Source organism: Hemicordylus capensis, chromosome 2, assembly GCF_027244095.1.
Source record: "Hemicordylus capensis ecotype Gifberg chromosome 2, rHemCap1.1.pri, whole genome shotgun sequence".
NCBI lineage: Eukaryota > Metazoa > Chordata > Lepidosauria > Squamata > Cordylidae > Hemicordylus > Hemicordylus capensis.
In genome coordinates this window covers 348,993,265-349,065,353 of record NC_069658.1, presented here as the reverse complement: position 1 = coordinate 349,065,353, position 72,089 = coordinate 348,993,265, and the positions used below count along the sequence as shown (strand labels likewise).

Sequence of the window (72,089 nt, the reverse complement as noted above, 5' to 3'; positions counted from 1 at the left end):
CCTGGCAACCCTAGCAGAGGAGGTGGACTTGCTCTCTATCCAAAGAAGGATGAGTGAACTGGAAGAAGGCCTTTGTAAACATATATATTCTGACCCACGGTCAGCCGTGAATAAAAAAGTACTCCTAAACCAGGCTGCCTACTCAAGCCCTACACAAAATTCAGCATTCAACTGACAGTACAAGGTGAGTATATGAAGTGGTCTATTGCTGAGTCAGACCACTGGTGCATCTGGCCCAGTCACACAGTGACCATTACAACTGCTTTTGAAGATCTTACGCAGAGGTCTTTTCCAGCCTGCTGCCCAGGATCCATCAGCTTGAGATGCCAAGGACTAAATTTGGGACAAGAGCATGTGGATTAACCACTGAGCTAAGTGAGAATGCAATATAAGCACTACTTCTTGTGTACTGCTTTGTAGTGCAGAGTAGGAACATAGGAAGCTGCCTCCCACCGAGTCAGACCATTGGTCCATCTAGCTCAGTATTGTCTATCTAGACCCAGAAGCCTTGGAGTGGCTTCTCCAAGGTTGCAGGCAAGAGTCTCTCTCAGTCCTATCAGGAGTTGCCAGGGAGGGAACTTGGAACCTTCTGCATACAAGCATGCAGACGCTCTTCCCAGAGCGGCCCCATCACCTGAGGGGAACATCTTATGGGGCTTACACATCTCCCATTCAAATGCAAACCTGCGTGGACCCTACTTAGCTTAGCAATTCATGCTTGCTACCACAAGACCAGCTCTCATGCCAGTAAAATGCAGTAGGGAAGATAAAACCAGTCAGATCATTCTAGATCAAAAGTGGCAACATATATGGCCACTAGAGCTGAAAGCAAATTAGTTTTGTTTCTAGCCGATTTAGGTGATACAGAAATCATAACCTGCAAGGAGTCAGGGCCAGTGCCAGGCTTCAGGAGGCCCTTGGCAAATTGTCCACCATGACCCCCTCCTATTCAGGGGCTACGGCCCAACTCCTCTTCAGAGTTGCTCTGCAAGCACTACACAAAGGCTTTGGGCACAGAAGTGACCTCAGGGATCAGTAGTGGGTCCCCATGTATGCCAATCATAATTCTATGAGGCTGGCTATGTATTCTAATTTCTTAGAAAGGATTGTATTCTAACAAATTCTTATTACCCTTCTCCTTGTAAGCTAGGTTTTCCATCTCTTCTTTCTAATGCAGTTGCAAAGTGGTGCATTTTTCAACTTAAGGGGGGGGGAAATGCAGTGAAATAGAGGTGGCAGAAGAGAATGTTGTCAGTAATGTTACCATAACCCTAAGGAATAATCATTACATAACATAAATAAACTGATGCAGAGAGGAATCCCACATTTATTCCAGGGATTAAAAGTGAGCTCCCGATTGCCAGAATTTAGTGGGGCAAATAGAGGCTGTTGTTTAGCCCTCGGTTTCTTTTTAGCAAACATCTTTTCTGGGTAGTGCTAAGTGTTCAGATATAGCACACTTAGTGCCTAGTAACCTAACAAAGCAGTGATTGGTGGCTGCACAGAAAGATTTCTTTTCCATGTAGATTTCTAACCGTGAAAAGACACAAAGTTCAACTGCTTTGGAATCCTTAATTAAATGAAACAAAGAAGGGCAATTAGAGCTGTGTTTTCTTTCTACCATCCAACAAGCTTTCCGCAAGCCTTGAGAAACATTTTTCATTCCATGGTTTACAAGCAGGCTAAATCATAATAACAATTTTCAATTATTACTGATTAATTTTAGACAGACTCCAGAAGTTTTTCCCAAGGCACTTGCTCCTATTCTCCTTTTTATTATGGAATAATTGAGGAGGGATCCATAAGGTTCCCAACATTTGCCTTCTGAAGGACTGGTATTCAATCACAGAGCTGAATTACTTCAGTATGAAGTACCACATGGTTACAAGAATAAATAATTAATCGAGCACCTAAAAGCATTAGGCAGTATAGAAAAATTAAAATGAAAGGATCTTCCTATTTGTATATTATTTGAATACAAGTAATATAATCTGCGTAACATTTGCTTGAATATGGCAGACATTAGGTCACTGATTCTGCACTGTACCCAGCCTAAGTCACAACTAAGCACCATTGAAATCAGTTAGACAGTCATAATTCATTTTAGACCCATTAATTTCATGATGACTTGTTCTGGATTCTGTCCTCTTCAAAGCTGTGGGTGACTGGGAATTTTGCTGAACTCTTAAAACCGTGTGAGGGGCTTAAAGGTTTTGTTTTTGATAATTCAAGAATAAATACAGACCACCAATGTGAAGCTGATGACCAGCTGAGCTGTATGTCTGCTCAGTCTGCTGTCTAGGTGTCTTCTCAAGGCCCCTGCTTCTTAACTGTAAATGTATCTCCTGGTTAGGCTTCCCACACACAGAGCCGTATCTTCTTTCCCCATGGGTCACCCAGCCTGCACTCCCTAGCCAGGCCACCAACTTCATCTCTTTGCTAAAGTATTTATTCTTTAAAGTACATATTCTTTGTAGGCTGGCGCAGTGATGCATGCATGGTCTCCCACTTGCTCTTTGTTCTCTATGACTACAAACATTTATATACTGCTTTTCAACAGAAGGTTTCTCAGTGGTTTTTCAAAGAAAAATAAATAATGATGTGCTCTCCAGTCCCCAAAGGTCTCACAGTCTAAAAAGGAATACAAAGTAACACCAGCATCATCAGCCATTGAAGGGATGTTGTGCTGGGGTTGGATAGGGCCAGTTGCTCTCCCCATGATAGATTCACTACTTTAAAAGGTGCCTTTTTACTCAGTTAGCAGGGGTAGCTGGTGAGTAAACTTAATTAGGTAACTGCTAACTTCTCACTGCCACTAGGGATGTGCACGGAACCACGGAGGCATGGTCCGGCACTGGGGAGAGTGTCGCTTTAAGGGCGGGGGGGTAGTACTTACCCCTCCCGCCGCTCTTCCCCCTCTGGCGGTCGACTTTAAGGTAGCGTTTTGGGGGTGGCAGGGTTACAGATGTATGCGGCGCGCATGCGCCAGCGGCAGCAATGAGCACACGCGCCGCGACGGCTGCATGCGTGGCGCCAGCTTCTACTTGCTCTGGAGCTTTGCAGCCAATGATGGGGGCAGGGACGGCAGGGAGGAACCCTGCCGCCCCAAAAACATCACCTTAAAGTCGAGCGCCGGAGTGGGAAGAGCGGCGGGAGGGGTAAGTACTACCCCCCCACCCTTAAAGCGACACTCCCCCCCCACTGGACTGCTGGACCGGACGAATTCTGGACCGGTCTGGAGGCCTTTTGCATGCCGCTGGACCGGTCCGGGCACACCACTAATTGCCACCACCACCACATGAAGGAAGCAAGCTGCATCTGCCAGGCCCAGCAGCTATCTGTGCTCCTGTATCATGTGGCTCTGCAAATTGCCACCGAAGCAGAAACTCCTTTCTGGCTTCCCTGTTGGATGGATGATCAGTAGGATGCTGGCAGGGGAAGGAAACAAAGGAAGGTAAGCTAAGGAAAGTATTCTAAGCAAACAAAACATTCCAGCTGCTCCCCAGAACTTGGGACACCACAACAAATGCAAAAAAAAGTTGTTTGGTCCCCAAAATAGTCTCTCACCTCCTAATGCAAAAAAAGAAAAGAAAAAAGCCATTCAGTCCCCAAAATAGTCGCATGTCCTCTATAAAGGTCCCTAGGTGGCAATCCTATCCTTGGTTCTTTGCTTCCTCAGGTGTCTTCTTCTCAACTGCTACCTGTTCTCTTTGCCTTCCTCAAGCCACCTTGCTTCTCTGCTCTAACACCACGGCCCAGCTTACAAACAGAATAAAAATGAAGGCTGTGCAATTAATCCTGTCTGGGAGTCAGATCCCCCCTAACTCACACATGTGGATCTTGGCCATAGTTATTCAGTTGTGAGAAAGACACTCAGCACAAGCTCCTAGGCATCAACTACTTTTGTATATTTTCACTCATTTAGAACATTGAAAGTGGGTTCTGGCACTGATTAAGCACTGCCTCAGATTAAGCATGGCCAAGAAATCCACAGTCCACTTTCTTTAGGTGGGTCCTATGCATTATTGTCAATGTATGAATGTCCATATCATATGGTGATGTCCCATTTTAGTTTCAAGATGTGGGAGTGACAGTAGTGTCAGTTTAATCCACGGAGTGTTTAATTCACATGTATAATTCAGCCTATACCTGTGATGTAAATATCCTTATATTACCAGTGGGGCACAGGAACCATCCAAGGAGGACCAGCTTTACCACCATTTTTTTGACCAGTTATCAGAACATTAGTTCATGTTCCAAGTCCAATTGGTACAGTTCTTTTTCTCATTAGATATATCAAACATGGCTTCCTCCCTAAGAAAGACACCTGTCTTTCTCTGTGTGAACTCCCTAGAGTTTACATTTAGCTATCAGACATTATAGCCAAGCAACACAGACCTATTTAGGGACTTGGAAAAGCTACTACATAGTTAGCAGAGAAACGAATTGAGAAAAGATGCCTATTTTTCAGAAGCACCATGCAGATGCTCAAAAATACCACTAGATGTCCGTCTAGCTTTTAACCTTGTCATGGAATTTTAGGAACAGAATAAACTTGAAGAGAATTTGTTCTGACAAGGCAATATCCATCTGCTCTTATACCCCATGTTGACCCCGAGCTAAGCCCACATATTTGTCTGGATGGTGTGGAGTGCTTTCCCTCACTTTGAACATCGAGGTAACTCAGTCTGGTGTTCAGAGTGATTTTTTGCTATAATTTCTCTCCTCCTCCATTTCTTTGTTGTCAGATGCAAATTATGTCTACACAGAAAATACTTTCTGTGCACACCTGATATGGTGGGGCGGTGTGGGGCAGTGTTCCCTTTCTTCTCTGGGGAGACAAGGGGGGAAATTTCCTTTTCTGTTATCAATGAAATTCAAACTAAAGTAACTGAATGTCAGACTGTTATCCTGATGATTAGGATGTTTTTCCTCTCTTGAAAGTCTAGGGATTCTGGATCTAAAAATATTTGGCAAGTCTACATCTGCCTGGAAGGCTCCACATTTACTCTGCCAAAAAGCAGCTTACTAAAGTGCACAGCCATTATTAAGGAAATAGGTGGTGCACACAGGGAAACCTTTAATGGCACAAATGCAGACATTATTTTAATCATGTCTAAGTACCAAATTAGGGCTTATTTTACACAAGCAATTATCCTCAATTCAATTATTTGGTTTGCAAATTTAATGTAGTCAATCAAAGACAGAAACAAAGAGGAAGAGAATATTTGATTGATTAGAGGCTCATGACACCTCTCTTTCATGTAGTGTATATAGAAGCAAATTGTGTTGGTTCAATGCACACAGGCTCATATATATATGAGGGATGGAAGGGAAGAAGTTCCAGAAGGGGCAAGCTCTGTCTCACAAAGTAAATTCTCCCAAAGAGAAACATCTCTGTATTCCATAGTAATACTCAAATCCCTTTTTGAGTATTTTAATATTTTTATATTAAAGTATTTTGAGTATTTTAATATAGTAATACTCAAATCCTTTTTTGAGTATTTTATTTTATTTTATTTTATTTTATTTTATTTATTTATTTATCATATTTGTATACCACCCAAAATGCAAGTATCTGGGCAGTTTACATGATACAAAAGTAACATGGTATTCTTATATTTTAATGCCACTGTGGTTATGAAGAAGTGAGTTTTGAGTATAGAAATTTGATAAATACTGATTACAGTCTTCTAGTGTCTTGTGTCATTTTATATTCTCTGCATATCTTCATTGTTCTATTTCTGCCATACACAGCAATAACATTATTCCAATGAGATTTAAATATTTATATTTATATTCATATATAGAGAGATGTATATAATTTTTAGCATTAATTAACATTCACATTTAATATTTGACTTGTTTGGAGGATTTATTTGTTTCCTTCCAAAATGGAAGGAAAACAACAGTGAGGAGACTTTTTGATCTGCCTTATAGAAGTACATCTTGAGGAGGTGGAAAGATTTGCTTTTACAGCTAAATGAGAGAAGTACAAGGAGAAACATTGCAAAGTATGGGTGGTACAGAATCCAACGGAAAGCATTCTGGCATGCAAGGACAAGGCATTGGAGTGGAATCAGAAATATTACTAGGTTAATGAAATAGCTATTATGTATAGAGAGGCAAGTGGAGACTGCTTTTCCGTGCTCTTGCTGCTGGCTGTTTGTTAGCCCCGCCTCTGCTCCAGGACTGGAATGTCAGTAACTAAAGCCTCATTCAAAAGCTGGCCTGGATCAAGGAATGGAAAAAAACACTACTGGCAGTAGTGGTAGAAAGCATCATCTGTTGGAAAAGGGAGAGGAGACTGGAGCTTAAAGGCATATTAAAAGAGTGGGGGAAATTGACCTGCACACTGAGTCATACTTGAGAGTCCTGTTCCAGACATTCAGAAGAATATGTGGGGTGGATGAGAGTGTACTGGTTAGTCATGCCCCTGGTGCCAATATGCTCCTTGTTCATGACCCCCAATTCTCCTCATTAGTCTGCAAGCACTGAAAAAGGGATGAGTGAGGTCACAGTGTATCAGCACCAAGATGCATGGCTAGCTGGTGCACCCATCCTTTCAATATTTTCCCCCTTTATACATTCATTTGAATATCTGAAGAGGATTAATATTCAGTCTCATTACTTTGGAAAGTTGCTAACGGCAGCCAGCCTGAACCCCCTCCCTCTCCTTCTCTCCCCCCACCCTGCTCACACACACCCCAAGGTCATTTTCACAACCAGCCCTACTCTGGTAGGGCAGCACTAATGCATGTAGGGCTGGTTGTGAGGACCGCTGGGATAAGGGCCGATCCCAGCACTCTACTGGGAAGCCCAGGTTTTGTATCCAGACTAAAAGTGAGATGGAAGGATGTGTGTGCACCCTCTTACCTCACTTTCTGGTCATGTGAAAGCTCAGGCTGCTGGCAGGTGCAATGTGGGAGCCCAGAGGATGCAGTCAGGTTTCTTGTGTCCTGCTTGCCACTCCAGGGCATTTTCCTGATGACATGCTGCCACATGTCCCCTTAGTGCCCTTCCCTATTGCCAGTGTTTTGACATCAGGCTCGCTGCTCTGTCAGCAGGGCCCTGTCCATATTTCTAATGCCTTGTTTCGAATTTTAATGATGAGTTATTCTATCTATCTATCTATCTATCTATCTATCTATCTATCTATCTATCTATCTATCTAATTTGCACACCACCCCAAACTTTAGTCTCTGGGTGGTTAACAATAATGTAAACCAAGTTAAAAACATACACAAAACTTAAAACGATTTCGACCATTTAAAAGTCAAAAATAGATGAAAACCTAAAAATTTAAAAAGCTGAAAAGGCTTTGGTGAAGAGGTGGGTTTTCAAATGCTTTTTTTTTTTTTTTAAAGGATTTGACTCTGAGCATGGGAATGTGACCAGTATGATTTGGTCTTCCTGGAAATTGTTCACAGCCAGCTTTTAGTTCGCATCTCCTCTGAAATGGAGGTTGTATGTTCACATATCAGCTACATTTACCCCAAAGTCCCTGTGAGCTATCAAGGAGCACTTTACACACAATTCGGGTTTCTTAGTTAGAGTGTAGCCTGATTTATATCCGGGGTTAAAAAAAAAATACTTTTTATATCCGGGGTAAAAACCCCAACTTTTTGTGTGTTTGGGGGTGCAAATTTGAACTCGCAGTAAAGCCTCTCAGTCAACCTGTGGGGAAGCCTGCTGTCTGGGAAAGCTCCTGGTATCCCAGAGCAAAGATCACAAGAGACTAAGAATGACTATACCAGCATGATGGCAGCCTAAGGAAACAGCTAGCTGAAAAACAAAGATTAAGAGCCACCCTTGCCTTAAGGATATTGGCACTAAATCAGCACCCCTGCTTAAGGGAGTAGCCAGCTCTGGCAACCACTTGCAGCTTGCATCAGTGCAAGTGGCTGATGTTTCGTTGGGAGCCATCAAGGTCAGCGAGCCTCCCTATTTTCACAGAATTCAAAAACATAACCCTGGGTCTCTCCAACAGTCAGCCAGTGCAAGAGCTGCCTGCAAGAGAAGTGCAAGAGCTGCCTGTCTACTGTCTGCTTGGCTACTTCAATAGGAGCAAGAAGCATCACCAGCCTTAATTTAATCAAGCCTTTGTTTTCAGCCATTGAGGGCCATTTCCAGAATGGGCACAGCCTAACCTTGCCCTTATATGGAATGTCCATAGAAAAATATGCTTCTTTTGCTCTCAGTAAATGGTGTGTGAATGGTGTGTGTGTGTCCGCCTGACATATGCCATTATCACCACCATCTCTTCCCCCTCTGCTCTATGCTAGACTTTTCTCAAGCTTGCATTTGTTGGAATTCAGTACTCTGCTTAAGGACCAGCAGTTTATAATTTGGGGCATCTGTCTGAGAGGTTGCCAACTACCTCTTTTGATAGTGTGCTTCTGTGCTAAATAAACTACTTTTGTTTTCAAAGAAAGCTGGTCCCTTACGTACCTGAGCTTTGACGTACCTTTATCCATGAACAACATTTGAACCACCTTGCATAACATTGTTGTTAAAGGCACATTTGCACCCAGTTTGAACTAATCCCCCCACAGATTCCATAGCATAGTTACAGGGTGTGATATCAACCAGGCACCTTATCAAATGGGATAATAAAACCTGCTCCTAGGGAGATGAGGTGAAAGAAGAAAATCTTGAACTGAAGCTGTAGTAGAGGAGACAGCTCATGAAATCTCAATCTGGGATCTTCACAAGAGATGAGACTTCTCCCTCCACTTCTCTCCTTTTTGCCTCAAGCACATCTGTGTTTCTTTCTTTTCTCAGCCAAAATGTACTTACAATTACATATATTGTGCTGGTTTTGATTATATGTCTGAGATGGCCCAGCTCCCCATTGATTAGAGACCAGAGATGGGCAGTATCTAAAATACAGGTATTTAAAATAAACTAGCTAACCGGGCCCAGGGCATCTGCACATCTAGTTCTCGCCCCTCCTCTCCCCCTTTATTCTTGGCCCTCCCACATCCCTCTTGTCTCTCCCCACTTCTCAGCCCTCCCTCCCTCATTCTTGGCCCTCCCCCCTCCTCTCCCCTTTCCTCAGCTCTTCCCCCATTCTCAGCCCATTTTGCCTACCATTTCCCTGCTTCCCTCTGCTTCCTCCCTGCCTCCCCCTGCTTCCTCCCCACATCCCCCACCACTTCCCTGCCTCCCCCCACCTCTCCCCCACACTGCTGCTTTCCTGCCTCCCCAACCTCTCTCCCCAGAGAGAGAGAGGAAAGGGGGAAACAGATTAATTGGGACAATTGTTCTCCTCCCCATATGATTGGACCATACGATTGTTTCACCATAAATATCACTTGCACTTATTTGACTATGTCACAGCTATATGATTGCAGTTTTTGTCATGACTAACTTTAAATTATTTCAGTGGGTCTACTTGAAGCAGGATTTACATTGGATATATCCTGTTGTCTTTTGATATCCATTGACATATGTTGTCTATATTAAACATAGCAAACATAGCAAAAAGAAACAGGGTATTATGTTATTTTGTTATTATTGATCTGATTGCATGTTTAAAAAGCTGGAAATGCTCCAGGTTCTGCAGTACAAATCCAAGCATATTAGTATGTTGGATGGGTATCCCTTTGTCCGATGGCTATTTTTAAAAGATGCAGTACAAGTCTAACATCAAGTGGTCCCATAGAACAGTTATTTTCCTTTACTGGGATGATTCACAGCCCAGAAGGCACAACTTGAGTGATTAATCTTTGAAAAACTTGTATTGCTTAAAAGAAATGGAAACAAGTTTGGCTAAGTAACTGACTTCTCAAAATTGTTTCCTCATTTCAGGCATTGTATTTTAAGATGTATTTTAAAATACTATTTCATATTTTGTATCTTTATTGGTTGTTTACTGAGTATTTTGTATCTAAAATACTTTTTAGAAGTATTTTGCCCATCTGTGTAAGAAACATTCATGAGCATGCCCCACTACTCTTTCCTGTCTCCTAATCACATGGGGTGGGGGAAGAACCAAGAAGTAACTAAGAGACAAGAGAGAATGTGATTAAGAGAAGGAGAAAAGCACATGCGAGTGGGGAGTAGGGAAGACTGTTCACACTTAATCGTGTGGTGGGCAAGGTTGGCTCAGATCTCATTTTATGTTTTAAAAGTATTGTTTAAAAGTTTTAAAAACATCTTTAAAATTCTTTCATAAATGTCAGTACCATTACAATTCATTATTTGGATATTTCATGTGGCAAGAGTGGTGTGTGAGTGAAAGAAAGTCACTTACAACATCCCTGCAGTGTAGTTCATGGCACATTGAACTACAGTACTGCAGATTGCCAGGGACTCCAAACTACTGAAATGGAAAAAAATAATAAAATAAAATAAAATAATAAAAATTTACTGTGCTCTAAAGGTTTGTTTATTTATTACTTCTTTTCTGAAAACCTAAACTTCATTTCAAAATCCCTCTTCTTGACTCAGCTGTTTGGCTTTGTGGAAAATACTAGAATGGGATCTACTTGGCTTGAAGACCAATCTGTAAGAAAATGAAGCTTAATGGAATTAAACTAAGTGACATTATTATTATTTAGTTATTTGTCCAAAATCTGGTTAGATGATTACCCAAAGAGTGGGTGATAAAAAGATTGTGGTTACAGGAAAATGATGTTTGGGAATGGATCATTGATGAGCTTCATAACTCTACTCAGCTACTGTATAATGTTATTTAACAGCATTTGACCATTGAAAATACTTAAAGGAAGAAGAAAGTACTGGGAGGAGGCCCACAAAATATTAATAAAAAATAAAAGCAGCTGAGACTAATTAGGCAGCCAGGAGAAGAGAGGTGCAATTTATAATTAAGCCAGATGTTCAGCAAGAGAAAATTGCCAGAGAACATGTGTGAGCCAGAAGGGCTGAAAGCCTTGAGCTGGGGCCAGGAATAGAGACTCTGTTGTGAATTTGGGTGGATTTACATTGGATAACAGATTGTATATGGAGAAGAAAAGTCTGCTTCACTTGAGTAGTACATAGAGGATGAACGTTCAGTCTTAAACACACACACACACACTAAAACCAACAAAATGGTGTGGGGAATGCAACTCATATTGCTTATTTTTTTTCAAGTACTGTCCTATAGGTGCCAATAAGAGATATGCAACCACATTCCACTTTTGGAGAACTAGGATGGTGGAATCATATTTTCTCAGTTACATAGGATTGAAGGTGGCTTCTGGGGGCGGGGGAATAAGGCATTCCCCTCAACAGATGTGCTACCTTCAGAAAAGATATCTGAATTCCCACAAAATTTAGTAAGAACTATGCTTTGCGGATATAAACAGATCTCATTCAATGGCCCTTGAAAAGGTCAGATATACAGATTGCTCCTTGTAGATTATACTGCACGAAGGAAAATTCATTGCACAATTTGCTCAGATAGCAAACATCTATGTATTGATGCCAAGACACACACCGTAGTAAACCATTTCCCAAATTCTGACTTGTTTCTTATATTGGCAGAAAGTTCAGGGCTCTAGATTTACCAAACATACAGAGGGGACAAAACTGGCACCCACAATTAATAAAAAGCTCCCTGTCCCCAAATCATTACCTAATCAACATTTCCTAATAACCCAGTTATTGAAGTTAATGGAATCTATTGATGTAAACACAAGAGGGAATGTAGGAAGAACATGTCCCATGTTGTGGTGTGGGTTAATTTGGACAGCTGCTAAAAAAAAAAAAAAAAGAAGGAATGGAAAATAGCACCAAAAATTGTTAAAAATAGAGGTGAACTTCAAGCACATGCCAAAGGATAATTGATTAATTCTGCTGAAATGTCCAAAAAGTTTCAACAAGTGTCTTTATCAGCATCAGCAATTGCAAATTCTTCTATATCTTTAACTAAATGTTGCTTCAAAATAATGTTGGTTTACATACTATGTGTCTCCATAGGACACCTTCAGCTGCTACTTCTCTGTTTCTAGGCTACATGGATTAATTGCTTCTCAGGATAAAAATGGTGTGTCAGAAAAGCAATATATGAAATTAATCCATATTATTAATTATTATTCATTTATCAAACATCTCATGGTGTGAAAGAGAACCGTTGACTAATGGATTTTCATTTTGTTTGTACATAAGCCATGACCGCTGCACTACTCAGAAAGAAGAGGAAGGAGAATTGTCAAGGATGGACAGCCTATCTCCCATGAACTACCAATGAAGCTATCCATTAGATGACCTCCAAATTTTAACAATATTTCCAAGATAGCCACATTTATATGTATACACTTCAACGTAATGGTGAAAAGTCATGATCTAGTAGTAATATCCTTATTAATACCAACCAAAAAGATCCAAAATCTTTAACAGGTTTTTTTAAGCTCTCCAGAACTTTGCTTAACATCCAGAGTGGATGTTAAGCAAAGCACAAAAACAGAGAAAGAGATGGTGGTGGTGGCTGCACATGGGATAAAACCTCCAAATGTCACAAACAAGGAAATGGCAGCCAATCAGAGAGAAAAAAACAAAAAGGGACTGATGCTTTCCTAAGAGTGTCACTATGTTTTTGTTGTTATGCCAAACATATTTCAGATGACTCATTCATCTGGGGCTCTCTAGGTGGCTCAGAAACCATTGGGGTATTATAGCTGGATTCTAAAAGACAAAACCTTGAGCTGGTCTCACACTGGGCATAAAAACATAGTAGCACTTTGAAAAAACATTGTCTCCTTTTTGTTTTTCTTCAATAGTCCTAAACGTCTGCAGTTTACAACCATGTTAGAATGGTAGCTCAAGGCTTTCCCCCCTTCACAATACTGCTAAAAGATCCCAGCAGAGGTTTTGAACCATCTAGACAGCCCCTGGTGAAGAGTAGTCCTCTGAAATGCATTGGGCATAGCAATAAAAATATAGTAGCTGACATCCAGACTAGCACTGTGCTAGTGTACAGTGCTGAGTTCCAGACGAAGGCTGTTCTGTCATAAGAACGGGGGAAAGGACAATCTTTGATAAGCTCCCCTTTCCTCTGAAGCCCAATGTGCATCATGAAAAAAATGCCACTGAGGGCTGCACAACCCTCGGGGATATATTTTCACACCATTACCTCCTTCATCCCACTTAATTTTGATTTGCTTAGCAAAATACAACCAGCCAGATGTTCTTGATGTTTCAAATTCTGGAGGGCTGAAAGCTTTCTTAAGATTCTGAGTATGTTGGTTACATGACTTTTGGATCTGCCTTAACAGACCACTTCTAAGTAACAAGTGACTAAAATGACTGTGGTTTGTGGCTATAGTTTATTCTTTCCTCAGGTAATTATAATTACAGTTGCTATTCTAGGCTTTGTTATGTCTGGCTTTGGTTATGTAAAGAGATTTAGATCTGAATTTTATTTATGGCATTTTGAGAGCAGCGGAGGGGGGAGAGTAAGAGAGAAAGGTTTGGCTTGAAAATTAAAACACCTCTATATAACATCAATTCATTTGACCATAAATAACTCAATAATATCTTTGCACACACACAAATGTCCAAGATTATGAATTGGATTCACTAGCTATAGAGGTATAATGGACTTTGTTCCTTATTCATATTGATGCTTTACTTTTTTGAAATTGCCAGGAAATTGTCCAGTCAAGGCCAATTTTGTGAAATGGACTTGCTTTTTTTGTTGTCTTGTTTTTTGAAACAAAAATTTCCCTTCATTGAGATTTCCTTCATTTCTTTTGTAGTTTCCTGCCGGGTATTTTGGTATGGTCCATTGGTTTAACACCAGTGGACCATGGAAAGTTTTAATAAACAAAATGAAGATTGTTCGTACAGTGTTGCTTAATGAATTCCTTGTGCTTTGTACACCTCACCACTGGGTCCCCGTGGCTTCCCAGTAAGCTGAGGCATGGTGGACATCTGGATAGTAAGAGTCAAACTTGGAGCACTAATGTAGATCACTAGGCAGTTGTTAATAAAATTTTGGCCACTCCTGCCGTAGAACATATAAGAACAAGTGATATGTAAGTGGTGACAGGTTCTGTATCCCGTTACTAATTCCATGTAGTACTTAAACTAGACAAAAGGCAAGGAAATTGGGTTCCCCCCCACACTCTGTATTGTAGTGTGCTTTTAGCACAGCTGCATGAATTTCTCTGCAACACTTATTAAAACAGAACTTGATATAGCATAATTATAAAATTAATACAGCTTAGGTGATATGTAATGCTAACACTGAAGGAAGAAAGAGAGGGAGAGGGGTGGATGATGAATATTAAGAGAATTAATGAAGTGGGTGGAACACAGGCAGCAGGACTGACTGTGTTCAATCAGAGGCTTGCTTCCAGGTTCTGTGTCTTTGTGCCCTTTTTTTTGCAAGGGTGAGTTTGGATTGATGAATGTATTACACGGAGATGAAACCTGAAGAATTTGTACACCAGCCTTTCAGCATTCCTGGTTAATTAAAAAAAAAGTGTGGGTGTGTGGGGGGTCAGAATTGGCTATATGTTTTGTCCATGATACTCACAACTGTGGGAATGTGTTTGGGAATGTGATCACAAAAATGGACTTTAGCTGAGTGCGCTAGTGCCAGCCCTCAAGTTTCCCTTTTCATCTGGCTTTGTTGCACATTTCTTTTCCTTGGCCCCTGCTTCCTCCATCCTTTGGGATCCCTCCCCAAACCCCCCCCAAACCCCCCACTTTGTGCCTGCTTCCACAGGTCCTGAACTACCACATACTGTAGCTATATTTTCAGAAGGAAGCCATGCTAGGTGTTGCTGACACCGGTAGGTCTATATTACTTCTTGACCTTTTGTTTCCAGGCCTGTAATGCATGATAGCCTTTGCTCTTTTCTTTAGCGTGAAATGAGTCAATTGCTAGATATATAAACAGGTCTAGATTAAGGCAAGGAAGGATGTAATGTCTGCTGATTTTATGATGATACTGATGCCTTTCTAAGTGTAGAATCCAGAGGAGAGAGTTGTGGCACGCAAGGACAAAACAGTGGAGTTGAATCCGGAATATCAAGTGGTTAGTGAAATAGGTATTATTTACAGAGAGGCAAATGCAGTCTGCTTCTGTGCTCTTGCTGCTGGCTATTTGTTAGCTCTGCCTCTACACCAGGTCTGTAAAAAAAGGAACTAAAGCAGCATTCAAAAACTGACCTTGATCAATGAATGGATTAACCAAAAACACTAAGCAGGGAAAAGCAGTGATATTTTTCCATGCGGATCCTTGAGGTAGGAGCATAATGAGGCTCTCTCTTGGAATTAGGTTCCCCAGGTGCAGTCAGTTACCTTGTCCTTCTTTGCAGCTTTCCAACAGTTCCAGTCTTGCCCATATTGGCAAAGCAGTTTAGGAGAAGACAGTGACGGACAGACGCATCTGGCGGCTTCACACATCATGCCCAACTTCAAGTTTCGCAGAGCCGTTGGATCCCCAGGAATGTCCACATGCTTGACTCCTGTAGTTAGCAAGGCTATGCACACATTGGTCATGTCGACCAGCTCTGCCAATGCCAGCATATCTTATCATACTTGTGGTATGGGACCCAACGTTTGTGATCAAGATTTGAAGCTGTGGGACAGATGTTGGCCACCATACCACAAATAGGATAAGCTGTGCCAACATTGGTGAGTTTGTGCAACATACCCACTATCCGCATATTGTACAGACATTGGGCATATCTGCATATTGGACATTGCCAAAGATGGGTGCGTGTTTTCCTGGGCCTTTGGAGGTTCTGCCAAACTTGAAATTCAGTGTGACATGCAAAGTTGCTGATAGAGATGGGTGCTGTGATTACAAGATATCTGATTTTTCTGTTTAAAATATTCTGTCTTAACAACTGGCCCAGAACTCACTTTCATCAGCTCCACCTCTCACTTTAGCTATCTACTCACTTTCAACAGTTCAAAAGATTGCTGAAGGGAAGATGTGGCATACCGATTGGATTTCAGATTGTATTGCAACATCCAGACAAGTTGCAACTTGTAGAATCTTGCTTAGGTGACTTGAATTAGGGACCTCCGAACCAGTTTCGAACAGCAGGTGGTTCTTTAAGGGTGAGGAGGGTGCACTTACTGCTCCCTCTGCTTTTCCCCCACCAGTGCTCTGTGTTTTAAAAGTTCACTGGGGTGGCAGCATATCTCCCTTGCCGCCTTTACCGGAAGTAGGCGGAAGTATCCGACGCACCTGCGTATGCTGGACATGTGCACAGGCACTTTGTGGGCACACACATCGGGCATGTGCACGCAATGTGCGTGCCTGCGCCCGCAGGTGCATTGGATACTTCTGCCTACTTCTGGTAAAGGTGGCAACAGGGCAGCAGAGAGGTACGCTGCCCTTTTAAAACATGGAGTACCGGCGAAGAGAAAGCGGAGGAAGGGGTAAGTGCGCACTTCCCCACCCTTAAAGCAGACCCACCCACCCCAGCCCTTGAGCCTCCCCCTTCCGATTCCGTGCACATCCCTAACCTGAATCCTTGCCAGTGGATATCATTCAAAGTTGCACTGGCCTGCTTGCAATCATGATGCATGTAGTTCAAATTCCTTCATTTTCCCCTACATAATAGAACTTAAATTTAATATAGTGCAAACTACTTTTCAAAACATAATGGTGATACTTTGGCAATAATTGTATGTATTGTCAAATAAAAAATACCCAATTTTTTTTAAAAAAAATTAAGAACTTCTGTTGGTATTTGGGAAGACTAACATTTTCTTAAATGAAGCTAATCCATTATAGACCTTAATAATATTCTACAATAAAATCCTCTCAAGTGAATACAATCTCTAGTCCACCACTTGAGCAGATGCCAGTAATCTATGACATGTTGGCTATTCCCCAATGGCAACAATTTAAGAGAACACCTTCTTCGTTACATTGCCTATTGAGATCATCCGGGGAAACCTGTCTGTAGTTGCCACCAGCTAGTCTGGTGGCTACTCAGGGACAGGCCTTCTCCATTGCTGCCCCAAGGCTTTGGAATGCACTTTCTGCAGCATAAGAGCCTCACCATTCCTGACAACTTTTAAAAGGACTGTGAAGACACATGTATTTATCCAGGCTTTTAATTAGAATTAAAGAATCTTTGATTTAAATGTTTTAATTTAATTTAATTTAATTTAATTTAATTTAATTTATTGTAAACTGCCCAGAAATGCCCAGAGATTATTAATAATGGGAGAACTGACCCAGCCTAAAGGGCTTGAGTAAAATGATTTATTTTCAGAATAGATTAAAAAAGAAACTTTTATTGCTCCAGCCTATTTTGAAGTCCATATACCATTGTGTTCCTATGGATGTTACTGGGACCACAACAGTCAGTCTACGCCCAACTCAACATGGGCTTGAGCAATCAAAACACATTATTCTTTCTGAATATCATTTTTTCAAATTGCCCATCACTTCCCATTATGCTTCAGAAAACTTGTCAAATGCAACAGAACATGTGCGTGTGCAACCAAGTGCAATATTCCATTTGCTGAATTTAAGGTCTTCTGAACAAAAGAGGGTTACTATGGTTGTGTTACTTAGATCTCATTTCACTGGCATGAATCCTAGGTTGAAATCACTGTGTCATGCATGTACTTGTAGGACCAAGGCAAACATAATTAAAAAGTTATTACATATAGGGTCTCATAGCTTTAATCAAGTAAAAATAACATTAAACCCTTTTAAATGTATTTTATTCCTTATTTTTCCATGTGTCATAGAAAGAAATATGAAATCTGCATGCAACTTCCTAAATATTTCAAACATTTAAATAGCATATGATAATTTAGCAGTACAATACATTATATTGAAAGATAATATAGGGAAATCTCCTATAGTATATTTACAATTGAAAAGGTAGTTTTGTTATTTATAATTTTAAAAAGAGGAATGCACTGCTTACCACTGAAAGTATTACATTCAAAATAATGATGTTGCTTTGTGACTAAAATTTATCAATCCATCCCCCTATCAGAGGGGTCCCCCCCCATAAAAAGGTATATTTTTGAGAGTTTCAAACTAGCAATCTAAGGAACCATACACAATATTCCTGAAGCTTAAAATATCTCAATACTGAAGCTGCAAATATTTCATAAGAACCTTGGGTGAACAAAAGTGTGGTTTTTAAAAAATTATTAAAACAGCTTTAGAAATATTTTTCCCATACAGAAAAATTAAGGGGTAGCATATTGTATGCTATATCCCCTGAAGGGATTAACAGCTTATATTCAGTTTACAACTACTGAAAGACCTTATTTCTGAAAGGTCACTGTACCACGTATTATATTCTACAGAGCAAATTGTACCATAGCCTTTCCCTTGTCTTACAGTATTCTATTTCTAAAAAATCTTCACAATGGCATACAAAGATGCCCTATTGCCAAAGAAGAGACACCATTTTAGAACACCTTTGTACAAATTATGATTCAATGAATGAGCTTATAAAGCCCAATTTCCAATCATAAGAGATATATGAACCGCTATCAAATAAAGATAGTTATATATTTTTTGTTTTTTACTTTTTGCTTAAAAAAATTAAAATGAAGTTTATGTTTCATGAGATTTCTCACTACAGATGGGGAATGTATGAAATCTAGTGTGTAAAAGAGACTTATGAAATCTGGCAGCTTTTTTTTTTACAGTTATAAAATGTAAAATGTGATCCTTGGTAAAAAGTGCTTTATAACAATATAGAATTTGTGTCATGTCTTGTGAGAAGTCATCTCCTCTGCTGTCCCTCCTTTCCTGACACCAGCCACAGAATTCCATTTCTTGTACCAGGCGTTTACCTTCTACTCTTCATAAACTCTGAGGAAACAAAAACAGAAAAACTAGCTTTTCAGCCAGTTTCATTAAAAAACACAACCAACCAACCCCACAGCCACCGAGGAACCTACACATCAAAATACTGATGTGTGAGCCACCAGAAGTCAAAAGCTGTTCACAAGTTAGCCCACTTGCGCTTCAAACATCTACACATCTGCCATCTTGAATTGAGGTGGATTACATCATCACAAACTATGCCATTGTGGTTTCCCTATGTGTCGCCTAGGTGTCCCTATGTGTAGCAAATTTGGTTCAAATCTAGACAGTCTACGGGGCTATTCTTACGATCACAAAAATCGGGCTAGGAAAATCCTAGCCTGACTTTTGTGATCGTAAGAACCACCGGTTCGCAGCCGAGCCTGGTGGTTCTGGAGTGGCTAACCCGCTCCTGGAGCCCACCCCTTAGCCAGGGTTTGCGCTCCACAAACCCGGGCTATCTGCTTGTGAGTAGCTGCGGTGCGGCTCCGCACTGCGGCTACTCGCGAGTAGACCCCCGACCGGGAGGCTTAAAGGCAGCCTCCCGGCTCGGGGGCCTCCCCAGTATGCCCTGCATGCTCGCGCAGGGCATACTGGGGCTTCCGGGGGCCACGCGGCCCCCGCTCCCCCACCCCCTGCCGGCTCCATCTCGGAGCCGACCATTGTGTGGCCGGCCGATTCAGCCACCCAGGGCTCCCTGCCCGCTCGTCAGTGGGGACAGCGGGCTTAGCCCGCTCTTCCTGCTCACCCAAGGAAACCAGGTCTCACTGATTGTGAGACCCAGTCCTACAATTTAGACCACTTGTGCCTCAGATGTTCACATGTCCTCCATCTTGAATTGGGGTGGATGATATCATCAGAATCTATGCCACTGTGGTGTCCCTATGTGTCCCTACAACTGAACCCAATTTGGTTCATATTGGTCCAGGCATTGTGAAGTTGATAGGGTCTCTCTCCCCCCCCCCCCAGTAATGTCCACCAAAACTCCAAAAACAGTCAAATATTCACCACTACCCCCCAATTTTTTTTAAAGAGAGCCACAAAATAGCTTTCTGCTTGAAAATGGCAGCTGGAAATGACATCGTAAGTCATATCCAGGTAATTTTCAGCAACTCAAAACCGTGGATAGGTGATTTAGCCAATTTTCTACCTGCCAATAAAAAACAAACAATCTGGGTCTCCAAGACCCATCACAAATATGCGAAACCGTGGACCACCTGTATATCCAACTTTGTTGTAAATCCTGCTGCTGGAAATCTGCCTCCCCTGCTATTGAAATCTACAAAAATCTGTTGGCTGAGCTGTATGCTACCTTTCCACACATTTTCTGGGCTAGAGTTGCCAATTCTGACTGAAGCTATTCCTGGAGATTTCCCCCTAATATGTTTCCCAGAATTTTTCACAATAGCAAGTCATTAAGATATCCAGGATTGCCTTCAGTAGTCCACCTGGAGATGGATGCTAATTGCTAGGGACTGGAGATAGATGCCAATTGCCAGTCCTGGTGGTTTGGGAAATTTTTTTAGGGAACATCTCCTTGAAGCATTAGACATGGATTTAAGACCAAACTACCAAAGAATGTGGACATTTCCTTTGGATTTAACAGCTGTTGACTTGGTGCAGGGACTTGTAGTAGCAAAATGTTTGATCACTATGGTTGTAATATCATGGATAGTAACAATGCTATTTGGCATTTATATAGCACTTAAGAGAGTTCAAATATTCCAGATTCATTATCTCAATGGTACTCCATGAATGGTAGACCATTAGCATTATCCATCATATTGCAGATTTGGGCTGAAGCTATGAGGAGAAGGAATTTACCTGAGGCCACCCCACCTAATGAGTTCATGGCAGAGCTGAGATTTGAACCAGGGACTCCTCGGTGGAAAGCACAATATCTTAGCCACAATCCAATTAGTATAGTAGCTTTATTGGGTCCAGCTAAAATATCACTGAGTAGCCCACAAGCCTTGGGCTGTGTTCTTCCATTCAGTAACGTTAGTCCCACGAGTGGCCAGCTATGATTCAGAGCCATGCCCACTGCTGAAAACTGCATGTGGGGAACAGTGGAAATCCTGGTTGGAGTTTGGCAACCATGCCAAGTTGGCGACCACCTACAGTTGTAGTTGGAGACAATGCCAAGCGGACACTGACAATCTGCACATGATCACTTCCCATTTGAACCAGGATTTCCACAGCCCCATGTGTGGTTTTTAGGAGCATGCATAGCTGGCCACTCCTGGGATCTAACTTTACTGATCATAAGAACACAGCCTTTGAGCTCCTCATGCTGGATGCTTAACAAAGTGGAGGGAAAAGCCATAGTGCCCAGATAACTTTAAATAGGCTCTAAAAGGGCCAACAATGTCTGTTTTAGCCACAATGCTGCACAAGTGTTAACTATCTCCTTCTAACAAGTCATACTAATTTATGAATAAGCCAACCTTCCAGGATCAAAACAAGCCAGCCATCAATCAAGCAGGGCTCCTGACCTTAGCAATATCACTCTTAATTGAAGCTGGCCCAAGTGAGAACAGAATGCACAACAGCTGTGGATGTCCACCCTTTTTTTTGCCTTCCCCTACATGCAAACTGGAGAGATGTCTGAGATCTGAGAGTGCATGTCCAGCCACAAGCTTTTATGGAACAATTTATGAAATGATGTCTCTGGATTCACTGTCTTAAAAGTGAGCTTCTTAATATTTTCTCTGTAAAATTGCTGAAAAATTCCAGATACCAAATGAACTAAAGCAGCATGATAATAGCTAGGATCAGGATTGTTTCTGGGATGAAGACATGCAAACTTTTATTATTTTTACCCTGAAAAGCCTCTAATACCTAATCTAAAATCTCATTTGTGGGCTCTGGCCGGCTTCTGCTGGAAAAATCATAATTGACCTCTATGGCAGCAGGACTGAATTCTGTGGCTTGCATGCCTGCTTCCTAAGCTTGTCTTACAAGGGAAGCTTGCATGCAATCAGACTATTTGTTCTTAATAGTTCATCTGCTTCCACTGTTTCACCCCAGGGCAGGAGTGCTGAATGAGCCCTGATGCTGAAGGAAAGAGATCTTTACATAAGCCTCTATTCAGTCCAAAGTGCTGAGCTATAAGAAGCAGTCAGGGTGCTTTATGATCAATATACTGGCTCCTGGGAAGGGTTCCCACAAGCCTCTTCTGCGATTTCTAGGTAAGTCATGCAAGACAAGATTTTTGATCAAGTTCCTTTGGTCACGTTGGATCCAAAGAGTTGCTGGACCAGCACACAAGTGCTCAGCCAGAGGGACAGTAAGTGCTATGTAAATGAAGGCATTACTCTGGAATTGGAAGTACGAAAAGGCAAGGGTGAAATGTTACATTCTGGGAAGCATAATTTGTCTTTCCAAAAGCACAATACTAATCCTCAAGCACTGTGCCTGCACACTTGTAAATGAAGGGCAGCTGCACTAGTGGAGATCCAATGCGCAGAGCTACCAGTATTTGAGGCTATTCTCACACGCACCCTAACCCAGGCTATGGAAGCCCAGCCTGGGTTAGGCTACATGTGAAAACTGCCAGAATTGGGCCCAATCCCGGCAGCGCAGTGCTGCCTAGCCCCGCTTTTAAGCCTGGCTCTTGCTTGAGCAAGCCTTAACCCGGGCTCCGGGATCATGTGTTCGCTGGGGCTATGTTTAACCCCAGTGGACACAGAGACAGATGCCAAAAGTGCCTGTCTCCTGGGAGAATCCCCCAATGCATTGTGCGTTGGGATATTCAGACGCCAGGACACAGTGGCGCACCTAGGGATTTGGAGAGCCCAGACCTAAAGGGCTTTGGAGGTGCCCAGCTCCCCCCGCAAGCCACCTCATGAGGCTCCCCCTTTAGGGAAAGCTGGAAACATTTTTTTTAACCAGCACTTTGTGGTGTGCCCACCATTTTCCTGTCCCCGGCCTCCAGCTGTCTTGGAGGGCCTCCCCTGCAGCCTCCTGCTGCCACAAGAATTTCTTTCTTGTGTGCCCCCATGTGCGTGGCTGGGGGTGAGGGGGTGATTGATAAGTATGCCTCCTCCATGGTGGTGCTGCCGGATACAACTGATAGGAACTTGGAGCGGCCTGCAGAAAAGTGGGTGGCAGGCACCATGACAAAGGGGTGAGGCACGCAGTTGCAGAGCAAGCTGAAGGAAAAGGAGCCAGTTGAGGGAGGAAAGAGAGTTTGCAGCAGTGAAGCTCAAATAACTGAGGCTTGGGGACGCAAGGCGTGTGCCAAGCTACTGAGGGGAAGCCTCAGTCAGTTGGAGCGCTCAGCATGCTCACGGCCATTCAACGAAGTGCCGCAGGGGAAAGCAAGCAGACTTTCCTGGCATGAGCTGAAGGAGGATTAGCGGGTGGCAGGCAGAGTGGGTCACAGCCTGACTGCAGGTCCAGCTGGAGAAGGCATGAAGGGGGCAAGATTGGTTGGGGGAGCCACGATTTGGGGTGAGGGCACTTGTGCCACAGGAAGGCACCATGCGTGGCTCCTTTGCGCACCCTGCAAGGAACAAGGCTGGCCCCATTCTTCCCGCAACCCACCCAGATTCTGAGGGCCTGCAGGAGGCCCCCCTGTACATTTGGAGGCCCTCCCCAGCCTTAGGAGGCCATGGACTGGTGCCCCAAGGTCCAGGGATAAGACCTGCTCTGCTGGGACACATCGTCCCAGCCTCAGGGGCTCCATGCTGCGGCATGCAGTGCAAATTGTCTGGGAGCGCACTCTGCACTCCCAGCAGGAGTCAAGCACTCGTCTGGGGGGAAGATGAATGCAACCAGCCTTCTGCACCACCACCCGTCCACCACCCTGCGCTCTTGGTCATGTGATCGACCTCTTTATGTGGCATGCATCATAAGGACAGTCATTAAAATGAATTTGGAATTCACTTAAGTGAGTTGGATCATAGCTTCATATCATTCTCATTAAAACAAGTTGGTAAATTCTTGTGGACTGGGCGTCTCGATCTTCATAAAGCCATTGTCAAGACTGAAGCCCATGGCAGGTCGTGAACTTGGGGGTGGCAGTTTCTTCTATACTTTTGCTAAGCTCTAGCTAAAAGAGGAATTATGGGATATAAGTTACATGTGCAGGAACCATGGGCCAGAACCCATCATGTGACATAGCTTGCCCTCTATAAGAACATTCAGGTCAAGTTTTGGTTTGAGCAAATGATGAAGTTAATGGTACTTTTCTTGATTTATTCTGTTGTTGATATTAATTATTGATTTTAAAAGTTAAGTATTAGTGCTTAGAAATGGAAAGCAATTAAATAAAGCAAGCAAGTTAGGTGGTCAGATTTGCCCTTTCCTTTGCTATAGAAAATCCCAACCTGTCCCAAACTATGCTGCCTGTGAAAGATTACAATTTTACTCAGATGCCAGGTGCTCAGTCTGATAGCTCTTCACATTACTGGGTCCCTTTCAAAACTAATGGAGTTTTTAAGCTGAAGTCTTTTTCTTTTTCGGTGGGCATTCATAAAATCACTTGACACAAAGATTACTTTCCTGTTAATGCATGCTTTGTTCATGCTGTCAGAGTAGTAAAAAGGCTGCTTCAGTTTTCTAAAAATCTTCAAAGGGTGTGTGTGTGATTTTAATCTAAATCTAGGCTTGTGAGAAGCAATTAATTTAGCTGGGGGGAAAAACACCTTGCAGGAATGGGAGGCAGGATGTTTTAAAGAATCAACAAGATCCATCTATTTATTATTATTTGAACACTCCATGAGGACAAGAGTGGCTAAAGCAGAGTAAATATTAATCATTCCATTGTGATCTGCTTTTGTACCATGAGACCAGAAACAGATTGATATTTAAATCAGATTAATGTAAATGCCTCCTTAGATATTAAAAAAAATGCAGCCATGTATATAGAATGATTTGATTTCTGTTGGTGGGATGAAATGCCACCATTGATGAAATGCAGCAATCCAACTGCATTTGGATTGCTAGTCCTCTGAGCATAAGAAAACAATCTCCTAAAACATCTTTTCCCCCGACAGCTTAGGTGGTATGCAGGAGGAGTCCAAATAATTTAGGTTCCTTTCTAGCATACAGTTTTTAACTAGGACTTCACCTAGACCACATCTTTGCACCAGATGGAATTTCCAGCACTATGGTTCAGACTTGGAATTTGAAATATATGTATTTATTTATTTTATCAAACTTATTTACCACTCAAACTTTCGTCTCTTTGCACTGATGGAGTTCAACAGAGCACATGCTCTAGCACATGATCATGTGATGATGAGAAACAAACTGGTGACCTAGGGCAAGTCACCATCTCTTGCCTAATTTATCTATAGAATTGTTCTGAGACTAAAATGCAGGACCCTGTACTTTCCACTCCAAGCACCTTCGATGAAGGGCAGGATATACATGTGAGGAGCTGAGAAGTACATGTTTCCTTATCTAGAATGTATTATGAGTTTCTCATGGGGTCTTGTAGCACATATAATTAGCTTGGCAGAAGATGTATGCTCACCGCTTGCACTGAACATTAACAAATACAAGACAGTGAGGACATTCACACAAGCAGCCTAATCTAGGCTAGAGAAGCCTAGCCTGGGTTAGGCTGCACATGAGAACAACCGGGATCGGGCCCGATCCCGGCGGGGCAGAACCACTTAGTCCAGATTTTTACCCTGGATTTTACTTAAGGACGCAAGTCTGCCATTAACCCCAGCTCAGGGGTTGTGTGTTCGCTCAGGCTGCATCCAGCCTGAGTGGACACAGAGATGGGTGCCTAAAGTGCCCGTGTCCTGGGGGATCCTGTGCTGCGTGGCACAGTGCCGATCATCTGGGAGCATGGTCCACATTCCCAGCAACATTTCAGTAATTGTCTGGGGGGGAGTTAGACCAGCCTGCCCACCGCCCTCCCAGTCATGTGAATGGCCCCAGTGACTTGATTGCGCATGAAAACTAAAGTTGTGCCGCCGGGTTGGTGTCGACTCCTGGCGACTGCAGAGCTCTGTGGTTGTCTTTGGTAGAATGCAGGAGGGGTCTACCATTGCCATCTCCCGTGCAGTACCAGCACCTTCCTATATCCCTGCTGCCCAATATAGGTGTTTCCCATAGTCTGGGAAACATACCAGTGGGGAACCAGTAACCTCTCGCTCGCTAGGCAAGTCATTTCCCTGCTCCGCCATTACTGTACACTTAAATGAGAAAGTGAAAAACAGCCATCAAACCTTCTGGATAAACAGTGAAGTTTCTGTCATGGGGAATACACAGTGGAATGGAACTTCTGCTGTGTGTGTATATATATGTGGGTTTTTCTAGTAAGCTACAATGATCTATCAGAGACATTATAGGCCTGACATCCCAGAGAAACACAGAATTAAGCTAGAGGCCCCAGGCAACACTATTATCACCAGACATCACAGTTGGAAGTAAGCTGTGTGGCAGCTGGAAATCTGACGTGCCCTGCTTTATGTAACCTTCAGGCATATGCTTAGCATTATTTAAACAGAAGCTCTTGCCTCTTTCTCTTTTTGGTTGTTATTTAATGGTCGTTTTTAAAAAAACAAACAAGGAAAAATGGGGTTACATAATGGTTGACACTGAGCAGTGCAAACCATTGTCGGGCCAGCTCTTAAAGAGCTGCCTCAAGAATCCTGGAAGATAATCAGGCAGAACGGTCAGCATGACACAGGGAGAGGAGAAGAAACAAGAGTCACCAGGAAATAAGTGTGTTTTTGGATTTGGTGGGACTTGCTTCTGGACAAACATTTTCCATTTTGGGGCAGGCTAAACTACTACACTAGCATTTGAGTTGCTGTCTACCATTATATTGCAAATTTCCTTGTTACTGTTGAAGGTTTCTGAAGTTTATTTTTTAACTTATCTGTTCTCTTCCTTCCAGCTTGGATGGCTTTAAGCAGGACCTAGACAAATTCATGGAGGACAAGTGTACCACTGGCTACTAGTCCTGATGGTTGTAGGCTACCTCCTGGTTCAGAGGCAAGACGCCTCTAAATATGTTGCAGGCAAGCAACTGCAGGAGAGGGGGCATGCCTTCAGATCCTAGTTGTGGACTTCCTAGAGACATCTGGTAGGCCACTGAGGAAAACAGGGATAGGCCTTGGGCCTGATCCAGAAAGGTTTCCTCTAAGGAGCTTAGGGCAGAGTAAATAGGGGCTATCACTTAATTTGCACAACCACCCTGTGTGACAGGTTACTTGAGAATGAGGTCGATCACATGACCTGGAAGTTGAGTGGCAGGGGAAAGCTGCTTGAACTCCCCCTCCCCCCCGACGAGCGTCACTCTTGCTGGAAGCACAGACTGATCTGCGTTGCATGGTGCAGCACAGAGCTTCGGGGGCCTTATGACACATCCCAGCCTCCAGACATCCCACAATGTACGTGACATGCATGATGCACTGGGGGATTCCCCCAGCAGATGGGCACTCCAGGCACCCATCTCTGTGTCCTCTAGGGCTGAATCTACATTCCCAGTGAACACATGATCCCAGAGCCCAGGTTAAGGGCTTGCTTGAGCCCTCCTCCCCGGCTAAGAGCCAGGTTTAAGAGCCTGGCTAAGTGGCACTGCCACACCAAGATCGGGCCTGATCCTGGTGGTTCTGATGCACAGCCTAACGCAGGCTGGGCTTCCCTAGCCTGGGTTAGGGTGTGCATGAGAGCAGCCTCAATGTGTGATTGGCTGAAGGTCACACAGTGCATCCTTCATGCTATCTACTGCATGACAGCTATAAGGGCTTTCATTAAAGTAAGTCAAGAGTTTGAACAATGGGGTGAAGAATGTTTCAGTTCACTGACTCATTTTAGGCCCACCCCACCTCTAATGCTTTGGCTAAAATGCTTGTTGGATCTGACTCTTTGGTACTTTAAACCCTAAACTGAATTGGATATAGATTCAAACCACCTATTTCAGTGGAATTACAGGGAGCCATTAATCTGTCAGTTGAATTATTCAACTTCTGAAAAATCTTTAACTGTTTGGGTATCACAGCACTTTCCCCTTCAAGTCACACTGTAGCCATCCTTGCCGAGGGAAAGTCAGCAGCAATAATCCACTTGCCAATGGGCAAGGGTCAACCATTCATATTAGAAGGAGGCATCTTTCGGAAATGAACACGCATAATTGCCAGAAATCAATCTGAAGAGGACAGGAGTCAGTCCTGTGCTAGGTGTGATGAATACCTACCTCTCTTTCTCTTTCCATATTGTGTACCACTTAAGTAATCTCTTTGTACTTGGGAGTTTGGGGTGCAAGCAGTACTGATGGCCTCCTCTAAATCGTGATTTCATTGTGACACTGAAATGGAAGAGAAATTGTTAGTATGGAGCAACTGTTAAAAACCCAGAGTTGCTAACATTATTCAGCTAAGAGTCTGATCCTGAGAGCTGCTGCATAAGATCTATCTGACATACGTTTATTTTTTCATTGTTGAAAACCTATATTTTATTGTGTTCGTAATGCTGAAGCCTCTAACACCAATTGGCTAGGCTGGTGTGATGGCATGGGATGCTCATGAACATTTCAGCTGCGAACATAGCTATCTTATTTCCAGTCTAGCTTGCAGTCCGCTGATATAATCAGTTTTGACAGTACTAATCATCTGTTGGGGCTGGAAGGGGAAAGGGGGAGCCTGGATTCCTTCCTCTTCCTGCCAAACTGCCAATGTAAACATTGACAGGAAAGTGTACCAAACATTTGTCGAGGGATGTGCATGACCATGCCCCATCAAGCACTGATCATGACAGGCACAGCTGCAGCTGTCAAATGGAATGATATTTACTCCATATAGTTCTCTATTTTGTACATTCAGATCATCTTGGATGGATAGAGGAGTGCACATTAGGAGTGATCAAATGGGAACCATTAGAATTGAACAACAAATTAGAAATGGGAACCTTCAGATCTGAGCTTTGCTACCTCACTAGCCTACTACCTATGGGTTGCCATGTTCTCCTCAGGCTGCAGAGTAGGGATGTGCATGGAACCAGTTTAGCTGGTTCAGTTTGAATCCAGACTAGATTCAAACCAACCCAGCCCGGCTTCCAGCCAAACTGAGTCCAGTCCAGTTTGGCCATTTAACAAGGCTGAAACAGTTCACAGGCCAGCTAGGGTATACTTCAGGGATTCCTCTTTACAAGTAAAGGGGGCATCCCTAATCCTTATGTTAAAGGTGCAGGATGGGGGTAGAGAGAGAAAGCAGCCTCCATACCTTTAGAGGAGGCCGAGGTGGCAGAGAAGAATCGAGGTGGTGGGGGCAGAGTGGGGGGGGGGCTCCTTCAAGCCTCCCACCGACCTCCCAAATGACAGCCCGGGTCAGCCAGGTTCAGGCCTCTGCACATGCGCAGAGGTCACAAAATGGCCTTTTTTGCATGTTCAGTGGCCTGAACCAGGCCGCAGCTGGCCCAGTGATTTGGGAGGCCAGCAGGGGGCTTGGGAAGCCCCCTGTGCCACCTCTGATGCCTCTCCGCTGCTTCCACTGCGGCCTCCTCTAAAGGTATGGAGGCCACTTTCTCTCTCCACCCCGCACCTTTAGCATAAGTATTAGGAATGCCCTCACACTCCCTTTACTTGTAAAGAAGAATCCTTGAAGATGCCTCTTTACAAGTATACCTGAGCCAGCCCGCGAACTGGTTCTTTGGGGCCTGTCTGATGTTGAGCCTGGTTCGAATCGAGCCCAGTTTGAATCAAACTAGCTTGCACTTCCCAACTGTAGAGCGATTCTGCCTACATATACATACCATTACTACTGCTTCAATGACTACAAATATTTATATACCAGTTTTCTTGGCTTCACTGCTATGATGACAGCACAACACTGCTCCACCATGGAGGCAGTTGGAACAACAGTGCACTGGCAGTGAGGAGTGGCTGTGCCAGTGGCTTGGCCCTTCATAAATGGCATAGGTTGGAGAAGGAGGCTACAGAGTGGAGATGGGATCGGGAGCCAGCAGCAATCAGAAAATCATTTTCCTTGCTATGGAGACACCTGTGCTATAAGCTGCCTGCTCCTGCTGACAGCACAGTCTCTGGTAGCAGTGTGTATTTTGTAGGGATGTGCAAATTGATTCAACCTCAAATCAATTTGGGTTGAATTGGGGATGATTTGGGGGCTCAACCTCAAATCAAATTGCCCTCAAAATAGAGGGCCTGATTCGGGGTCAAGGAGAGTCACCCTCCATTCGACCTGAATTGGTTCGAGTGCCATTCTTCTGGGAAAAGCTGGCCTGCCAATTGGGGTCGACAAGTAGACCAGCCCTTCACTCCGGACTTTGCACATCAGCCCTCCTTGGAGGACCAGTCTACCTGGGTAGACCATTCCTCCAAGGGGGACTGATGCATTAAGTCTGGTGTGGAGGGCAGGTCTACCTGCTGACCACAATTTGTAGACCAGGTCTTCCTGGAAAAATGGGTCTCAAAATGTCCCTTGTAAGCACACTGATCGATCTGAGTGATTCGAGGTTGATTTGTCGGGGCAACTGGCCAAGCCAGCTGCTTTTGCCAAATCAATTTGAGTTTTTTTAGATTTAATTCGAGCTTGGATCAAATTGCAAAAATTGATTCATGCACACCCCTAGTATTTTGGTTAAATTTGTGAATTGCTCCAAGAGACAACTGATAATTGAGAACACTTGTGTTGCGTGCATTCAGTTACTGTTATTTATTTTATTTTATTTTTTATTTTTACATTTATATCCTGCTCTTCCTCCAAGGAGCCCAGAGCGGTATACTACATACTTAGGTTGCTCCTCACAACAACCCTGTGAAGTAGGTTAGGCCGAGAGAGAAGTGACTGGCCCAGAGTCACCCAGCTAGTATCATGGCTGAATGGATATTTGAACTCGGCTCTCCCCGGTCCTTGTCCAGCACTCTAACCACTACACCACGCTGGTTATAATCATCATTGCTAAGCTATTGTCTGAATTCAAATATGTGACAACCTTTCCTAATGATCCCGTCACAGCATTTTACCTAATAGTCTTTACAATATTTCAGGGGGAAAAACACCTTTTCATGAAGCCACAGCAAACAATATAACACAATGAAATATGTAGCAACACAAAAGCATTTAAAATAAGAAAAAGAAAGGGAAAAGAGGGTAAGTACACTAATAGGAAAACCAAGAATGATTCACCTAAAATTATCTGGAAAATGGAAAAAACTGAGGTACTTTTTTAAATATGAGAAGGGCAAGATGAGTACTGCAGACTTCTGTTCACATGGAAGCTCCACACTGAAGATTTTCCTTGAGCAAAGGCTCAATCGTGTGTGTTTTCTTGATGATTTTCATGGAGAGTGAAAAGTTTCCCTAATGGGCATTCCATTTACATTTGTACCTCACGGCTTCTGCCTTTTCCTTCGTCTGCCAAATCTGGCTCAGCTTCTAAAGGTCTGGAGCGCACGTCTCTCCCATGCCCATCCTAGAAAAGCTTGTTATTGTTTTCTTGTCAGCCTTTCAACATCCAGCTTCTGCTGGCATCTTGTTTGTGAGAGCATACTGCTGTTTGGTTTTCCCATCAGGCAGGCAAACGCTGAGGCCCAGACTTAAGTCCTTGGCAGCCAAAGCTTAGGCAGGAAAACCTCACACTGCTTTTGTTATGCTGATGCACGTTTCTGAATTCTTTGTCAGCTTTGGGTTCCTGATGTAATGGAGACATAACTGTGTATGCAAGTGGACTGGGAATTTGCTACCTCCACACCTTATGAGAGTGTGCTTATTTGTAAGGACCTGTCAGGAAAGGAGGTCACTGGCACACTGGACAGCACGGAGGGAGATTGGAACACCCATTTCCTGGTCTTCACATTAAAGCTCTGGCTCATATCTTTGTGCTGAAGAGAGAAGGAGCACGAGGGGAGGCACAGCCTCCTTTCTTGGCCAGGGAGATAGAGTTCTTTTATGCCACTACAAGGTGGCAGGAAAATCTTGCATCCCCTGACTGGTTGAACCACCTCTGAGTCAAAGTTTCCCACAATTTCCCACTTCTTTCCCACTGAAGATTTCCCACTCTTCAGGAGTACATACAAACTGTGCCAATGAAATACTATCCTGCCCTAACCAGTTCTTTCTGGGAGTCTCTGAGCACAACACTCCCATCATATACATTCTCATTGTCTTTGTCACGTGTTATATCTGTGGTCAGTTCCCCCCCCCCCCTACTCAGGCCCACCCATCTGTGTCCACATCTGTGCATGTGACATCAAAGCAAGGAAGATCGGAAATCCAGCTTTCCCCTGCCAAAGTTCCACCACCCACTACTTCCAACTTGTCAGCACTGATGAGCTGCCATCTTGTATAATATACATGTCTTTAGGAGTACTACTGTGTTTTGCTCATATGCAGTGGGCATTTTAATGGATGCAGGTGCTTACAAAACATACATTATATTCAAAAGGGTGTTTAGGCAATAGTAGTAGGCTAGAGAAAAGAAGGATACCCATGAAGCAGTGGTAGGGAACAGACAGTCAGTAGGGAACAGCATAGTACAGAGCATTTGATAGCTGGATGAAATGTCATGCTCAGAGGCAGTATGTCCCTGAATACCAGCTGCTAGGGACTACTGGACCTAAGGGACCATGGTCTGAATCAGCAAAAACAGTTCTTATTTCTTGTGGAACAGTCTTCCTGGGGAAAGTCCCCTCACTAATTTCATGTTTATGTACAGATGAAGGTCATTCACACAACATTCTGCTGGGCCAGGGAGGGTGGATGGGGGGGAAGGCAGAAGAGCACCTACCATCTCTCCCTCCACCGCCCGACAATCCAGCGGCTATCATAGCCACATAGCATGCATGCCCACATGGCTGGTGCCTCAGTGAGCCATGCAGAGTTCCAGAGGCCAGGAAAATGTTTCCCAGCCTCCAGATATTCAACAATGCACCGTACAACAAGCACAATGCATTGAGGGATTCCCTTGTGAATCTGTGCTCTAGATGCCCGCTCTGTGTATGCTTGGGCTGCATGCAGCCTGAGCATTCATACAACCAGGGACCTGGGTAAAAGGGCACACTTGTGTCCTTTAACCCAGGTAAAAGCCTGGGGTAAATTCCAGAGAGGCAGCACCAGGATCTTGGGATGCGCCCGAACCACTGTTCGAAAGCACATCCTTCAATGTGCTGATGGTGCACAGGGCATTTTGGGACCAGTGCTTCCCCAGTAGGAACATGGAAGGGGTGGCAGAGAGTAGGTAAGCACCTGCTCTCCTTTCCCTTAAAGCCCCCTTCTACATTTCTCTAAAAGTGCTTGAACTGTGCTTCGAACGGTGGTTCAGGCACATCCCTACTGGGAATGGCCTCAATCCTGGTGCATCACATAAGCAGCCCTACCCAAGTAGCACTGCTCAAGCCTGGGTAGAGCTGCTTGTGTGAACAGCCTCATGATGTTCTTCTTTAGGAAGCATTCTCTGACCATTGTCCTATTTGTGTTATTGAACTCTGTCATGCCAATTTGCTATTGTTGGACAATCATTGTTATTGATTTATGCATAGTTAATGTTCTGACTGAAATTTGTATTCATTTTTTATTATATTACATGGATTAAATCTTTTATTATTTGTAGATTGCACTGGGTACTGTTTTTGTTTTTTTGTTTTTATGGCAAAGAATATGGCTCGGAAAATTACCCTGAACCTTTACCTTGAATACAACTTTGAGCTCCTGCAGTGAGCACCATTTTACAACTGTATTATGTGTTTATGGCTAGTCTATTGAAGTAGGCCAGAATAAGGTAGAGAACCACAGAGGAATGTTCAACAATACAGAGTACAGTGGGGGAAACAGTTCCTGAGACAAAGTTTGGTGTTGCTAATTGGGGATGCTTATCTGTCTGTTTAATTATCTTTAGACATGCCCATCGCTAATCCCATGTGTGGCAGCTCTCGCAAGCATTCACAAACAGAAGCACCATGGTGACTGGGCAGTGGGGATTCCATATGCAGATAGAGAGAAGGAGCCTGTGATGGTTAAGGTCAGTTGGAAGGCAACTGTTACTGGTCAGAAGATGTTCTTGATTGTAGAAGAGAGGAATCTATATATTATTATTATTATTATTCAATTTCTATACCGTCCTTCCAAAAATAGCTCAGGGCAGTTTACAAAGAGAAATAACAAATAAATAAGATGGCTCCCTGTCCCCAAAGAGCTCACATTCTAAAACGAAACATAAAATAGACACTGGAAGTACTGTGCTGGGGGTGGATAGGGCCACCTTTTATATATATACTGTATAAAAGGATAGCGGGTAGGAATCTGTGAAGAGGGGTCATGAGGGAGGAAAGAGCCCCTTCAGGAGAAGGAGGCTGCTGTTGTGTGAATTAGATGAGGAAACAAGATGAACAAGATCTGTTAACTCAGGAAGGAGGGGGGGGAGAGAGAAAAGAAGGCAAGGGGAGAAAGACAGAAGGGAAGAGTGAGTGGAGGAGAGAGAAGAAAAAAGAAGGAAGGGAAAGAGAGAAAGAATGAAGGGGGAGGGATGGGGCCAAGCCTGTCAGCGGCCTGAGGGGAACGAGCAGCCATCGCGGCACCTATTGGCAGCAAGGAATGGCCCAGTCAAGCACTGCTGCTGTGTGGGCGCTACCGAGGCCATTAGCAGACTGCGGGAAGCAGGCAAGGGATGGGCCCAAGCCTGTCAGTAGCCTGAGGGGATCGAGTGGCCATGGCGGCAGTGAGGAAGGACCTGGTAAACCTCTGCTACTGCTCCTGTGGGGAGGAGCAGGGCTTGGGTGAGGGTGGGGAGGTCTCTGGGGATATGGGGCTGCAGCTTGGATGATAGGCACCAGCAATGCTGCAGCCGTGACCAAGAGGGGTAAAGGGGATGGAAGCAACAGGATTGAGGAGGAGGAGCAGGAGTGCGGCTCATGTGAAGGTGGAGAGATCTCTGTGAGGGGGACTGGCAGGGGGTGAGGGGAGCACTCAAGTACTAGTGTGCAGATGATCTGTGCAGGTTAAGCTAGTTAAGTTTATTCTTCCTAGATTCCATTGGAACTTCTTCCTAGATCCAGGAGTCCCAAATTACCTGATTTTGTTTGTAGAGTAAACTGAAGCAGCCAATCTACCATTCCTCTGGGTTTGATCTCTGGAGTTTGTTTATATCTCTAAAACAACTACAGTTTGATGCAGATTTCATTTCGTTCTGTTTTCCTCACTGGTTGCCAATCCATATGTACATTTAGTAAAGCATAAATGCAAAAATGGAAGTTGATAAAATGGTGCAATTGCATCAATACCTTTTTCGGGTGTGATGTTTTAATCCTATGTAGCAGTGTACATTGCCTGTCTTTAAGAGAAAGTACATGAACTTAAAACAGCTATTAACTAATCCTCATATGTTACAAAGTCTCCAAGTTAAAAGAGCGAAATGTGAGGCAGAACCAACCCATGAAATGCATGAATGAAACAGAATGGAGGACACCTGGGAGCACATGTTGGGAGCCAACAGCCATGCAAAAGATAATGTTTTTTGAACAATGCAGAAAAGGAAGCCAAGCAGACCCACATGATATGGGAAAATCCTCCAACTTCCAAAACGATATGATAAATTTGAATCTTACCAATGCCTACTATTAAGTTTCAGGATACTAGAGTATTCCTTAGGGCAAGACTGATCTAAAATGTGCAGGTTGTGTTTAGTGACAGTTGTACAGGTGACTGCAAATGATTACTAGGCCTGAGACTCAGAAATCTGTGTCATACAATGTTTGCGGATTAGGACAGGGAAATTATTCTGAACTCTCTTTAGACATATCAAATTAGTGTCTTGGATATCATGAATGATGAATATATCTGAAGAAAATCTAAGGCTGCAATCTTAAGCATACTTAAAGATAAAGTGTGCCGTCAAGTCGATGTTGACTCCTGGTGGCCACAGAGCCCTGTGGTTATCTGTGGTAGAATACAGGAGGGGTTTACCATTGCCTTCTCCCGTGTAGTATGAGATGATGCCTTTCAGCATCTTCCTATATCTCTGCTGCCCGGTATAGGTGTTTCCCATAGTCTGGGAGACATACCAGTGGGGATTCGAACTGGCAACCTTGACTTGCTAGTCAGGTCATTTCCTGGCTGCACCATTAAGTGGCTTAAGCATACTTACTAGGGAGTAAACCCCACATAGGATTTACTTTTGAGTAAAAATGCTTAGGACTGCATTCTGTAACCCTTCCACAAAAGTTACAATCCACCCTAATAACTCCAAATAACTGGAAAAGCAGTAGGAAATACAATCTAACATGAGTTGTGGAAGAAACGCTGCAGTGATGTTGTTGACTTGCAAGAAGGCATTGTCCTATTTAAAATACTTTTAAAAAATTGATTGAGTACAAAGCATAACGCTATATCTTTTCCACAGGAACAAGTAAAAACAGGGCACACCGTTTTCAATAGAAAAACTGCATGAAGGGAAAGGGTTAAGAAACCCCACTAGCCCCACACTAGTTCTTCTGTTTCAAGTTGTGGCTTCAGAAGGGGTGTGTGTGTGTGTGTGTATGAGTGTGTGTGTGTAGCTTTTTTTAAAAAAAGTTATGGAACTACATGTAACGTGTAGTTTTGCTCTTACAAGAATCTGAGTGTTTGTGGGGTTCAACTGGATGACTTAAAAAAAAAATTCCAGCTTTGCAAAGGACAAGCAGATTATTCTCTCAAGTCTCATTTGGAGTGTTGGCATCTTCAGAAACATTACCATGAAACAGAAACTTCTGCTTTACCTGCAGAGCTTTGGCATCAGGTTGTTTGGCACTGTGGCCAATGTATTCTACTGTTATAACTGCATTTGAGCCACCAGGAATAAAACAAAGCACACAGGATATTGAAAAAGGAATTCTAAGCTAGTGTAACATAGTTTGCATTTGGCGCATTGTTCACTTTAGCACAAGGTATATAGAGTTAGCCCTACATGTGATCAGGGACCTTTAATATCCATGGACAATTGACCATTTCAGGTGCTTTATCAGTGTAGAAACAAAAATCAATGGACCAAGTTGGTTTCTAGTGTAGAAAGAAGAACTATACCGTGGAAAGAAACACTGACAACGTCCAGAAGGACAAAGATGCTGTTTTTGTCATTGTCTTTTATTAATTTCTTCAGCTCTACTACCAAGCATCTCACAACCATTACAAACGTATGCAGTCTTTTTCAGTTCTGGGATCAGAACAATCCATTTAAAACCAGTGAGAATCTGAACTGAATCTCATGATGCCCTTTGGGCTATATGCGGGCCACAATGTGAGAGGATGTAGTCCTTAATCCTAAAGTTGGAATGTTTTTCATTCATATTTTCTTCTGAACTTATTGGGGTGTCCTGAGTTACATGGTTGCAATCTATGCCCAAGACACAATAAGCCCCTGGTGGTTTGGTATTTCATTCTTGAGCCATTCAATTTCTTGAAACGTATTAGGGAACCACAAAAGGACTAGCACAGTCCCACAACAACAAAAATGCTGTGAGACTGGAAAATGCCCCCTCTTCCTCGTCCCCCATTTGTTCTACCATTCAGAACAAGCTTCAGTCAGGACTGTTATTACCGAGAGAACTTTAATGCGTAAGCAGAATAGTTGTGTCTCTAGGACCAGTTGACACAAACAAAACATAGCTGTGATGAAACATAGCCTCCTTTCTCTTTCTAGGTAGAGAACAAGCTGGTTACACTTGTTATGTAACTATTCTGAAGTCCGGATCCTGAGGAGGAATTCTAATTATTTTATTTTAAAAAATTTGCTTTGCACATTTGACAAGTGACACAATGTGAAGTTTATACTTTTTAATTTGGCATGCCTCCCAATGAATATCATATAAAAAAAGGTTAAATCTGTTCCCAGAGAGATAGATCTCATGTTTATATTGAGACAATGGCTGCAGTTCTCTGTACATTTTTACCTGAGAATAAGTTCCTTGAACATAGTGGGACTTACTTCCAAGAAAATGCACTTAGGGTTGCTATGTAAGTTTCCCCTTTTTAAAAAATAATAATAACAATCAGGTCTTCCACTGAAATAAAAGGAACTATGCACATGTAGCCCAATCCTATAAATATTTAGTTGGAAATAAGTTCTACAGAGCTTAAATGGGACTTATCCCTAAGCATGCATAGGATTGCAGCCCCACCCCTCCTCTTCTGCAATCCTACACACATCTAAACCGCTTTAATCCTATTGAAGATAATAGAATTTAAGTACTCTGCTCAAGACTGTAGCCAGGTATTTGCGCTATTAGCTTCCATGTAAATAAGAGTTAGTTCAGTGGAATCACTCCTGATTTAGCCTTTTGCAGGGGGGGGGCATTGGGGAAGAAACAAAGGCATGACTAATATTTATTCGGATTTTTAAAACTACCCTCAAACATTATATTGCTTTCTAGTGATTTACAGATTAACCACACAAAAGACACTTAAGGCATTTTCAAAATAGTTACCAACTGCGTTGCTCCTAACATGTTAGAACACAGTAATAAGCTTCTTCATTAAAAAAATATATATATTAAAAATTGCAGAAAGAAATGGAATTGGATTAATGCAAACATTGCTCTTATAATAATACCCAAATGTAAAAGAGCAGGACTTACATGATCATTCTTTCCTTGCAATATGGATACTTTGGCTTCTCTTCAAGTCTCTGTATATCAGAGAATCTTATCTTAGGGCCCTTTCTTGAGCATTTGCATTTTGATCCTGCAAGAAAAAGTATGTACTCATTTGTTTGTGAGAAGCACTGTACATCATATATGCTAATCATTCATTGCCTCCAACTCTCTTAAAAATCGTGCAGAGCTATGAGTCATTTAAACATATTTAGAAAAAGTCTATCATTGAAAAGAGGAAATTTTATTTTTCTAAGTTTAAAGAAGATACTGCAAAACTCATTTTTTTTCCATTAAGATGCTAAGCCTGTACATGGTCAGGCTACTTAAATTAAACCACAACGGTATATGCAGCTGGTTCCTGTGTATGTCTACTCAGAAGTCAGACCCATAATGTTCAATAGGAATAACACCCAAGTAATTGTGCTCAAGACTGTGGCTTTTGTCTTTTGAAGCCATGTGGCAAAGCTTTCCATTAAAGCTGTACCTGCTGAGATCAAACTTTGTAAAATCAGACTCTGAAAGTTAATGACGACTTGCACTGCTGTTTACTGTTTCTCTTTCAACAAAGATTTAAAGAGTTCTGAATTCTTCGGCAATCTTTTCTCTAAACATTGTTAAAGACAAGTCCTGCCCTCGTCAACATCCAGCTTTCAAATCAAGCCACAGCAAATTCAAACCATCACTGAGCATAATGGACCAAAAATCTACAGGTAGCTGAATCCAGGTATAACCCACACCAAGTTACATTTTGTGTACTTTCTCCACTGTCTGTGTATGAATTCGGCATTAAAGGAGTTCACACCACAGCACATGTCAGAGAACTATAGCCTGTTTCACTCACTTCAGCTCAGTCATTGAAATGCTAAGTGAGGATACAAGTTAGCCCTTTTGCTTCCAATTTTACAGCTTTTTCTCTTAAAAGATACCTGGTTCGTCAGTTGCAAGTAAGCTCAATCCATCAGTTTCCTCGAATATAGAGATGCATTTCAATCTATTATTTCAATCAGCAGAGGAAGTGAAATGACAGAATGGGAAAGATGTTGAAATGAGCAGTTAATGAAAAACCTGTAACTTACCTTCTATGCTGGTAAAGCAGATTACAATGAACAGTAAGAGGAAAACTGCTGTCAAGAGCTTCATGATAGGAAGACCTCACTTGGATAACCTGCTTTCTCTTCTTGTCTTTGTTCTTTGATCGGATGCAGTGGTCAGACTGGGGCTTGAACTTGCCTATAGATCTTAAGGTGACTGCCTATGATCTGTTCTCCGGGCTGCTGCTGCTGCTGCTCTTGCAGTCCAGTCAGCTTCAGCTGCTCTCTGTCTGAGCACTGCTGCTTTCCTCCTCTTTTAAAACGGCTCCTGCTGCCCTTTCCTCATTAATATGCAGAGAGACTCAATTACTTACCGCAATTTTGCAATGCCCCCAAAAGGGGGAGGGACTTACAGAGAGTTAAAATAACTGATTCTGCTGAAGGCAGCAGTGTATTATAGAGGACATAATGGAGAGTGAGAGAAATTATGCCTAAAGAGAATATGGTGAAGTAGGTGGGTAGATGCATGTCCCCCCCCCCTCGCAGTTGGATCTTTGAGATGGCAGGGCCTGCACTGTACAAGGTGTTGTCGATAATGATGTACTTAGCTATGTGAAGTAGAGGCACAAACTGAGAAAGAGCAATAGAACTTCCAGGTAGGGTGTGAGATCACTAGTGTATAAGATGCTGATTTGGTACTGAGCTCAGAGGTGTGCACCTTTCATTGGGGTTGTGATGCTCAGCTACAGGTGGGTTTTACGAGATCTCAAAATTCAGACAACTTCAGATGTAGTAGCTCTTTTTTAATTACAGCCCATCAAACTTTTAAAAATCCTTTTTATTATTAATTGTATCACAGAATATAAAGACCATCTTATTTTAGAAATGTCTTTGAATGGCATTGGAAGTTTCATTGGAAATCTGTAGTACAGTATTCTTTCACTTTAGTATTTTGATTTGATAATACATCAAAGTCCTACAGAGAATTTTGAGACTTTTACCTAGCAAAAGGCATGTGTTTGGTAATGTAATTGTCTCCTTTCAAATTTGCTCTATACCTAAATTTAATCTAACCATCTCCAAACTAATTCCTCAGGAGCATCACTTCGGGTCCGGACACAAGGCAATTTCTGGTTACAAGCTTCTCTTTCTATATATTCACTCTTCTGGAACAAGTGATACAGCATCTCCAAATATATACTAACATGAAGCTCAGAACACCAGTATATTCAATAGCTCTATTTAGATGTTATGTTCAATGCATGTACAATTGGTGTACAGGTAGCCCTCATTATTCACGGGGGTTCTGTTCTCTCCTACAGGCACAAATACAGAAACTGCAAATAATGAAACATTGAGTCAATAGGAACTGGGGGGTTAGGTTCCTAACAGCAACAATAAAAAGGGCCAAAAAAGGAGGTGGGGCAGAAATAAGAGAATGAATGAACAGTATCTTATTTTCCTGGCCCATTTTCTCTGAAAATGGTCAAATATTACTCTCTCTGTGTGTGTGAATATATATCTATATTTGTTCACAGCCCCAAACTTCCATCTCTGAGCGGTGTACAAACAACATAAAACAAATGAAGACAGACACAAAAACCTTAACAATTTAAACCACAAGTCTAGTTTTAAAAGCTTGGGTGAAAAAAATGTGTCTTCAAATACTTAAAAGTTGTCAGAGATGGGGAGGCTCTTATTTCAGCAGGGTTAGAGTTGGTTTCAGGGCAGCAATAGAGAAGGCCCGTCCCTGTGTAGCCGCCAGACCAGCTGGTGGGCTACTGCAGACGAACCTCTCTGGATGATCTCAATGGACAATGGGGCTCTTGGGGAAGAAGTTGTTCTCTTAAATATATTTAAGAAGAGCCACAAAATGGCTCTCTGCTGGAAAATGGCAGCTGGAAATGACATCAGGAGTCATTTCCAGGTCACTTCCGGCCACTCAAAACCGTGGATAGGTGAATTTTGCCTATTTTTTTATAACCTGCAGATAATTAAACTGGGTCTCCAAGACCCAATCGTGGATATGCAAAACTGTGGATACGGAGTCTGCAGATAACAAGGGTTGCCTGTACAGTGTAGCAGTAGGATCATACATACAGATCATTCATACATTACATTTAACACAAGTACAACAGTACACTTCCTATTTGTATCCTGCATTTCAGGGAGTTTGTACCCAGATTCATTTATCTGAATCATGCCTTTGAGGGACCTGTTCATTTTTAAAATGAACACAGGTACAGCTATTCACACAAAAACATACCTAAGTGTACAAATACCTGAATGCAAGTACAATATTATGTCTGAACAGGCCTTGTGTGGTTGTGCTTTCAAGGGGCTGCCATACCACCAACTATATGAGTGAGTCACGCTTGCACAAGACACTCTCAAATATGGCTCTATGATAGTTGCTTAAAACAACAACCCCAGAGTGCCCTGGTGATAAGAAGAAAAGCAACATGCTTTTATTAGCTCACATACCACACAGTAAACTGCTTTTCTAAGTTGCAGACATGATCGCTGCTTCAGTGGCACTTTAAATGCTGCTGGTGCAACTTGCAAAGGCGGGGAAGTTCTGTGCTTCCTAAAAAGTACATCCTGGCACTCCTACTGCTATTCTGATTGGGAATAATGTGGGCAGCAGCCAGAGTGAGAGGATGCATACTGTGCTAGTGCAGTTTAAAGTGCTGTGGAAGCCGTGAGCGTGCTTGTTGCTTAGACAGGTGTTCTCACTGTGTGGTATGTACGCCATTAAGTTCATTCTCACAATCAGCCCTACCGGGATAGGAGAGGTCAAGCCCAGGTAGGGCTGATCATGAGAAGCCCCAGGATGGCTTTTGATCCCACTACTCTTCCCTACTGGGACCCAGGCATATAGTGAGGTAGGCAGACAATTGTGCACTTCCTATCTGGCTCGGGGTGTTGACTCTGTAGTTGAGTGAATGATGGTGGAGAGCAGAAAGCTGCTGTTCTCATCTCCTTTCCAACCGTTCAGTCTATGCCCTTCCTTTCCTTGTCTCAAACTCTTTTCCTTCTTAATCTCACTCATCCTCAAGATCTCCTCCCTTCCCCTCACAAAGTTCTCCTTCACAAACACATGGCAGCCCACTAGGGCCAAAAAAGACTTCCAACGCCCTCCCCATACAACAGAGGGCTAAATGTACTCAGGGTCACACACATTTCAAGATCATTTCATGTGTGCTAGAGATTACTCCCTTGAAAGGTCTTGTGAGACAACTGTCTAGATGACTAGGTGAAGAGTGGCAAAAGGGTGGCTTTTTCGACTTATATGAAGAATGCCTATAAATGGACTGATCATTCTGGTCTCGATTAGCAAATGTGTGCACAGAGCTGGGGGAGTGGGAATGTAATTCCACATTTAGTGGGCTCGTAATAATCCAGTAGAATGAAGCCAGAAGAATAACCCTACTTTCAAATTGGTTACATGAATATGAACATTTTCCTTGCACTGAGTTTGCATCCAATATTGTTTCCAACGTCTGGGTGTTGGCAGGTTGAGGAGTACATGCATACCACACGCACAAAGAATATGCTGAACAATGTATCCATTTCCCCACCCCCACCCCTCCATGTTATACCATTCATGTGAGACGTGCTGCTGACATGCTTGGAACATCCTGAATATCCTTGAGGCTTACTAATGAAAATGCATGTGTCCGTTTCCTTTCCAAGACGTGCTTCTTATGTACCATCAAGTGTGTGTGTGTGTGTGTGTGTGTGTGTGTGTGTGTGTGTGTGATACATAAAACAAGCACTCACAAGTTGAAGTACACATGCAAATGAAAAACATCCGATGATTGCATCTGCTAAAGCTCAGCTAGTTTAGTATAATACTTTATTATTACTCCCCACCCCCCGATAGGGATATTAAAAGTCCTAAGCTGGCAGCCTTGGGTCCCAAAGCATGGTTTAAGGGCACATGATACAGACACCTCATTGAAAATAAGCAGTCTTGGTGTGGTCACTGCCTGAATGGGAGAGCCATGTTTTTGGGAATAGAGCTGTAGCTCAGTGGTGGAGCATCTGCTTTGCAAGCAGAAGATCCCAAATCTCAGGCTGAGAAAGACTCCTGTTTGAAACCTTGGAGAAGCCACTGCCAGTTAGTGCAGACAATATTGAGCTAGATGAAACAACCGTCTGACTCAATAAGGTAGTTCTCACAACCATACTAGAAGCGTGGAGGGTGGGTGTGTGTGAAGGCAGGGATGGACCTACTTTCCCCCAGGTGCTCTGCTGATGTCCTCTTTGACACACAGTTGTGTGCCCACATAATCGGCACTGCTCTGTGAGGTGTGGATCTCTGGAGGACAGGACTTGTTTTCCCTGCCTCCAGGAACCCCACAATGTACCACGAGACAAGCACAGAGCATTGGGGGACTCCCCCGGGAGTCGGGTGCTTTAGGTGCCCGACTCTGTATGCTCAGGCTGCGTGGAGCCCAAACATACTCATGACCCTGGACCTGGGGTAAACGGCGTGATCCCAGCTGGCCAGCACTGCCTAGCCTGGCTTTTAAGCCCAGCTGTTAGTGCTGTCTCCAGACCGTGATGAAGACATAATGAGGCCGACAGAAGGACGAGTGCCTGTGTTCAGCCATGAGGTCGTCTGTGAACCAAGCCAGATCCTGAGGTGGAGATCCTGAGGTGGAGGACCTCCACCTCCGGATCTGGCTTGGTTTGCAGATGATCAGGTGCTACCTCATGGCTGAACACAGGCACTCGTCCTGTCTTCCTCATTATGTCTTCATCACGGTCTGCAGACAGCTGTGCTGCTCCCTTACTCCCAGCTACCTGTTTGTGTGCAAGCACACGCTGCTTCCAACCCGGCTGTGCACACAGATGGATGCCTAGAGCTCCTGTCTCTTGAGGAAGTTCCCCCATGCAGCGTACGGGCCGCACACTGCATTGTGGACTTCATGGAGGTCAAGACCATGGGTCCCGGCCTCAGATCAATCTGCCTTGTTATACGCTGCACCGAGCAGGGCTGAGAGTGTGGGAGCATGCAGCATGTTCCCTCTGAGCAACAAAGGATCATCTGGGGGAAAGGCAAGGTTTGGGAAGCCTTCCCCCCATCCACTCGGTTGGTCATGTGAATGGCCCCTCTAACTCATTCTGAGCCCCCTCCACGCCAGTAGGGTAGGGAAGAATGCTAAACAAATGGCATCCCTTCTCTGGCCTGCCAGAAGGCTTGGGCTCATTAGTTATGACCCAAGGATCTTCTCATTCTTGCTTCATGGCAAATGTGTGTGTGCTACTATCTTTTAGAGACCTAGAGGATAGCATAGGCTTATTCCTTATTTGGGATTAAAACGTAGCGTTCCTTTTCAGGTTAATAAGGAACACAGTTTGTTCCTTTTTTCTTTTTTTTACCTTGAGGCTGAGCCAGGGCCACTGATTGCAGTGGAGAGCACACATGATAATAGGAGAGTAGCTGCACGTTGCAGGCCTCTAAAAAGGAGTCCAAGCTTACTCCAGGTTTTGGAGTAAGCTTAAACCCTGCCTCTGTAGGTGGTGGGAGCAAGGCTACCCTTATGGAGCAGAGCAGCTATGCCTGTGAAGGTGTGGTTCATGCTGAGAAAGTTGTGTGAACAATCTTAGTCTATTTGCACCAGGGCTGGAGGGGAAGGCGCGCGCACACACACACACACACACACACACACACACACACACACACACACACACACCATGATCGTTGCTGTTCCTGAGCTTTGGTGCACAAGTGATCCCAGAGTGGCGAGAGGGCAGGGTAAATCAGGCTTCATCCTCCTGTGTGCACTGTGTGAAGAGCACGGTGCATTTGGGATTCCCCACTGCCAGGCCACTGCCCTGCCCCAACTCTATAGAAGCTCGGGCTGCTGGCAGCTTGAGCTTCCACATAACCAGGCAGTGAGGTAGGAGGCACACTCATGTCCTCCTGCCCTGCTTTTAGCCTATGTTTAAAACCCAGGCAACCAGCTGTGCTTGGACTACAGCTCCCCTACACCCAGGTAAGACTGGTCATGAGAACAATCTCTCTCTCTCTCCCTCTCCCTCTCCCTGGGTTAGAACAGCTTTGAGCTGCATACTGTCATCATGGCATCTTCTTCCACTCAGCCCTCAGTGAAAAAAGGAAAAAAGGGAGTGAATGCAGAAATATTGTGAAAGGCAAAAGGAGTTCTGTTGATTGCATAAAGTGCATTACAATGCTTTGAAAGCTCATTGCAATGTATGTAATAGAGACTTCTCAATTATTTCTTTTCTTTTCTTTTATTGATTTGTCAAATTTGTACACCACCCCAGACTTTCATCTCTGGGCGGTTAACAATAACATAAAACAAATTAAAACATACACAAAAATCTAAAAACAATTTAGACAATCTAAAAGTCAAAACAGATTAAAACTTAAAAATTTAAAAAGTTGGAAAAGCTTGGGTGAAGAGGTGAGTTTTCAAGTTCATTTACATGAAGAGTGTGATTTGCGTGATTTTATAAAGGTCTTACAATGTGTTCCTACACTTTTCATGTGGGAAGCATATAATAGCAGCATAGACACCAACTATGTGGAGTACAGAGTCTCCAGCTTGGCTTTTCAAGTGGCGCAGTGGGGAAATGCTTTACTAACAAGCAGAAGGTTGCTGGTTCGAATTGCCGCTGGTATGTTTCCCGGACTATGGGAAACAACACCTATATTGGGCAGCATTAATATAGGAAGGTGCTGAAAGGCATCATCTCATACTCTGCAGGAGATGGAAATGGTAAACCCCTCCTGTATTCTATAAAAAGAAAACCACAGGCAAAATGGGTGCCAGGAGTTGAAATTGACTTGACGGCACACTTTACTTTACTTACAGTTAAAATATGCTTTATGAAGCCGAGTTTCAAAACTCATGTCCTCAAAAGAGCAGGCAGAATTCTTTCACTGTGGCATATCAGAAAAGTGGGTGGATGGAGCAGCATTTCTGCCCCGCCCCCCAATTATGCTGAGATGATCGCCAACAGCCTAGATGGCTTTAAAAGGGGTTTGGATGACTTCATGGAAGAGAGGTCTATCAATGGCTACCAGCTGGAGGGCTGTGGGCCACCTCCAGCCTCAAAGGCAGGATGCCTCTGAGTACTAGTTGCAGGGGAGTAATGGCAGGAGAGATGGCATGCCCTTAACTCCTGCCTGTGGCTTCCAGCGGCACCTGGTGGGCCACTGTATGAAACAGGATGCAGGACTAGATGGGCCATGGGCCTGATCCAGCACGGCTGTTCTTATGTTCTACTTTGGAAGGCGTTGAGACTAACTTATTTCGTTAATTCAGTAGTTCTTACCTATAACTACCTAGTTTGAATGTTGCCCACTGATTACTATATTATTATTTATGGCTTATCGCAAGCAACCCAATTATCTAACCCAATTTATCTCTTAAAATTCCAATGCACATTATGCCAGTGGGAGAGGGGACCCCATACAGGCTGTCATCACCTCTCACCCTAAACTCTCACCCTAACTCAAAGATTAGTTGACGAAAGGAAGGATGATGTTTTCTTAATTTTCTTTCTAGCAACCATATTAAAATCTGCCAAGGCTTCAGGTTAAATTTGTGAACCAGTATACACCGGTGGTGTACATAGGAAGCTGCCATATAGTGAGGGTGTGCACAGGAGCAGCCCTACCCAGGTTAGGGCAGCTTGTGCGCAGTGTCGGGATCATGGTTGATCTCTGTGCTGCCTCCCCCAAGTAGCCCGGGTTTTTTACCTGGGCTTTTCTCATGCGCAGCCTAACCCGGGCTGGGCATCCCTAGCTCGGGTTAGGCTATGTGTGAGAACTGCCTCATAGTATACCTTTTTTCATGTTGTCCCCACAAAACTGGGTAAGGAATGGTTTAATTGCCAGAATTTAATTTTTTTTTAAGCAAAAAAGAACCATGTGTGTGTGTTTGTGGGGGGAGGAGATAATTGGTCCATCTAGCTCAATGTTGTCTGCACTGACCAGCATCAGCTTTCCAGTGACTCCGGTGGGTATTTCCCAGCCCTACCTGGAGATACCAAGAATTCAACCTGGAACCTTCTAAATGCAATGCAGATGCTCTGCTACTGAGTTATGATCCTTGTGAACTTTCCGGAGGCAACTTCCTGGTGAGGGATCGTAATAACAACTTTATGGATTGGCCACCCCATAACAATTATTGGATGAAGATGCAGTGCTGGACTAGATAAGGTTTTGATCTGTTCCAGGAGAGCAATTCTTATTTTTAGCCTACTTTCCAAAGGCTTATGCAGTAATATGTCTCTGTGTGTGACTGTGTCCCCTTCTGAAAACTTTTGAGTTTACAGTCCAGTACAAACCAAATTCGCTGCACATGGGAATTTGCATTCACTGCACACCTACCCTGACAGGTATATATTTGTGCTGATTTGCCATGTTATTTAATGTTGCTTAATGGACTACAAAGGAATGTTGCGGCCACTCAGAGTATAGGCAACCTCCCTTTGTGACCCATGAGCTGACAGCGGGATGCTAACCAAATTCATAGTTTATGGGAGGGGGTCCTAGGTAAGAGTCACCATGTTAAGATCAGCAAAAACAAAACAAAAAAACAAAGCAAAACAGGCTCCATCAGTTCTACCTAGAATTGCATGTGTTTACAGACACATATGAAGATTTTGTCCATCATTTCTTTCAGGTAGCGGAGTACTATTTTGGTACATTCAGTTGTGCAGAATGTAAACACCATGTTGCATTCATTGTCCCTGTCCCCCTTTTTTGGAGATTGGCCATCTGTTTCTTACTATTTTCCCCTCTCCTGACACCATCATCACCCAGGAAGCATAGTTGAGCTCTTCCTGGTAGCATGGTATTCTTTTCACCTGGTTCATATTGACAGATGTTGGCACCATTAGCTTTTGTTTGGACTATTCTTCTTGTGATGATACCGGACAATGACTGAGCCAATGTCTGTATCACTTACCCTTGGCTGCCATGGTTTTCTCTGGGAAGAAAAGCACCATACAATTTTTAGAATAGAAAAAAATACCCTGTTTGTCTCCCTCACTGAGATGGATGACAAGTTGAACATTGATTCTCATTAAACATTCTTTTCAGCTTTTCTTTTCAGAGTTTATCCTCAAGATACAGTTTCTTGGCCACAGTGCTGAATGCTGAAAATTAAACCACTGAACAGACTAGACACAGCTTAGAAAATGAATAGATGTTTCCTACAGTGGATCATGTGACCAAGGGCACTAATTTTCCTGAGGCTAGAGTCTGCAGAGTGGCTGAAGGAGTCCTTGGCCTCAAGTCTTAAAGGAGGTAACTGGGGTGCTAACTCGGAATTGAGGTGCTAACTGGGAATGTAGAGCAAATGCATCGTAAGCAGTCACTGACTTATTACGATCCAAATAAAGAAAGTATACAATAAACCAAAGTTATTATTCAGCTGTTTTAAAAGTATTCTCAGAGGAGGAAGGGAAAGAGAGGGTGTGCACATTCTGAAGGCAAATGCAACCCATGTAATAGTGTGAACATCAAAGTTGCTGTCATCACAGTTTAATCAAGCACACATGATATCATCACATGATATGATGCAAAGTGTTGGCCCAATCCTCTTTGCATCATATTATGTGAATTCTTGTGCCCAACACTAGGGAAGAAGCAGGACAGCTTAAATTGCTGCTACAATATAAATGTCCCTGCCCTGTGGCTCAAGAACAGGAATTTTGAGATCTTCCACATTGCAATTCCTGTTCTGAGAGCAATTCCTTAGAACATTAATGATCTAATAATTAATAATCTAATAATGCAGCATTCTCAGTATATGAACTTATTTTCATTCTCTTATTACTAAAAAGACATCTAAACTTTGCTGGGTTTTAAAAGCATTTTTCCTGTCTTTCCTTGACTCTGTTCCTCTCCTATCTAGGCCTTTAAAAATGCATTTTATAGTGATTGAGTCAGGTTTTCAGAAATGCTACCTGAAACACTCGAAAGATTCCATATCAGCTTTCAAGATCAACTTCTGCACTTCTGTTTTAAGTTGTTTCCCAGCATAACAATAAAATGCCAAAAATAACCAATGGCCAATAGGTGGTGTGATGAAGATTTTGGTGGGGAGAGGACCAACTGGGCATTAACTGCCCTCTGCTTCTCCAGATTCCTCTTTTCTCTGGATCCTTGCTACCACCACTTTCTCCACACCCTCATAAAGATCTCAGTATAAATGGCTTAGGTGTCTCAGGTTTTGTTCATCAGTGGCTTCCAGCCTTCCCATCCACACAGATGCAAAGACACAGCCAACGCCCCTTTGTGTTGTGCATTTCAGGGAAAGCTGCAGGAGCCCAAAAAGGCACATGAGAGAGTAAACTCCAAAGCATTCAAACACACTACTAACCTCACACAGACAAAATACAAACAAAAGACTTTGTTAAAAGTTTAGGAACAAGGATCAGGGGCAGAAGGAAAAACTAGGCATGTAAGAGAATAAAAACTTGCAAATTACCTTCTAGCCCTGCTGGCTTAATTTGCAGGAACACTTACAAGTTACAGTTTTTCCAGGCCAGTTTAACCAGGGAGGAAGAAACAGGGCTGGCTACAGCTCTCTAGAAGGAAAGGGGACACTGAACAATGGGAGAGAGGAAGATGTGATTTCACCAGTAGGCAGGGCCAAAATTATCATTACAACCAATAGAGGGTGACATCCCTCAGATTCACAGAGCTAGGAAGAGAGTTGCTGGGAGAGAACTGACTCCCTTGGTGGCTTAATGGAAAGACTAGGCTCTGGGTCTCTCACATCACAAAAGGGCTGGAAGAAAGGTCAAAACATATTGGCTCTGGAAAGTTAGAGCTGACAGACTGAAAGAAAGAAAAATAAATTGTCTGACTCTGTGGGGTGATTCACATGACCGACTGGGCGGACGTGCGGGGAGGATTTCCAAACCTTGCCTTGCCCTCAGACGATCCTGGTAAGCCTGGTGGGAGCACACTCCACGCTCCCACATGATCAGCCCTGCTCCGAGGAGCACAGAGCAGGGCGGATTGATCTGAGCGGAGTGATCTCTGTGAAGCCCACAATGCAGCGTGCAACACACATGCTGCACTGGGGGATTCCCCCAAGAGATGGGCACTCTAGAGGACACTCGTCTCTGTGCGCAGCCAGGCTGGAAACAGCCCCTGCTTGCATATGAGCAGGTGGCCAGGGGTAAGAGAGTGCCCACACCCTTAACTTCGGCTAACAGCTGGGCGTCAAAGCTGGTGTTGCTGGCCCACCGGGACTGGGCCCGATCCTGGTGGTTCTCATGCACAGCAGATCTCATGCACGCTGGGCGTCCCTTGCCCAGGTTAGGCTGTGCATGAGAACAGCCTATCATTGTGTTTTTGGCAGGTGCAGAAGGAGAAAGTGCAGCAGAGCGACCCACACTGGTAGTGCACAATAGGTAAATGTTTGAGGTTGGTAGTGTGCAGGTGCACTATCAGGCCCTGCTGTAGCTATGTCCATGTCCAAGACAATTATGAGGCCTGCTTGTACAAGGAATGCATAGAAAGATGGAGCTTTGTTCTAAGAGTATCCACACAACTTCCAAGTTGTCTTCTGTGATCACATTTGATCAATTGATCTTTCTCCTAGCAGCTTGCAAAAGGAATATTTGACTCTATTAACGTAATGACCACTATATTTGCTTTAACTGTCTACCTTCCGAGAGGTCAGAGGCTTTTGAGACCAGACTCCAGGAATACATTACAAATATGCCATTACTTCTGGTTCTTATATTTTTAAAGCTAAACTACATTTTCATGGAATGCTTTGTTATGCGAGATGCATTTGGTAATTTGATTCCTGCCCTGAATTCCAGCCTACTTATAATCTAGTTAACGTAAGGAAAATGAGATTATGAATCCCCCTGTTTGGCATCTGCTCTGACTCACAATTGAAAGTACTAATGCAACCTCTTTTCTATAATATGGACTGATTTCTTACTAGTTTTAAAAAATTAATGTCATTGGAAATTGTTAATGAGAAATGATCTTTCTTCACAATAACTGCCTTCTTTTCTATCTGCATAATGTAAGATCATGTGTACATAACACTACTTTGGTGACTAAAGACTGTATGCTGAATGGTTGACCATTACATTGACCATGGTTGACCATTACATTATTTCCCACATATAGATTTGCTCCAAAAGGTGGCCAGTGCTAGGATAGAAATGGAAAATGCTACAGATTTCTTAGACCAATTTAGAAGAATTGAGGAACCTCAGTTCTTCAAAGAGCCAACCACATGTACCCTTTGGGTTTAATTCTAGGTCCCACTTTCTTAGTTTATTTTATCCTGACCTCTTTCTTCAAGGAGTACAGGGGAACATAGATGTTCTCCTGCCCCCATTATTTTCACAACAACCCAGTGTGGTAGGTTACAGTAAAAGATTGTGACTAGCTCAAGAGCTCCATGGCTGAGGAGGGATTTAAACCCAGGTCTTGTTGGTGTAAGGCCAACACTCTAACTAGGGATGTGCACAAACTATGGTTCAAGCACATTTTGGGAAATTCGACTGGGAACTTTGAGAAAACTGAGAGTGGGTCCTTGCCTGCTCTCCACTGCTCCATTCATCTTCTTGCTGGGGTGGCACAGATTCAAATAATCCCATGGCACTGCATCAGCACACACATGACTTCCACAAATGCGCAGGCATAATTAGCATGGTCAGCAACACCACGTTCACCATGCAAATGGTGCCCACGCATGCACAGACACCATGTGCATGCTGAAGCAATGCTGGGGGATTATTGGGAAGTGCACAGCCCCAGCAGGAAGCTGAATGGGGTGGCGGAGAGCAGGTAAGGACTTGCTCTCCTTTTTCTTAAAGTTCCCAGACAGATTTCCCAAAATGTGCTCGAGCTATGGTTCGTGCACATCCCTAACTCTTACCACTACACCACCCTGGGTCCCAATGATGGCATTGCAATCCTGTTGGATGAACCAGTTCCTTCAAAGTAGACTCCCATCTTTGCTGTATGCATGCAAGAGTTGCCTGCCAATTAGTGCCCCTTCTCTATCAGCAGCCCTCTCATGTACAGAGAGCTAGACAGCCGTTCATGGTGCAGAGAAGGCATTGGCTGCAGAGGCATAACTATAGGGGGGCAGGGGGGGGCACGTGCCCCGGGCGCCATCTTTTCTGGTTACGTGGGGGGGCGCCTCCATGACCAATTTTTTAAAATTTTTTTTTAATTTTTTGTTAATACAAATGTTTCCTGCTCAGTGCAGCAGCGCTGCAGCAGTCAAGGGAGCGCGTCGGTGCCCCCTTCCCCACGAGCGGTCCCTTCCGCACCGCCTGCGGCCCCCCCCATTGCTTTGCTGGCGCCTGGCAGCCAGTCAGTGGCCTGGCTTGGTGGCGGCGGGCGCTTGTGAGGAAAAACCTAAGTATAATGTAGTATGTTGGGGGGGCGGTGGGGGGGCACGGTGGGGGGGCGCCATTTCAGTGCTTGCTCCGGGCGCCGTTTTCCCTAGTTACGCCTCTGATTGGCTGGGCCATTAACAATGTTGTAGACACATTTATTACATGTAATGAATGTGATCAGGGGTGCCCCAAGACATTTGAGTGCTTGAGGTGAAGCACAAAATGGCACCTCCCCTTGCCCCCTGTAGCATTTAAAGGGGCTTCGGTAGAAGAGAGGAGGCTGTTTACTGGCAAAGTGCAAAGAGAGGAGATGGCCAGTGAGGCTGCCTTCTGAACCTGGCACCCTTGCAACGACTTGCAATGGCTGAATCAGGAGTTTCCCATCCAACCCTTGCAAGCCTAGCAGACAAAGTGAGCCCCCCGTTTCTGGTGGTTGCAATGGCCACCCTAGCTCCTTCTCCTCTCTCTCTCTCTCCCTGCATCCCTCCCTTTACCTGTTCAAAGAAGCCGAGAGAGCAGTACAGGGAAGCTGAGTGGCAGAAAGTGTGTTTAATCACTTTGTGATGCTTCAGCTTCCCTAACCTCTGCCTTGTGAACTGGCAGCGGACGGAACGTGGCAAGGAAAGATGAGTGGCCACAGACAACAGCAGTCACTGGCATGGCAGAAGAAAAAATGTTTTTGGGGATGACAGCCAGTCTGGTAGGGTGAAGCCAGTAGTGGTGGGCTTGTGCAGGTGGCCAATGTGCTGCCTCCACCAATCTGCCATCCTCAGCATCATTATAGCAGGGCATCCCTGAATATGGTGTGAGAAATGAAACATCTCTCTCTAATTCACTATGAGTGTATGTGGCAAGCCCCGTCCCTGCTGCAGCCACCACCAATGAAAAAGCGGGGGCAGAGCTTGTATGTACAACTGGTGAGCCTGCTGAAGGAGCTATCGCCACCATCTCCCCTGCCAGCACCCTGTTATTGCCTATCCTTCCCACGGCCATGGGGCAGTTTAAGGAGGGGGGAGGGGGGACAAGGAGCCAAGTGGGGAAGGGAAACAACGGGTGAGCGGGGGGGAGCAAAAGGGGGAAGGCTGAATGAAGTCTGGTGGGGCAAGTTGAGCGGGAGGAAGGCCAAGTGAGGGGACCTTCTGTCACCCTGCCAAAGGCTGAGTGCAGGCCCACCATCTCTGCTGCCAGTGCCCCATTTTGCCTGTCCTCTCCGCTGCCATGGGGTGGCTTAAGGGGAGGAGGTGGGATAGGGGGCTGAATTGGCCAGTGGGGGGGGGGGGAGGAAGATTTTGTTGCCTCCGCTGCCATCCTGAATGGCAGGGGGTGGCTGGAGCAGGGGAAGGCAGCGCAAGGAGCTGGATCGACGGGTGGTGGTGGTTGAGAGACAGGGAGAAAGCACACAGGTGTTCTGCTCTGGGCCAGCTAGTTGGATTTATTTCTGTATAGGCAATGAAGCATCATGTTTTAGGTTGTAATCCTTTGCACACTTACTCAGGAGTAAAGCACATTGAGTTCAATTGGATCTATTTTTGAGTAAATATGCTTATGTTTACACTGTTGTTCTCAGTCAATGTTTTACATTAAATTTGCAATATAAGATTCTGTGGTTTTCACAGTCGCTATTCATTTTGACTTTGCTACTTCTGCCTCTACTCTTCTCTAGGGATTAATTAACAATAACTCTCTTTATTACTCTAAATGATTAACCCACAAGGATTTTCTGCTGTATTCAGATCTGCGTTTCTCAGACCACAGTATCATTGAGGCTGTTCACATAACCGAAAACTGAGTAGGGCAAGTGTCCTTCACAGTTTTGGAAGCTATGTGTGCTCCCAGTTGTCAGTTGTGTGGGAGCAAACAACTAGGTAGGAGGAGGGAGAAGTGATTGTGTGGAATCAAGGGAAAAGCTGGGTAGGACAGCTTTTCCTCCTAACTTGGTCAAATGCTGGGTATGAAAGCTGGGTAGGACAACACTGTCCTACCTAGCTCCTGTCTCACCCACAATCACTTCTCCTAACTCTTACCAAGTAGTTTGCTCCCACACAGTCAAAAATTGGGAGGGTACACAGCTTCCAGACCTGGGTAGGACATTTGTCCTATCCAGTTTTTGGTTGTGTGAAAAGCCTCATTATGTATCTATGTCCTTCCTTTTGAAGCTGCTCTTTATGAATGATTTTTAAAAGACTACTAGTAATATGGCAAGCTCTTCTTGGGAAACATCCCACAAGGTACACTGCAGGATGGAACTGGGTTCTCCAAACCACTGTTAAACAAATGATGAACGTCCCTTTATTTGTCTACTTGGATCTAACCTTTTACCGGTTCTATTGCACCACTGCACAAATACTGTTCATCCTGAGGGACACACCCTGTTTCAGTGTCTTCATTGTAAAGTCCAAAAATAGGGTGGCCATGTGGAAAAGACATGGCCTTCCTTTAACAGATGCACAGGGAATTTCAGGGAATTTCAGGGAACAGGGAATTTCAGCAGATGCAGCATTTCCTTCTGCTGCATAACAAGCTGCATCTACTGCAAGCTGCACCTGCTGGAATTTCCGCTTCTTTGTATCTCTTAAAGGTACAGGAAACCTGTCTTTTCCCTATGGCAGCCCTACTTGGGAGCCAGTAATGGCTCCCATTGACCCTAAGTGCAGCTCCCTGACCAATTGTTTATGAGGCCTGTGCAAAGCTTTAGCCAAAGCCAAATACCATATTTACCTGAATCCAAAATTAGGTCCCTCCCACTCCCAGTTTTTCATGTTAGAAAAACCCGGTGGTTGTCAGAGTGCTCTTCCTTTCATGTAAACACAGTGACAACTTTTTAAAAAGGAGGTTCGTCTTAAATTCAGTCTCATCTTCAATTCAGGTAAATACGGTACCATGCAGTACCCTGGTACCACGCAGTACTGTGCTTTTCCCAGCACTATTGGAGCTTTTTGAAGGGAAAGCACCATCTTGGAAGGTGCACATGAAGTACTGGGAAGTGTAGTCCTTCCCAGCACTTTCTCCACAGATCTCTACACTTCCCAGAAGTCCTTGCACACCTTCTAAGTTTGTGCTGGGGCTTGACAAGGCTCTGTTTTTCTTAAGCACCTCCATCACTAGTACTGGTGGAAATGTAGCACTTGCAGAGTGGGAAGTCTCTCACACTGAAAGTTTTTTCCAAAGTGGCCTCTGGTAGAAAAATAGTGAAAATAGTGTTTCAATATCTGTCTTCCCATATCCAGTTACTGGAAAATCTATCCTCATTCATAAATCCAGACCTAAAATGAGGTTGATCAGTAAAGTGAAGTGGCCCAATGCCAGCACATGCCTTCATCACACTTCTGCAGAACTACCAAACAGAAAAGTTAACTAGGTGCTAACTTAGAAAGTTAGCTTCAGATTTCCTTTCATAAGAACAGCCCTGCAGGGTTAGGCCCAAGGTCCATCTAGACCAGCATCCTGTTTCACACAGTGGCGAACCAGATGCCTCTGGAAGCCTACAGGCAGGAGCTGAGGGCATGCCCTCTCTCCTGCTGTTACTCCCCCGCAACTGGGATTCAGAGGCATCCTCTTTCAGAGGCATCCTGTTTCATCCCTGTTTCAGGCCTGGCCCACCTTCACCATGCTCAGAACCTCTTTCTCATCACCCTGTATTCCACAGTTTATCACCACTCAGCTACATTCATCCACTACTATGACTGAAGTCCTATACACACTTGAAGGTCGTTCACATGACCAGCTGCAGAAGGACAGGAGCGGGGGAAATCAGGGCCGTGAGACTTGTGTGTGGAGCCTTGGGACCCGCTTCTACCCTGTTGCTCCAGAGCAGGGCTATCCTGTTATTTAACCCAACCTCTTAACTAGTTTAAAGGGGGAAAGCCCCATCTCACCTTGGCAGCTCCAATCGTGTGATCAAGGCTGTGTGCTGCAGCTTCCGGCTGCCCAGCTTCCTTAAAACCACAGATTGCCACTTAAAGAGTGGCCAGGGAGCCAGGAGCTGCTGAATTGCCATGGGCAGCTGCTCCGCTGTCCATGCAATGCATTTTTGGATACTGGAGGGCTTCCTCCTCTAGGTCCCCAATGCAGTAAGCTCTGCTGCACCAATCGTGCGAGCACATGGCATGGGGGAGCACTAGAGACCATATGCTTGTGTGGGGGAAGGCAAATCTATTCCTGCTTTCCCCCCAGCCCTCCCTAGCCACCAGGGATTTTGGTTGTGAGAATGACCTTTTTATGTCTAACACACATCCAACCTGTTTACAGCGTATGCACACACAAGCCCTGTTCAAATATGAAGAAGGGATGCTGCACTCATGCACTGCATCCCAGAGCATGCATGGAAGTCCCATCCCAGCATTAATGTGCTGGGAAGTATCACCCTCCCCACACTCTTCACAGTTATGGCGTTTGTCATTATGGGCGGCTGCTTCTGTGATCGGAAGCCTGGGGCACCCACAAAGAGAAACATTCTGTGTAGGCAGAGTTTAAGCATGGACAGCACAGGTGTAAGGCTTCTAACACAATTACTGTCTCTTATAGTAACTAACTACAGATATAAAGAACTTCATCTCACACAGAACTAAGAAGCTGAGATGATGAAAAGTGTTCATGTCAAAATAAAGGCCATAGTCAAGAGAACAAGTTTAGGTGAACTCAAGAGCTTTTACCATGTAGGACTTTTAACTTTAATTAAAAAAAGAAAATCAAACAACCAAGTGAGTGACTGCAATCACATGTAACATGGAACCATGGGCCCAATGGGCCCATGACTCCACACCCCTCCCCCCGCTGTCCCATCCAAATTTGGACATTCAGGAGAGCTATCTCTCTGAAGTCAATGAGACTGCAGAGAGGCAGGGGTGGCTGAGTGGGCTTCCTATTAGGGAGTAGCTTCCTCTCTCAACTCCAGTTCCTGGACCAGCATCCTGCATTTTCAAATCTGGACATACCACAGGCTGCCTGGAACCTCAGGTTGTGGCAATGAAACTCACTACAATCTAAGGGTTCAGAATGGAGTTCCAATCCCAAACCCTCAGTTCCATAGTCTAGGTTGGCTTCAGGGCCTCCTAGCAAATACACTCCATGAGACCACTTCTGCCTCAAATGGCCCATCACCACCCCATGAAAGCTATGGACACAGAAGTGGTTTCAGCAATAGGTCCTTAGCACTCCATGCCCTTGGCAGCTGCCCAGTGTTGCTGGTCTCTGATGCTGGTCCTGCTATTCCCAGTACACACAAGCCTACTTGCATGCAAACTGTGTTGTATTCAGATATAGTGAATTAAGTATTGCCCAGCTTCCCTCCTCCCATTCCCTCTTGGTCTAAGAAAAATCCTGCTGCAGGCCTGCATTAAGAGTCCTGCCAAGGAGCTGTAGAGAACCCAGTTAAATCCGCTGAATTTCCAAAAGCTGTAAATGAAGTCATTAAGGCTCAACAGACAATATAAAAATGGTTTGATATCAGTTCATGTGTGTTCTGGATTGTGACAATGGGCAAATTGGCTCTATTCAGAAGGTTATGAAAGACCTAGACATGCTTAATTTCCACTATTTTGGCTTGTGTTGGTTCGGTGACAGTGGGTGTGTTCCACACTTAATGAATAAGTCTGGAAGAACTTGAAAAAGACTGTGAAGCTTTTACATTGCTTTCAAAACATTAGAACAACAACCAAAGTTCGCAGATGATATGAGATGACTCTGGCTCTCATGCTCAGAATTTACAGTTTACTGTAGTGCTTCAGAACATGTTGTGAAGAATGAAAGGCAGGAGGTCTCAGGCCGTTACAGGGGAAATCGGTCCAGGCAATTGAGGCCTGTTCCTTTTTCCGGCCCTTCTCCCAACCCTCTGACCCTAGGGAGCTCTGGGAACACTCCTTCGAGGATTAGGGTGCTGCTGCTGAATGCCAGGTCAGTTAACACAAAAACATCTCTTATCCACGATCTGATTGTGGATGAGCATGCTGACCTGGTATGCGTGACGGAGACCTGGTTGGATCCGCTGGGCGGGGTTGGTCTCTCTCAGCTTTGTCCTCCAGGTTTCCAGATCGTGCAGCAGCCCCGCCTCGAGGGTCGGGGAGGAGGCGTTGCAGTCATCTTTCGTGAGACTCTTCCCGTTTCCAGGTGCCCGGTCAGGCAATCTCAGAATTTTGAGTGTTTGTCCTTGAGGGTGGGCCTCCGAGATAGGCTGGGGATTCTGCTGGTGTACCGACCACCCCGCTGCACTTCAGTCTCCCTACCTGAGCTGGCGGGGGTGGTCTCGGAGGTGGCTTTGGGTTCCCCCAGGCTTATTGTTTTGGGGGATTTCAATGTCCACGCTGAGGCTCCCCTAGTGGGTGCGGCTCAGGATTTCATGGCCTCCATGGCAACCATGGGCCTGTCTCAATTGGTATCGGACCCTACCCATGTGGCGGGACACACTCTGGATCTGGTTTTTGCCGACCGGGAAATAAATGATCTGGAGGTGGGGGAATTTGAGACCACTCCCTTGTCATGGACAGATCATCACCTGGTGGGGTTTAGTTTGACTGCTCCGTCTACCCTCTGCAGGGGTGGTGGGCTGATTAAGATGGTCCGCCCCCGGAGGCTTATGGATCCGCTTGGATTTCAGACGGCCCTCGGGGAGTTTCCAGTGTCCAGAGCTGGTGACCCTGTCGAGGCCTTGGTTGATCTCTGGAATGGAGAGATGGCCCGGGCTGTTGACACGGTTGCCCCCAAGCGCCCTCTCCGGCTTGGTGGAGCCCGTTCGGCTCCTTGGTTTTCCTCAGAGCTTAGGGCGATGAAGCAACTCGGGCGACGGCTGGAGCGACGCTGGAGGAAGAGTCGTCACGAATCCGACCGAACACGGGCTAGAGCCCATTTTAGGGACTATGCCGTGGCGGTGGGGGCGGCGAAGAAATGCTTTTTCTCCGCCTCCATTGCTTCTGCTCAGTGCAGACAAACAGAGCTGTTTCGTGTGGTGAAAACCTTGCTCCACACATCCCCCCAGACAATGGGGGAGGAGCCATCTACGGCTCTTTGTGATCGGTTTGCCTGTCGCTTTGCAGATAAAGTCGCTTGCATCCGTGCTGACCTGGACTCCAGAGTTTTGGCAGTTCCGGCAGACGTGCCTTTGGTACCATCTGGTCCCGTTGTGTTGGATTCTTTTCAGTTGGTGCGGCCTGAGGATGTGGACAAGATCCTGGGCAGTGTGCGGGCGACTTCGTGCGCTCTTGACCCTTGCCCTTCATGGCTAATAAAAGCTGCCAGGGAGGGGACAGGTAGATGGCTGGAGGTGATCGTTAATGCTTCATTAAGGGAGGGCAGGATGCCATCGTGCCTTAAGGAGGCGGTGGTAAGACCTCTATTAAAAAAGCCCTCCCTTGATCCCTCCAGCCTGGACAACTATAGACCTGTGTCTAACCTCCCCTTTTTGGGCAAGGTGATGGAGCGTGTGGTGGCGTCCCAGCTGCAGAGGGTCTTGGATGATACGGATTATCTGGACCCTTTTCAATCTGGCTTCCGCCCCGGGTATGGGACTGAGACTGCCTTGGTCGCCCTAGTGGATGACCTACGCCGGGAACTAGACAGGGGGAGTGCGTCCCTGTTGGTTCTGCTGGACCTCTCGGCGGCGTTCGATACCATCGACCATGGTATCCTTCTGGGCCGCCTCTCGAGTATGGGAATCGGAGGCACTGCGTTGCAGTGGTTTCGGTCCTTTCTTGAGGGGAGGGTTCAGAAGGTGGTGCTGGGGGACTACTGCTCGGCCCCGTGGCCGTTGGCCTGTGGGGTCCCACAGGGATCGGTCTTGTCCCCCATGCTGTTTAACATCTACATGAAGCCGCTGGGAGAGGTCATCCAGAGATTTGGACTGAGTTGTCAGCAATATGCGGATGACACTCAGCTCTATCTCTCCTTGTCATCTGATCCTAGGGAGGCGGTGGATGTCCTGAATCGGGGGCTGGAGGCCGTGATGGGTTGGATGTGGGCTAACAAACTGAAATTGAATCCGGATAAGACGGAGGTACTGTTGGTCAGTAGGAGAGCCAATCGGGATGAGGAGATTTTACCGGTTCTGGATGGGGTTGCACTCCCCTTGAAGGAGCAAGTACGCAGCTTGGGGGTACTACTGGACCCGGCTCTGCTTTTGGAAGCTCAGGTGGAGGCGGTGGCCAGGGGTGCCTTTGCATGGCTTCGGCTGGTGCGCCAGCTGCGTCCCTTTCTCGAGAAGGCAGATCTGGCCACGGTTACCCACGCCTTAGTCACGTCGCGGCTGGATTACTGTAACACGCTCTACGTGGGGCTGCCCTTGAAGAATATCCGGAAACTGCAGCTAGTGCAAAACGCGGCAGCTAGGGTTTTATCCGGAGCTGCCCGTTGGGAACATATCACCCCCATTTTGAAAGAGCTGCACTGGCTGCCGGTTCGTTTCCGGGTCCAATTCAAGGTGCTGGTTTTGACCTTTAAAGCCCTAAACGGTTTGGGCCCGGGGTATCTGAGGGACCGCCTGCTCCCACGGGTTTCTGCCCGCTTGACAAGGATATCTGAGGGGGCCCTGCTCCAGGTGCCGACAATGAGGGAGGCCCGGCTGTCGTGCACTCGGGACAGGGCCTTCTCTGTTGCTGCCCCCAGACTCTGGAATGCTCTCCCAGTGGCCATTCGTTCCTCGGATTCCATCACGGCTTTTAGAAAGCTTTTAAAGACTTGGCTTTTTACTCAGGCTTTTACATGATCGTTTTCTACTGCAGCTTCTTTGTGTTTTTATTTGTTGTATTGTTTTTATGCCTGTTTTTATGTTTTTATATTTTTAACATGATATTTTTATTGTCTTTTTATTGTATGTTTTTAACTTTTGTAAACTGCCTTGGGGTTATCTTTTTAACGAAAGGCGGTATATAAATGCAAAAATAAATAAATAAATAAATAAATAAAATATGGGGGAAAAACCATTACAAGGAGTGTTCAGAAGCACCAAGCAGGTTTGGGTGACTCAACTTTTCGTTTGCCTTTCTTTGCTTTCGTTTGCAGGGCTTCTACGTACACAACTATAGTACATATGAAAGAAGGATAAACTGCCTTTGAGCACATGGAGAGAGAGAGAGAGAGAGAATGTATAATAGTTATTATCATCATCATCAGCAACAACAACAACAGCAGCAGCAGCAACTTTATTTGTTAGCCATCCCATAACAAATTACATAGGAACATAGGAAACTGCCATATACTGAGTCAGACCATTGGTCTATCTAGCTCAGTATTGTCTTCACAGACTGGCAGTGGCTTCTCCAAGGTTGCAGGCAGGAATCTCTCTCAGCCCTATCTTGGAAAAGCCAGGGAGGGAACTTGAAACCTTCTGCTCTTCCCAGAATGGCTTCATCCCCTGAGGGGAATATCTTGCAGTGTTCACACATCAAGTCTCCCATTCAGATGCAACCAGGGCAGACCCTGCTCAGCTATGGGGACAAGTCTTGCTTGCTTCCACAAGACCAGCTCTCCTCTGTGTACTTCTCTGTGTACTTCTTTCAGGTCTGAAGAGCAAGCCACAAGGAACAGTAGGAGACCTTCATCTTCAAACAAGGACCTGCCGCAAATGTCATGTAAAATAAGGCAGGAAGCTAAAATGCAAAAGCGGTGAGGGAGAGGGAGCAAGGGAGAGAATGAAGATGATACACAGCTGACAAAGAAGCCAGCTGGGAAATGAGCTCTGGAGGGCCCTTCCGGCCCTTCCAGGTGCTTCCCCCGGCCCACATGTGTGATGTCACACACAGAGGTTTGGCCAGCACCCAGAAGGACCAGCTTGGCTCTTCAAAGCTCATTTTCCAGTCCTCTTTGTTGCTTGCTGGGTTTTCCTTTGTTCTCTCCCTTAGGTGTGTGCATGGAACCAGCTAGTCTGATTTGGTTCGAGTCCGGATCTGAACCAGACTGGGCCAGTTCAATCCAGCACCCCCTCAAACCCCCCCCCCCAGTTCGGTTTGGTCTGGTGGGATACTTAAACTCTAAACAATAAAAACAATTTTAAAAATTTACTTACCTCCTTCAAGGGAGTTGTTGGAGACAGTGGTGCGGCAGGTCAGCAGAGGTTCCCCCTCCTCCTGCCAGCCTCCCTTCATGCCTCTACCGGCCATTTGGCCACCTCTTCGGCCTGGTTGGGCCTTTCCCCACCGGCACGGTGGTCATTTTGGAGGGCACTGCACCTGCACAATTAGCCTCCCAAATGGTGGCTGCTCCGAAGGGGGAAGGCCCCAAAGGGCTGAAGAGCTGGCTGAATGGCTGGTAGAGGCATGAAGGGAGGCCGGCGGGGGGAGGGAGAACCTCTGTGGACCCCCATGCTGCCTTTAACAAGTCCCCCGCAGGGTGTAAGTAATTTTTTTTTTAATTTAAAACTCCACAACCCCCCCGAACAGTCGGGGGGTGTTCAGTCCGGGGTCGGACCAAACAGGGAATGGTTCGGTTTGACCTCCAACGGTCAAACCGAACCGGTTCAACATCGAACACATTCAGCCTCGAACCTGTTTGGACATCCCTTCTCTCCCTTGTTCAGAGCGAGGTAGAGAACGAAGAGAATACCCAGCCAACAACGAAACCGGCTGGTAAATGAGGCCACCAGAGCTCAGAGAGCCAGGCAGCCCTGAGGAGCTGAGTGACTTGGGTTCTTTGAGCTCATTTACCCAATTATAGCTCTGCCCTTGCTTTGTGGCACTGATCAAAGAGAGAGAGTTAGCTGCTACGTCTGCTCAATTTCTCTCTTTCCCTCTCTCCCTCTCTAGAGCCCAATCTTTCCCACCATGTGTGTGTGTGTGTGTGAGTGTGTGTGTGTGTGTGTGTGTGTGTGAGAGAGAGAGAGAGAGAGAGAGAGAGAGAGAGAGAGCAATCTGCTACTGCTAGCCACTTTTCCACCCTCTCTCTTTGGCAGCATGATGGGGAAGACTGGATGCTGACTGAGGGCAAGAAGTACATGGTGGCAAGATGACAATGTTGCTGAAGCATCTGGGACTGGCCCTCATGTGTTTATTTGTGTGTCTGGCATATTCTGTATTATAGATGTTAGGCTGTGTGTCTGTGTATGGCTTTTCAATTGTCAGCATTAGATGATGATGTTTAGAATAATCAGCTCACCCTTGAAAATGTGAAAATTCGTCCCAGTTATTGTGCTGTCTACAGTCACTTTGGAGCCTATTACTGAGTAAGTCAAATGTCATCCTCAGTTAATTTAAGCATGTATTATTTTCCCCATAGCTAACAATTAATATCAGAAGGCGCTATAAACTTACTGAATTTTTGCAGGCAATGGCAATGAGAAAAGCTTTTTTTCACACTTCAACCAGATTGTTCACATTTTCTAGCTCCAACGTGGAAGGGGAAAATGGGTGGAGGGATAACAGTTGTTTCTGCATAAGCCATTCTCTCGCACAGATCACAAATACAGCACTTCTCAGGATTTAAAAGAGAGTTAGTGTTCTGTGAACCAGCTGAAGTAAGTAAATATCATTTCTGAGGCTGGCCTGCTGTGTCTGCATAATGGAAAGTACAGTATTACAAACCATTGAAGTACTTCACTTTGTAAACAACAATCTCCCAAAGGGTGCTACAGAGACTATTTGGGTGGGAACAAAAACTTTCCTGCTCTGATACTGGAGTCTCTTTCATGCTCCATACACAAACCCTGGTCGCAATCTCTGTACGTTTGGTCAAAATCAGTGTCAGATTTAGGCACAAGCTAAGGAAGCCAAGCTAAGGATGTCTTAATAATATGTCTATTAATGGTGAGTTTGTCTTTGAATCAGTGTGAAATCCTTAGTATTAAGGTCTACTGGGAGTTTCTTGCTCTTTTTCTCTCATTTTAAGTGTCTTTCTGAAATACTAGAATATATTCCAAGCAGTGACACAGTTCACTCTGCATATCCTTTAATTATTTTCAGAGTATCTGGGAACGGTCAAATTCTCCATTGATTTTTAAAACTTATGTAACAGTGATGCTACAATGCATAGCAGAAAATTAGACAGGCACTTCTATTTAATTCCCCAAGTACACTTCCACATAGTATTTGGGTATTTCATGAGCCCCAGCATACTGAAATTTGTAGTTTTCCAGTATTTTTTGGTTTGTCTACGTCCAATGCTAAATAGTTTTTGAAATATTAAAAGATTAACGAGCTTGACTTGTATTTTTGAGCTGATATTATGGTAAAGTTATCAGAAAGTTGGATGTCAGATGTTTGGACTGGGGGCGCAATTTCAGTGCTTGCCCTAGGCACTTCCCCCCCTAGATATGCCTCTGTATTTGTTCGAGTAGATTTTGTCCCCAAAGCCTGTAAGATACAATATAACTACAATACCAAAAAGACATCATTATGCCACTTGAATATTTTTCAAAATGATTCTCTCTCTCACCCACATACCAAAATCAATAGGCAAGATGCTATTTTCATTATTTCAATAAAAAAAGATGAAGCAATTAAGCGAAACAGATTGCAAACCACTAAATAAACTGATGTTCTGTTTTCTATATAACTAAGCACAGGTGTGGTGATAAAGATCTAATCTGGAGCTGTATCTGCTAAACTGTTGGCAGCCACCTTCATGTTCTAATTCCACATACACAGACATGATTCAGCACCCCCTTTCTTCTTACAGTGTGATTGCGTTTAACATGGTAATGTAATTTCGGCTCTGAGCCTCAAGCTATGTACAACACATCTCACCAAGTGAAAAAGAAATATTCCTTAAATATTCCTTTAAGGGAATATTTACAGTAAATACTAACTGACCTGGCACAGAGCGTCTGCGCCCCTAGTCCTCGCTCGGTGGCCGGACGTTTGCCGGGCCGCCGCTTTCCCCCCCACCCCAATGGCTGGCCATTTGCTGGGCCGCCACTTCTCCTTCCCCCCACTCGGCGGCTGGCCATTTGCTGGGCCGCCACTTCTCCTTCCCCCCACTCGGCGGCTGGCCATTTGCTGGGCCGCCACTTCTCCTTCCCCCCACTCGGCGGTTGGCCATTTGCTGGGCCGCCACTTCTCCTTCCCCCCACTCGGCGGTTGGCCATTTGCAGGGCTGCCACTTCTCCCTTAGTGGCTGGCCGTCCCCGTCGCTAATCATCAGCTTGCTTGCGAACTCTCGCGAGAGCTGCCACACATGGGATTAGCAATGGGTACGTCTAGAAAAATATATAATTCCCTTAAAGGAATTATTCTTTAAGAGAAATATTCCTTAAGCAAAGTGAAAGATGCTAAAATTGGCAGTTTTTTAAAAAACTCACCCTTAAAACTCATCTTTTTGCCCAAGCTTTCTCAGCTTCCTAAAAAATTTTTGGGGTTTTAATCTCTGGTTTACTTTTAAATTGTTTTTAAGTTTTTTGTATATGTTTTAAACTGGTTTTATGTTATTGTTAACCACCCAGAGACAAAAGTTTGGGGCGGTGTACAAATTTGATAAAATAAATAAATAAAATAAATAATAAAGTGGTTAAAGCAAAGTGAAAGAAGTTATCATAAGCATAAGCAAGGCTGCAGGTTGGAAAGAAATGTCAGCTTTAGTGGGGTGGTCCCCAAGCCTTACCAGGGCTCACCTTGCAGTAGTGGTGGAGGCTTTGGCTTACTTACTGTGCAGGGATCACAGGCAGCTTGAGCAACATCTATGTCCCTGCACATGTGTAAACAGCTGTGAGGAGACTGTGCCACAAGGCAGCAGAAGGCACTGCTGTCCTGCATCACAACCTCCTCACAGCTGTTTACACACATCCAAGGGCATGGATGGTGTTCAAGCTGCCTGTGTCCCCTTGCACAGTATGTAAGCCATTGACCTGAAGTGCTTTTGGATGGCTGCCATATTTTTGAGTGTGATTAAAGCAGTAACCCATGCTCTGTTGGATGGCTCTATCCACCCCCAGCATAGTATCCCTCCAGTCACTGTTGCTGGTGTCTATCTTATGTTTCTTTTTTAGGTTGTGAGCCCTTTGGGGACAGGGAGCCATTTTATTTATATCTATGTAGACCTCTTTGGGAACATTTGTTGAAAAGTAGTCTATACATATTTGTCATTGTTGTTGCTGCTGCTGCTGAATCAGAGTCATGCAAGGGGCATTGCATTACTGAAAGAAAAAGCTGGTGGCCATTCAGAAGTGCTCTGGGCTACTGCCACTCCTGCCACCAAGACGAGCCTCACAAGGGTTTAGGGGAGGCTACCTTGCCAGTGGTTGCGATGCAGAGCTATTTAGGATAGATATGTTACATTGATTTTGCAATGAGAGGGGAAATAAGACATAACTTCCAACAGACTTATTTGGGAGAGGATGTGGAAGACCTTGTCATTTGGAAGATGCTACCATAAGAGAATATAGACATTAAATGATTGTACTGTATAGACTCAGACAATTAACTGAGCAATTAGTAGTGGAAAGAACCCATTCAATTAATTTCACATAATCATCAGGACAACGTAAAATGGTTGTCCCTAAAGGAATCTCTCATACACAGTCCTTTCATGCAACACACATTTTTCGCTGGATTACTCCAACTTGGAAGCATTCAGAACTTATTCAAGAATTTATGAAACGAGTAAAGATGTGGCAAAATAGAAATGTTGGTGATGTTCATTTATTTTTCAAATGTATGTCCCGCCATTCTGGCCCTAACTAGGTTCTCAAGCCAGATCTTGATCAGATGTTCCAGAATGAATGTAAGCTTGGCTCCACTTCTGGATTGCTATTTGTCCTATTTGTTGCATGTTTGTAAGTCTGTCTAGACATCTGCATTTATATCTTGACTGTTCACTGGTGCAGGTGGGAAAGAGGTTTTCAGAAAGAGGGGGAAAACAGCAGGTTGTTATGGGGAACCATTCAGCTGAAAAATCTCTCCAAACGACTCTCCCTCTTTCTCCTCTTAACATAAAACTGCAGCAGTGAAAATGCATCACAAGGATTGAGTATGCTTGGTTGTTTTCATGAAATTAACAGCCAGTAGACCAGTCACTTCCTTAAGAACAGCCCTGCTGGATCAGGCCCAAGGCCCAACTAGTCCAGCATCCTGTTTCACACAGTAGTCCCCCAGAAGCCTCTGGATGCCTACAGGCAGGAGTTGAGGGCATGCCTTCTCTCCTGCTGTTACTCCCCTGCAACTGCTTTCTGCTTACACATATTTTCATGGTTGCAACTACCATCACCTGAACAAATTGCAACCACCATCAACTGAACACATTCCAGTTGTTGCCTAGCAACCAACTGACCCTTACCGCAGAAATTGTTGAATTATTGTACTGACATGCATCAAGGTCAGGTACAAAAAACTATGTGTAATGGGACTGGAAAATCCCCATAGGCCTTTTTTCGGTCTAAACCTGCAGTTTATGTTCACCTTTCCCCAGATGACAACTAATCCAATCCAATCAATTTTATTTCAGCCTTAAGCCAACCAGAAAAAAACAAAAGAAGAACATACAGAGGTGCAATAAATATCATAAAGAACATTGAAAATGTAAAAACAGGATTGTGAATAGAACTAAAAATACATAATAAAAAACCATGGCGGGATGTCTGTCTCATAGCCCCATAAATGAATTTAGCTACTATTTTAGTGACTTCATCATTGGTGTCAGCCAGGCAATAGTTAAGATAGAAGGAGTCAGGCCTACCAGGGAACTGCTCAAAAATTGGAGACAATAATTCTCTCTTCGAATCACGGTATAGGGGACAATATAGCAAGATGTGCATGACAGTTTCAAGGCTACCCTCTCCACACAGACACAGCCCCAAAGCAGAAGGATCTTTAGAAAACCTGCTAAGGGGTATAGCAGAATGTAAAACATTCAACCTGGCCCTAGATATGACAACTATAAATAGATAGGTTGCATGTAATGAAATTAATTTATTAAACTGTATACACCAGCCTATCCGCTCATGTCACTTTCATTTATTATATTATATCTCCACACCTTGGTTGTGGAAGACAGGGAGAGGAACGAGGCAACTGTTGCATAGGTATGAGGTAACTAGGTAACATGCGTGCAGAAAGATAATATGGAAAGGGTGTGGAAGAGAGCAGCTGTGGGGCCATAGAAATGGAGTGGGAGGAGATGATAATGGATACAAGAGACGGAATGGCTATGCCCAGTGGAAGGTGAGTGAGTCACCACTGGGAGCAACAATGTCTGTGGACAGCAGGTTAACAATGGAAAAAACCAAACTACGCCTTATGCAAGGGCTCACCTCTTCCTGGGTTATGTATCTGTACACCCTTTCTTAGGCATAACACTCATTCACTTAAAATAACCATACTTTTAGATTGTGAGATTGCAAATGGGAACCTGTTTTATTTTTTTTATTATGAATCCAAGTGATAAGAATATTAATCAACATTATAATTTTCCAAAATTTATGAGATGTGCCCATATTGTGTCTGCAAGGACAGATTCTGGGAAGAAATTTGATGTGTGAATATAGAGGTAATCTAGCTAAATTGAAGTGTATTGCCTAAATCTGGCCAATGTTCAACATGTTGTTTCAAGATATGGAAGGTTTTTAAATCACTATCAATAAAGTTGATCCAATAAGAGATGCTATCACCTCCGTTTCCTCACACAGTGTGGAAATGTATTCTTCCATGCTGCACTACTATTCAATTTGCTATTAACCCTCAAGTCACTAAGATGTGCATTTTGTTCTTGAAGAGCAGCTGAGAGAAGACATGCTTTGATCTATTTTCTCAAGTGCCAAACCACTATTTCAGCCTTTAATTTATATCCTTGTTTGCACAAACCCATTCAGGAACTGAAGCAAGATAAGACAAGTAGGTCTTTAACATTCTTTACATCCTGTTTTCTGCTGCTAGGAAACTCTTTAAAGGGTGAGGCAGAAGTTATTTGCACGTATTTCTTCTGTACCTAAGGCAGCCAACACAGTCCCAGAGCTTTAAATTTAAGGAGTCTGTTGAAGTGATTCACCATTTATCAATGGCAAAGTGTGAAAAGCAAAACAAAAGATTTGTATGGTGTTAACTGCTTTCTACCTTAATATCTTTATTACTACAGTGTTATTTTTTAACTGCAAGGGAGAAGCTGGAAGAAAAAGGCTTAGTGATGTGTTTGTTGCAGCACCATCTGAAGTCACTTGATATAGCAGCTGCCTTGCTGAAGCTAAGCAGGTCTAAGTCTGGCCACTGCTTGAATGAGTGACAACCCGGGAGTCCTTTGTACACTTCCATCGAGAGTTCCATGATGGGAAAATGGTGAGATGTAAACATAATAAATGATATGATATTATTTGAGTGGATATCAAGAAAGGCTCCCTTAAATTTGTCAGCAATATGCAGATGACACTCAGCTCTATCTCCCCTTGTCACCTGATTCTAGGGAGGCAGTGGATGTCCTGAATCGTGGGCTGGAGGCCGTGATGGGTTGGATGTGGGCTAAAAAACAGATTGAATCGGACAAGATGGATGTAATGTTGGTCAGTAGGAGAGCCAAATGGGATGAGGTGATTTTACCGGTTCTGGGTGGGGTTGCACTCCCCTTGAAGGAGCAAGTATGCAGCTTGGGTGTATTACTGGACCCAGCTCTGCTTTTGGAGGCTCAGGTGGAGGCGGTGGCCAGGAGAGCCTTTGCATGGCTTTGGCTAGTGCGCCAGCTGCGTCCCTTTCTCAAGAAGGCAGATCTGGCCACAGTTACCCATGCCTTAGTCACGTCACAGCTGGATTACTGTAACGAGCTCTACATGGGGCTGCCCTTGAAGAACATCCGGAAACTGCAGCTAGTGCAAAATGCGGCAGCCAGAGTTTTGTCTGGAGCTGCCCAGTGAGAGCATATCAATCCCCTTTTGAAAGAGCTACACTGGCTACCAGTTTGTTTCCAGGTCCAATTCAAAGTACTGGATTTGACCTTTAAAGCCCTTAATAGTTTGGGCACTGGATATCTGAGGGACTGCCTGCTCCCAAGGGTTGCTGACCGCTTGATGCGGTCATCTGAGGGGGCTCTGCTCCGGGTGCCGACAATGAGGGAGGCTCAGTTGTCATGCAGGCAGGACAGGGTCTTTTCTGTTGCTGTCCCCAGATTTTGGAATGCTCTCCCGGTGGCTATTTGCTCCTCGGTCTCCATCATGGCTTTTAGAAAGCATGTGAAGACTTGGCTTTTCACTCAGGCTTTTATGTGATTGTCTCTATTGGTGCTTCTTTGTATATTGTATGGTTATTTTTATGTATGTATTTTAATTTTTTAAATTAGATCTGTGTTTATATTTTAGCATAATATTTTAATTGTGTAATTTTTATAGTCCTGTTTTATTTTTTTCTATGTGAACCGCCTTGTGATTATTTTTAATGAAAGGCGGCATATAAATTTAACAATAAAATAAATAAATAAATTTGATTATCTACACCTGTGTTGAAGAACTCAGGGGTGAGTATGAATTTCATACACAGACTATGCATCTACTACGTACTAATATGAGAATACCACCTCTATTTTGACTTTTAGGGAAGCAGCTTTGGGACCAGGCAATAGAAGGCAGAAGAAGAGTACTGCCCATCATTTCTGCCCTTCATTCCCTCATTTCAAGTCCCCATCTCCTCACTGTGAAGATTTTTCATGCCATTGAGTTTTGACTGCAAGTTTCAAACATGCAGTTGAAACCCTTCGGGGGCAGGGACCTCTGGGGACATGATCTGGAGTGGACTTACGGTGAGTGAAGAAAGTGTTAAATGCCCCTCCCCTGATGCATTTCCACTCTCAGTCATGCCTTCCTGAAGCTGCTTCTCTAAAAATGGCCTTGGAGCACTACTATCCATGATTGCAGCATGAAATCTGTATATGAACGTAGACAGAAATGAGGTTTCCTGCATAGACACAATGTTCAGAGTTCTAGAGCATTCATTGCAGTCCAAGAGCGACTCATCCTAACGGGCCAGGGGGGCGCCAAAGGAAGCACAGCTGCCTCCCTTTCCCAGAGCTCCATTTGCTTCTCTCCTGCATAGACCACCAGCACATGCAGTTCCATCTGATGAATGGCCAGCCTGCAGGCAGTGTGGCTCTCATTTGTGCTGGAATTTTAAAAAGACCTGTGTCTAGGTTCGCTCACAATCAAAACAGAATCCAATTTGATATAATTACAAATTTGTGTTAATAATAATAATTATTAAATAACCATAAAAGCAGACAATGAGGTCATGCACAAAATAGTGGTGAGGCAGAGATGGACCTACCATCCTTGGTACGGTTTGGTAAGGTTCTTTTCGATGCACCATCACACACCCACACGATACGTACTGCTCCATGCAGCGTAGATCTCTGGAGGCTGGGACTTGTTTTCCTGGCCTCTAGAAATCCCACAATGCACCAAATGATGAGCACAGTGCATTGGGGGATTCCCCTGGGTAGTCAGGTGCTCTAAACGCCCAACTCTGTGTATGCTTGGGTATGCAGCCTGAGTATA

The 72,089-nt window shown here is 44.3% G+C and overlaps 1 protein-coding gene across 1 annotated transcript; it reads right to left on the bottom strand.

Annotated features, from left to right (window-relative positions):
- Window positions 1-17,635: 17,635 nt before the first annotated feature.
- CXCL14 (C-X-C motif chemokine ligand 14) lies at window positions 17,636-39,668 on the bottom strand. Its single transcript, XM_053287827.1, has 4 exons — window positions 39,383-39,668; window positions 38,289-38,394; window positions 27,927-28,037; window positions 17,636-18,766 (listed from the first exon to the last, which is right to left on the bottom strand). The coding sequence occupies exons 1-4, from the start codon at window positions 39,444-39,446 to the stop codon at window positions 18,751-18,753; spliced, it is 297 nt and encodes a 98-aa protein (XP_053143802.1). The 5' UTR covers window positions 39,447-39,668; the 3' UTR covers window positions 17,636-18,750.
- Window positions 39,669-72,089: the final 32,421 nt, after the last annotated feature.

Bases quoted from the DNA above. Each gene is read 5' to 3' on its own strand.
- CXCL14 (XM_053287827.1), bottom strand. From the start codon at position 39,446: ATGAAGCTCTTGACAGCAGTTTTCCTCTTACTGTTCATTGTAATCTGC. The intron at 38,395-39,382 runs GTAAGTTACAGG...TTTTTCTTGCAG, and splicing joins CTGCTTTACCAGCATAGAAG to GATCAAAATGCAAATGCTCA. The intron at 28,038-38,288 runs GTAAGTCCTGCT...CTTCCATTTCAG, and splicing joins TGCAAGGAAAGAATGATCAT to TGTCACAATGAAATCACGAT.